Raw genomic sequence first — 70,455 nt, 5'->3', positions numbered from 1 at the left:
GTCGAGATACCATAATAGACCCGCATGAACCTTCAGCAGATGTCGTAAGCTGAGAAAAAATAATCAGTTTGTTGGCGATTTCACTAAGTGCACACGAGGAATCAAAGTAGGCTCCAAATAATTTGATCCATTCTTCGACTTTGGCAGAGTCTGGAGAGCCTTGTGCGATTAGTGGAGTGATCGCGCGACATTTCTTAATCAAACTCTCTGCCACTGTTTTGTTAGTCAGCAGCATAAACTCTTCTACCATGGCATGCGCTCGCTGACACCCTGCAGTGTCTCTGTTTTGCAAATGGTACCTCGTTCCGCCTAACCGTTGACGCCTTAAACAAAAACTCAAATCATAAAGACGTCGAATTTCGTGAGCCAATTCTTCGTCAATCGTGGCAGGTAAGCTTCCGCTGATAATCTTTTCAGCTATTTCGTAAGAGAGTTTGCACTTTGAGCGAACAATACATCGACTGAAGTCAAATCGAACTAACTTGGCTTTCCGATCAAAATCGAAACGAACGCGGATTGCCAGACGATCGACACCAGGTAGAAGGCTCAAGAGATCCGAGCTGAGCCGTTGTGGTAACATGTTGCGTTTTCTTCGACCTTCTTGGTCGTAGTACGTCGTCCCCATTGTAAATGCGTAATAATCGAGACTCGATCCGAAACGACAAAAATACGAGACGTCGGAAATGTAAACAGAGACCCGACGTCTCCCGGTCTCTGCGTCTTGCTCAAAGCTTAAGGCATCGTCTAAGTCGGTGGAGGTTTCTGAATCGATGGTAAAAGCATTTGTCAACGGCATGTCACGAGCAGAATACTCCTCACTTGAAATAAAGGGTGAAAATGACTCCACGTCGTTCTCAGCTTGTTGACTCAATTCATCGTCCAATCTGATTGGGAAATATTGGCGAGACAAAATGTCTATCCCAGATTCTAACGTCGCAGCAAAAGGTAAGACTTCAACAACAATGCCTAACGGGTGCATGCAGTCGATTCTCCACTTTAGAAATTGAACAATAAAAAGTTTGTCCGACGCCTCTCTCACAGGAATAAAGTTAATCGGCTCGATGGAAGTAGACCTATCTCTCCTCGGTTGTCTATTGAAAATCGCAATTCCGTTCTCTTCAACGTTCCGCGGAAGATTGATTATGCAAGGAAACGATTTGTCCAACGGCAACAATATATTTTTGTCTCGTTTAGATAGAACACACACCCACTCACGCGGTCTTTCCTCCTGGAAGATACCAACAACCGTACCGTTGTGCAACGTGATCTCTTTTCGATCAAGAGACGTGTCGTCTAACATTACGAGAACTTCTTCTCCATCAAAAGATCGATTTCTTCTCTTCCATCCTCTGATCAATATCTCCATGTCAGACTTGCTGTTAGCGACGGCAACAGCGTCGTCATCGTTTGTCACACGTAGGTGACAGCGCAGATATTTGTTTGGCTCTCGTTTGATCGCCTCAAAACGAGCATTTCCTCTCAAGTGCTTTTCATATCGAACCCAGCTTTCGTACTTTACTCGATCGTCAACTGTTGAATGGTCGACAATTTTCCATTCGTATCCTCTTCCCTTTTCGACCGGTTGCACGGTCGCTTTAGAAGACGGTTGCAGTCCGTCGCGTTCCATCTTGTTTTGTGCCACTCGACGCCGATACTCTTCTACCATGTCGTCGTCCGAATCGTTATTGTAGGCGACACTCCTCTGTTGTCGGCTACTCCACGCTGAAATTTTATCCGTAGAAGTTCTTATGGTGTTGTCGACACGTCGAGAGAAAAGTGCTGGGCTATCTGAAGCAGGAAAAAACTCCTGCGATTCCGGATTCAGTTTTGTGTTGAGGATTCCCAACGTCATTTGAAGCTCTTCGAATGAAGTCGATCCGAAACATCCTCCGTTGTCATGGCAATAGGCAATGTACTGCAGCCATAACTGATCGAGTTTTCCGCACGTGCACAAGCATAAGGGATCTCCGACGACGAGAACGAGAGACTGAGCTCGTGTGATGGCAGTGTTGAGTAGCTTGGCATTTGATAAGAAGTCGCTTTCGTCCGAGCTGCCGCGTTCGCGAAATCCGTCTGCTGTCAGAACCGTACTTATGACGCAAGCTCGGAACTGACGACCTGCCATACAAACAAGAACGTTAACAACAACAACTAAAACTAGATGCATCGACTTCGTCTCGCCTTGAACAACACCAGCAGTCAATACGTCGACTCTCTTGTCAAAGTCTCGTAGAAGAACCCTAACATAGCGAGCCTAAACACATGTTTATTAAGAAGATCTCTTGCTAGTTTCAAAGTATTTCAATTCACAATAAACTACCTGCCATCTTTCACTTGTAATAACACATAGATCGTTGTCTTTGTAAGGCCACCACGGCCAATCATCTAATATTTCCTTTACGTGCTTGACAACAGCTTCAGCTTCTTTAGGATTGTAGTACGATCCATCATATCCTGCTTGCTTTGACTGAGTTTTAGACGTAGCACAGAAGCTGACTGGTGGAAACTTTGGATGACAAGTTTGTGGACCCTTAGCGTTGCTTTCGTCTACAACATCAGTGTGGTAGAATAGACGAGATGATATATTGAGAATGTTCCAGTGGCAACGGTAATTGACGACTAAATCAACTTTAAGATCTAGTACAGTGGGTAATTCTTTGTACAAACGACGAAAGAGAGAGTAATGAAGCTTGCCCATTCGTGCCACAGGTGAATGAATAGGAGGATTAATCTAAACCATAACAGCATTCAATGAACATAAAATAATACAAGTTATTACAAAACAATACAAGAATATTATTACTAGACATATATATTATTACTAGACATACCTGTTTGTGATCGCCAGCCATAACAACACACGTTCTGTCACTTGCAAAGCCGAGAGCTGCTATTGTTTCCGGCTCCGTAGCTTGAGCCGCTTCATCTATAAAAATGTGAGTAAAAAATCGTTCCGGGAGCTCGAGCTTTCTCAACTGCATTGAAGTAACAAGAGTCGTAATGACGACTAGACGATCCGACTTTTCTAGAGTCTTTTTGTCTGGCATAATAAATTGATTGTTTTCAAATTTGCAATGGCGATAGACGACATTGAAAATGTTACGATCAATACGATTTGGGTTGTAATGTCTGTAGTAAATTCTGTGAAGATGAACGGTTGCACGCGATTGCTGCTGAATAAAATCGTCGACTTTCGTGACATAAAGGTCTGCAGCATGATTCGATTGAGTGCAAATCAGAATGCGACAGTCAGTGGAGCGACCAAGAATGATTCGGACTGCTTCCGCTAAAAGATGCGTTTTCCCCGTTCCAAACGGACCATTGACAATAACGGGAAAAGTTCCACGTTGACACACAATTCGTTGCACTGCTTTCTGTTGTTCACTGTTAAGGTTAGATCGGATGCAAACCATCCGGCGTAGATCGATATTGCAAGCTTTAGAGTGAAGAGGATTTGCAATCAAACGTTGTGATACAATGTCACGGTTCAGGTAGTCAACAGCGTCGTGTAAGTTAATGTAGTGGGTTCTATCAAATGCAAGTTGAAAATCAACTTGTACGTAAGAATTGTTTTTAATGCCAGTGTCAATAAGGAACTGGAGTGGCAGTAGAAGAGACAGCATTTCGCCTTGTATTTTGTGAATTTTTAATTCAAACACGACACAGTCGTTAAGACGACGAATAAATGCACTAGTCGTTGAATTGGATGGAGGGCGGTGATGTAAATTGATTTCTCCCAAAGTGCCTTCGGGATCTTGACGAATTTTCATCGTCGTACTTTGTATATTGAACCTACATCAAAAAATATTTCGTTTGAAAACATTGACTTTCCTTTCACATGCAAACACAAACAAACAAAGAAACAAACAAACACGAACAACTGCAGACACAAACGTACATGCAGCACATGGTCACCTGCTAAGAGTAGTAACTCTTGCTATCTCTTCTACAAAGAGAAGAGTGTGAAAACGTGAGCGGTAGTTAGCCATAGACAAGGATTCGTTTAAGGCTGTATGTATCAATGACATAAATTCTTGATCTTGAGGAAGAGCATGCTTCGTTTTAAAGCCTTCCTCGTCAATTCTTGTGCGATCAATATAGTCCTGACACAGATCTTCAGCATCAAATGTCCACTCATCTGCCTGATTCTTCATCTGTTGATAAAACTCTTTGATCAAATTCATTTCCTCACTATTTCCTATCTCAATTCTTAGAGTCTTTATTAGATAAGGCTTTACGCCAAAATCAAGCAGTACGTCTTGCCAAAATGATTGCTCAGTGAGTGAAGTAAACTCGATTTTCAGCACATGGCTGCCTTTCCGTAAAGATGTTTCTTTTGCAGCAATTTCTGAATTGTCCGGTCTGGTCAACACATAATCCTTTGAAGGCAAAAATGTAAAGCAGCCAGAAGTTCCAATTAGTGTCGCCTTTTGAAAGAGACATTTCTACAACAACCGCAAGCTCGCATCAATAATACATAAATTACAGACACAAAACACCACAAAACCTTACAGCTTCAGGCAAGTAATCTAACTGCAGAAAAAATGATTGTTTATAGTTACTGCCGTCCGTGCAATCGGTAGACGTTATGTAGACAATGTCGTCTGGTTCACAAGATACAACGACAAACATGGGAGGACTGAAAGCAATCTGAAAGAAATATAGTGACTATATAATAATAATACAAAAAATAATACGTAGAATAACGGTTCAGACCAAGTCTTCAAAGCTTCCGCAGCCGTCTCGAGCTGCTCGTAGTTCTTCAGCTACCTTTTGTTTTAGAAGTAGAGCAATTCTATCATTAGGGTCTTCGTCCCGACCTTTCAGATGTTTGTGGTATATATGTTTTCTTTTTCGCCATTCGTCTAGCTCGTCTTTCCCATGGGCGTACTCACAATTACGACCAGAGGAACAATGCTTCCACACCCGGAAACTAAACATTCCCAAAATTCTTGCGACTCCTCTATTTAAGTTAAGTAAATCGAGTGTTCTCCCAGAAATCTTAGAAGGCAGAGCGAAATACTCCGTAAAGTGGGCGTTACCCAATGCCACGCCCAATGGCAGTTTAAACTATATTTTACAGATCAATGAGGCTCCACTCTGTCAAGCCTAAGAAATTTCGTCGTCCTCGCTCTACAGTGCGCGGGTTGCTTCTATGGAGACAGCGGATTCATGGCACGAGCAGCTTTCATGTTCTAGTAGACTTTGGCAGTGATCGTTTTTACATGGGATATCAATCTAAATAGCTTTACCTAGTGCAAATCTTTTAGTCCTAGATTGTGTCTTTCGACAAATAGAGCACAGCAATGACAGTGTCTCCTTTGCTGCCTCACTACAGAAGCCATGGGAAATCATTTAGTCACTGGCGATCTACTCCAATCGTCCTGTGCTTCATCAGTGCCGCTCCTTTTCTTTCAACAATGCAGGTGTTTTTCTCGTCGACAGCGTTGCTCGTAAAGAAAGACTCAATAGTTCTCTGCGACGCCGACATGACACGTGCACTTCGCTGACATGTACACGTATATACCAACTTGCACGTGAACACCAGCTGCGAAAGCATGGTTAGGGCTGCATGAGTGGTGTAAAAGTGCTAATTAGTGTTTCGCACAATTCGTTCGCACAATTAGATGCCACCCGCTCTCTTAGTTCATTAATTTAATAAGCTTACTTTGAGATCCTCAAGTCTTGGCATCTGGATGATCTACTTTACCTAAAAGCATAATTGCCTGGAATAAGGCAGAGCTGGCCGCCAAAAGATCCTGGGGAGAACACTGCAAATCTCACTTATTAAAGTATACCTTTCACAAAGATACAGTTTCTTTGGATGTCGAAACTTCCAGCTCTCTACAACAGAGAAACTGAATAAAGCGTAAGGCAACTTCCCATCTACGGAGTTTACCTCCATCTCTGTCCAGCGTCCACACTTCCAGTTCTTCTTCGCTGTGCGGGTAAAGACATCTCTCACCGAGATGGCAACGAGTACGATACCGGCAGAGAGTAAAATGCACGATAACGTTTCTTGGTCTCGACCGAATCGGAACATAGCCAGCTTTTGAAGGCCACACCAACATTGAATTCCATGCAGTGTCTCGATGAACAGGACATGTTTTGAGTACGGAGTCCTTTTCCTTCAAAGTTGCGTTTTTCTTAAAACACTTTGAACACACCACCTTTCCCTGCCGCAACACGGCCTCACTAAATTGAAATTCGGACGGAGTTTCTGAATAAGCAGATGAGGCTTGTGAAGTACCGCGATGTAGCACTGAGGAAAGCAGAAAGAGAGCCATGCCATATGAGCGCGAGAAAGTACAATCACAAAGACCCTGACATACCGGAGCGTATGATACGATCACCTGTCTCCTGATAAGACACAATAAAACACTATGATATGATATCACTAACAATAATAATAGCAGCATGGTTACCTTAAGCAGGACGCTAAATCTTTCTAATTCCCACGATTTCTAAAAGAAAACAATTGTGACGTCATTTGGTCTTAGATAATCATTTACAGAGAAAAGAAACCGTGACCTCTGTCACTCCTTTGCGTCTCCTTTCTGTAAAGCTTTTGTCATCTTTGCTCTTCTCTTCATCTGACGTCAGAGCCGAGACAGCCGTTTCGTTCACTACTAGCTGCTGACCTCCAGTCAGTATTGCTGGCAATAAGCTTGCAGTGCGAATCCCTGCTTTCCGAGAATTTCTGACATCAACGATTCCAGGAATTTTTACAACATATAATGGTTGTCGTTGACGCCTTGCCTTAGACCTAGATTTGGCTTGTGTCTTACTGGGCATTCTTTCATACATTGCTTCGTCTTGAAAGACAATACTTTCAGGTCTTTTTGCGACCTATAGAACTCAAAGAATACCAACTTGCAATTACATAAATGATTATAAAAACTGAAACGTTGTGACATGCCTCGTTTTGTGCCTGTTCTAATGGTTTCTCTTTGTGTTGCAATTTTTCAGCTGCTTTGGCCTACATACCAACAATTTGTTCAAATATTAATCTCTAAAACCAGAAATTGGATCCGACCAGTTGCTCTTCGTGTTTCCGTTTCTGAGCTCGTTGTTCTCGTTCTGTGCTTTCGAACACGTTGTGCTCTTCGACTCTTTGCTGTATCGCATCTTGCCGCTTCTGTTGCAGTTCAGCTATTTCCTTGCTTCTTCTTTTTGGTTTAGAACCAGAAAGTCCTCTCTGTAGAAATCAGAGCAATGAATAACATAACTCGTTCCAAAATGAAACATTCTGGCAACGTAGAGTGTTTTCTTACTTGCGATTTCAAAGTCTCTGAAGGCAAAGAAGCTCCTTTCGTTTGTTGAGACTTTGTTGCATCTTCGTTATCTGCTGTTTGTCTTTTGCTACTATTAGCAGATGGTGTCGATTGTGCAAAGAAATATAATCTTTCTCCAATAGACTCATCCGGTCGTTTAGTTGCACTACTACAAGTAGCAGCATGTGGAGTTTCTTCATCTTCATCTTCACTACTGGTATATCCGTCCTCTAGAGAAGGCTGTGAAGCGTCGCATTTTTCAGTTGAAGGTTGCTGATCATTAGACGAAGTCGAGGGATTTCCTCCAAATCCTTCCTTTGCTTTACTACGTTTCTTGTTCTTGTTCTTCTTTTTTACCTTCTTTTCCCGGTTGTATTTCATTTTTGGCGGGGGCTTCGTGGCAGCAGTCTGAACGGGTCTTTCAATTAAAGACTCACTCTGCATTTCCTTAACTAAAGCAGAATCTTTCGACGATGTCTTGTCACTCAGACCAGAACGCTTGTTCTTTGCTTTGCCCATGTTCGTTCGAGAAGGAGCTGCAGCTGGTTGACGAGACAAGCTGATGCCCTAATACATAATAATAGTCATTATTGTCATTATTGTTTAGATTTGAGCTGCAGCTACTACAAAGGTCTACCAATATAGATTTCAATACTTCACTCCGTGTCAACAGTTCTGGATGCTGCAGATATGTAAAAGTAGACATAATACTAAATTGGGATCACTTAGCATGGTCTGTACTTTATCAAGATACCCTAGGGCTGTAGCGAAGAAGCTCGATGACGTCTCGGTACGCGTCACGGTTGTCACCTTTCATTTCATACGCTACACCGCGATAGTATAGGCACTCTTGAGCATACTGATCGCCATGCCCCTTTTCAATCACTAAAAATTAAAAACAACAAAACTCAAACTTTAGGCTGTCATATCCATGTACATACCCGTAATCATCGACACACACACACACACACACACACACACACACACACACACACACACACACACACACACACACACACACACACACATTTAACTGCCATCAAGTCGTTCCTCAAATCCTTTCTGTTCGCCATATACATGAACGCAAAAGAAAATACCACGGCAACGGTCTTCATATATATATATATATATATATATATATATATATATATATATATATATATATATATATATATATATATATATATATGACAAACTCCATTCACACATGAAATCGCACCACCTCACTATCTACAGCAACGTCACATGACATGAACAAGTAGGTGATATTTGCTGGCACTCTGAAAAGAGTGACCGTAAGAAATAAACGGCCACTACCCCAAGGTCTAGTTTTGGCCGTCACAATCAATTAAAAGCGGCTACGAGTATACGTGTAACCTCGAGCCAGTCTCTTCCACCCCTGCTGTTCCCCGTATGTCACTCTGAATTGAGTATTGACAATATGGGGAATGACGAGGACGGAATGAGACTCGGTCGAGTCTAGTATACATGCATTAGACACACAACCCCTTCAAGTTTATCTCCTAACATTCAACATGTTATAGCCAGTCTGATAAACGCGGATCCTATACAATAGGTCTCACCTAATGACGCATATCTGATGACCTCCTCCTGTTGTTTCTACGTACACACACAGAGAATAATCAAATGGCAAGGTGTGCTATCTATACAATACTGACCATATTTTTATAGCAACGAACTATACCCGTCATTAAGTCGAATTCAAAATCAGTGGTCATCTCACACAGGCCAGTAAGATTACGAAATACAGAGAGTGCCTCTTTGTAGAACGAAGCCGCCTTCTCAAATTGAATAGTTTCGTACATACAATTTCCCATGTTTAAGCAATAAAGAGCTTCGGGCGGTATCTATGCAAACCTAATTTATCAATCTAGCTAGTTATCCGTTCTGACTAAACATGCGTGTCACTTGCCCAGATTTGGTTGCTCTGTCTCTCCAAATGAGGCAAAGTGTCTTCTTGATCTTTGTCAGCCTAATGCAAATAGAAATCAAGTTGGTAACCTTCAATAACTGAGTTGCATGCATGCCGTTACAAAATCATATTACGTCACTCTCTGCTACAGTTTGTTGCTCTAATGTCTCCTTGCAGTCCGTGGCAGAAGAAAGTTTAGCCTCAGCAGCTCTACTGTCTTCTGATTGTTTTAGTTTGATTGTCTGAGGCTTCGACGGAGTCGGTCGTGATGATGGTACTTTTGCCATTTTACGACTTGCAGTTGAAGTTGCTGACGTCTGGCAAATGGGAGATTCTCGAGACTTAGAGAGTTTAGAGCTCGATGCAGGAGAGGTCGATTGATCTGATGCAGAGCGAGCTTGCGTTAGAGGTTTTAATCTTGCTACTTCTATTGGTGATTCTGATATTAGATCAGGTGCCTCCTGACGAGGCCCCGTTTGACTTTGGCGACGTAGCTACAAAACAATACAGACCAGGTTGTTGCACATTATGCAGATCTAAACGACTACGCTATACTACAGTCAGGTAACAATTAGAGACAACTATATATAATTGATTAATAGGTTAAATAGGTTCACTGATCTGTATGGAACAACTGCTTCTATACACGTGACGGCTCGGGATTGGAACAGTCACGACGCAACGCAGTGAACAAAAATGCGTCCCGTCATGCTTGCTTACATGTTCGTGCAAAGGCAACGACTTGATCATTTATATACACATACTAGTACCCTAACAGAGAAAGGTATCTAACGAGATTGAATAATTTTGTGGTTTAGATATTATATTCATTATTCATAGCCTTTAGCTAAATATTTGCAAACTTTGTGGCACAATGTAACAGGAAGACGTTTACAAGTATTCCTTGAAGAGTGACCGGATATTTATCTTATTCTCGCATAGTGTATTCTATGCTTAATCTACTCTATACGGGATAGTCTGTACTGGGGTACAGGGACCAAGTCCCTTCTGCTGCCAATTAGTCTCTACGTAAGAATGAGACCATTTGCGGTAAAGACTAGAGTGTACACTTCTAGCAATTAGAAGACCAGAAAAGTTACGCGGTATGCTTAAGTGATAACAGAGCAGCTGTTAAACAACAACATCATGCAGACAGAGAGCAGAATAATATTCTAAATACCAAACTGTTGTAACATAAATTCGAGTAACATAAATACTCAGTATGTATACTGCTTTCGATTGTGCATGTTAGTGACCATACGAGCAGGCAATAGTAATCCTACCTCATCCATAGTAGCAGATCCAGGCGGAGACAGGGAACACGTAACCCCGTAGGAGCCAATTTCTTCTTAACTTTTCCGGCCGTCTATCTTCACAGCTTTCCTATATATTGTACTAACGAAGTAGGCGTTTTCATGTCAGGCTATTGAAACGGTGTACTTGCATGGCATGTAGAAAACTGTTGGTGAAACTGTTGTTAGTTTGTCATGCTATATTTGGTCCACCGCCTTAAAAATGGTCCAGAAAACCACTTGTGGTTGCCATAAAATAGTCCCCCCCCGAACAAGCTGTGGTGCCATAGTTTGTCCGATATTGTCGCGAGTGGTCCCGAAAATTAACCATAACACTAACTCCGACTCTAACAGCATACTAACCCTAACAGTGCCCTAACCCTAACAGTACCATAACACTCAAAGTAACGTAACCCTAACAGTACCTTAACCCTAACCGTACCCTAACTCTAACTGTATTCCCCAGACCCGAACCAGTCATGGCTGGGGCCAGTTGCCGCGTAACAGGTCTGCAGCCTAAGCTTTATAAAACACGCCTACATCTCAAAAGAGATCCATCTAAATTTCCCATCTAGCAAATCCTAGATCCGTCACTGATCGAGCCCAGGCCGATTACATTTAGAAACAATTCTGCGCACGACACCAGCACAAACTCAATTCCATTTACCTTCACAGCTGATCCCTTAGCGCCTGTTGTTCCATCTCTGCTCTCCAGAACAACAGACGCAAGACCAACGACGTCTCCATCTGTGCGGACACTTTCTTCTATTTGACTTTCCTCTTGATTCTGCTGCACACTTTCACTACCATCACGTCTCTGCTGCTCTACTTCCTCTTCAGCCTACAGCAAAACGTCTAGATACACCAAAGAGATTACGTCACTACTTATCAATCTCAATCCCAACTTTATGTCGATCCAGTAATTTGATGTGCTTTTCAATGTGGTATTTGTCCTTCAGACAGCAATCAATTCAAGGCCGTTAGCAATTGCTTGAATTTAATATATTGTAGGTCAACTAACCAGGGGATCTATTTCGCGATAAGTTTCGATATCACCCAACGCTTCTTTAATATCACCTTTCCTTTCATACGCTTCAGCTCTGAGTGAAAGAAAGGCAGCAAAAAGGGGTGACGTGGTGTCCGTACTGATCACTAAATCACAAGTCGATTATCAGACAGAAACGCTGAATCACAGAATATAGTGGGTTACCACGTGTTGCATGTCGTATGACGTCAGACGGCATATTCTGCAACAAAAGAAACGCGTCAAAAAGACAACTGAATCAATTTAAGCCTTGCTAATTGTTTTTATTCTCTCCTACAGTTTGTTTCTAGCACAAGCGGTACGTACCAGTTGGAAGGAAGACTGCGCCATGACTAAACGAGTCTGCTGTTCAAATTCTGACGGTATCGTTTCATATCCCATCGCGCTTGTGTAAATATCCAACGCTTGGTAGCAGCAACGCAAAGCCTCGTGTGGCTGAAATTGAGATTGGAATTGATGCGCACTCCCCAGACACTCACGAGCTTCAAATGGCACCTATAACAACACATTCCAAACTAATATTCACAAAACAACAACAAAAACAGTAATAAAATCAATAATAATATCCCGGATATTGATGGACGATGGACATCTAGCTGTATCGCTCGTCTCAGAGATAGCTGAAGAGCGCGTTCCTTGTCGGGAAACCAGGACAGGGCTCGAAAAGTTGGCTTCTGGAATCACTGAAGCTGTTCGGAAGACCAGGAATAGTTCTGGGCGTAGGGCGACTGGTCGAACCATCTCTAGTGCTGCGTCGGATTTAAATTCGGCGTCAAATCCAGCTGACGAGACTACTGTGATGCCCACGTTCCTAGTGAATCTTGTGTTTCGGCTAACAGGAGCGGCAATGCTGCAAGTCGACGGAAATGGACGCGACAAATGAATAGGAAAGTGATGTTTGTTATTACAACGTGCTGTTGTCGTGCAAATTCTCTGCTTTCAGAAAACCCATGCATCAACTGTGGTGTGAGCGAAATCATTCTCTGGCTGACGCCTCTGAGCAGCGTTTGGCAAACCAGAAGCGATATCTCCTAACTTCTGGAAGTCTGACTGAATCAGAGTTGGAAAAGATTAAACGCGTGGCCGCACAGGACGAAAAGCCCGTCTCAGGTTTGCTATCTGTTACGACTGATGTTTGTCCTGGTGTGCAGATGTCGGCATTGGATGTGGTTTCTGCTCTATCAGCTGATAGTTCAGTTATCACGCCTTTACTTGACAATGTGTCACCTTGCATGGCTTCAGTCAGGATGGCACCTGCTGCACGTGGTGGCAAACATGTCGTGTCAATGATAGCAAAGGATCATGAGTCTGCTAATCACTTGAAAATGGCTCCTTTGTTCAATCAGTCTCTGTTCTCACTAAGGACTGTTCATTTGCATGAGATAATGGTGATATCATATCCGTAGATGACACTTTGGATTCAGTTCAGTGCAGTGCTATCAGGAAATAGGCGCCCAGAAGGGGTAAAGACCCCACTTGCCCATTATGAAGGGGCATAACGACACACATGTGGCCTCCATTATCAATTGGGACATTTGTCGTCATTTTGGGGTTCCAGTGGAGAACAGATGGTTTCAGCATCATACTGATAGACTTATGGTGACGGAAAACTTCACTATGATTAGGGATACAGCCATCCCTACTGCTAGAAAGATCGGTGCCAATCGTCCTGACTTTTATTTTCAGAAATATGAAGACAAACACTTGTCTTCTTAGTGATATCAGCTGTCCTGCTGCTGGCAACATCCTCAGTAATCAAGCTGAGAAGTTGACGAAATACAGTGATTTGCGGGTACAGATAAGCCGCATGTGGCAGTGTCAGACACTGGTTGTTCCAGAAGTGTTGAGAGCGCTGGGCAGGTATTGCAGTCAGGGACGACAGAAGTAATTTTCAAGTGGGGTGGCGCAACTAGGTAGAGAGGGCACGCCCTTTCTTACAGAAAGTGTTGATAAAAATAATAGTTGTATCTGAATGGTTCTACTATACAACCATAACAGCAAAAAATTCTGCAGTATACAACTTCATCATGTATTCCTAAACCACAACTCTTTTACTAATGCATACAACATTCTACCTACTTATCGCTATCTGTTGAACAGAACTTGTCAAACATAGTGAGCCGGTGCTCTGAAAAACCTACAAACTCATTATATATTTCAAGTAAAAATCTACCTGGTCAGCTAATTCTTTGTGCACATGCAAAGTCCTGAGACTGTTTAGCCTCCCTTAAGTCATGGTGGATTGTAAATAGCTCGAGTCTACAAAGTGAACTGAAAGATCTCTCACTTACTGCATGTATAGCTGGTAACATTTAGCCAAGTCCACCGGTCAAACTGCGAAGGTTGGAAGCTTCTCTTCACCTTGGACTGTTTCCATGCAAACTCTTTGAGGAAACGAAAAGCGTCTTGGTTGGTTACATTTGTCATGAAAGTTCTCTAGAGAGGATAAGTCAGTTCACCATGCTCACAGCTTCCACAATTCAAATGCCCGTATATACGATTAGGTGTTACCGCGACTGGGACTCCGAGGCTACAGTTTGTCGGCAGACGGCTTTGGTTGTCGGCAGAGCCGTGTATACAACTCGCCAGACCCTTAACCGAAAACGTACGCCTATCGGTGACTGGTGGAAGTCCATTCTCTAAAAGTAGGGTGGTACCCGGCCAACATGCAGTTCCATTGCCCTAACATTGTCAGTGGCTGGCCATTATTCCAGATCATCACAACCTGCAGCACTTACAGAAAAAGTGCTTCTTAACGGGTCCTGCGTAACGTCATGTCTTCTGTTTACACAGCCATGACTGTCTACGCACCTCTGATCAGGGTTTGCCTTCGGTGCTTCCAAAAAAAATTACAAAACCAGACTGATCTGGTTAAGTATGACAAAATAATAAGCCGTGGCTTAGTGGTTAGTGACAATGGATACCACTCCATGGTTTGATGATTCAAACGAACCCTAGCGACGACAGTAAATTATGAAACTTGTGTGTCTTTCTTCCTCGTGTTTCTCTAGCTTTGTTCATGAGACTATGACACTTTTCAGTCGCTGGGAAGTTTTTGTGGTCTTGCCAACGGTCCGTTGAGGATGACGTTCAGTGCTTAATTTCTCCTGGTGGTATCCACTAGGTGTGTTGTCATGCCTGCAATCTATGTCAAATTGGCTAGACATTAATCGCCGAGTGGACTACACAGAAACATGTACCCCGCTGGGCTCACCTGCCGGTTTGGTGTTTCCCAAATAGACCCCACTTAACCCAGGTTGAAGTTGTTGCCAAAGATCTTGTAAGAACATAAATTTGCAATTTCCTGCAATTTCTTCCAATTTCCTGTAATTTTCTGCAAGATCTTGTAAATTTCTTGCAAGATCTTAGGTATATGAAGGCTGCCATTTTGAAACGTTGAAGAAATTCTTCTATATTTTAGTAGAACTTTGACTTGATCCTTCGCTACGGCGACGTCAACTTGAATTTGGGAATCAGTAGTATGACAGTGTATTACTTGAAACCTCAAACTTCTGAGTAGTTACATGCAGTCTTACGGACCGGTCCAGTTTGACTAAATCATCTTTCAAAACCTGTACTTCCGACAATTGACCATTGCGCGACATTTACTGTTGAAAATATAGATGACTACATAGCTAATGTACACTAGCAGTTGAAACAAAAGTACAGTATAACATCTTGACACATAATTGCTATATATTTAGATTTAAGCGACCCTGACGTCATTGCGTAGCCATGTATTACAGTAAACGAGAGTACTTGTTCAAGAATCCGTTGTGCAATAGATTATGTATACCAACATGCTGGAAGACTGCTTTCTTGGCGCGCTATTTTTGGATACACTCTTAGCGCGTGCTAGGCCGGGCCACTTTGAAATGCTTCCTACAGGACTGCCCGGGGCGGAACTTCTAATTTACTACGTAAACTCTTCACAGGCATACATGAAGGCTCGTGCATAATGTAATTAGCCATAGTTCCTGCGGGCTCTATGATCCTAGCTGGTAGGGGTGGAATTAGTTTGAGTGCACAACAGAAAATAGGTAATTGTAAAGCCATGCTTGGCAGGTTTGAATAGATGTGTTCGCAGATCTGATGATGGTATGCACAATTGCTTTTGGGCAAGAGCATAGCGTGACCTCTAGAAACGAGGAGGCTAAACTTCACAATTCTATGAAACACGCCCACTCTTATGGACACACCCATTTCATTAAAGTGGGTTGCGACTCGTTTGGATAAAAATTACAGCTTAAAGGAACCGCCATATTGGCCAAAGTCATTAATAGGTCACCATAGGATGACTATCCTTCAATCCTCTCATACTAGAAAATAGTTTATTTGATGTTTCCTTTACAAATGGCTTCTAATTGACTGATGCGGTAGAATCAGTAGTAGATCCAGACTGGAAAAATTGTGGTGTATATACTATATAAAATTAGGTCCCCACACGTACGTACGTAAAGTCCACAATTCTTATGACCACGCCTACAAATGTGCCCTGTCTTGGGGACGTCCCACTGCATGCCTACATCTCCATGGTTTTCCCAAGGCGTGCGATATTCGTGGACGGACTTTAGTGACGTAATAGCTAGCCCTACTGCTAGTTACTGAGTCACAAAATCTAGTAAAGCTTTGCGTATAAAGTCATGAAAAATAAAAATGGATTTTGTCGGTAGAAAGATCATCTGACTCTGTATCTTCTGTCACCCACCAAAGCTACACCACTCCTATGACCGCAAGCAATATGATCTAGAACTTACCAATAATTGATAAGAAGTCAGTCCAAGCAAGTAACGGACTTTCTGCTCAAATGGGTGATCGTGAATGACATCGAAAGACGGATCGAGGCGGAAATGACGTTTGTAAGCTTCGAGAGCCGTTTTCAAATGTTGTTGAGCTTCCTTCCAGTTAGACTGAGACACTGCTACTTCTGCCTCTAATAAAAGTTTGATCTCGTTCCGTGAAACGTCGGGATACATCTGAACACGGTCACGTGTCAAACATGTGGGCGTAGTAGAACAGGAAAACGAGTACAGACTCACCATTTCGGCGTAGCGAAAGTCTTCAGCAGAAAAGCCATCTCTACGTATCGAGCCAGGGACTACTGCGGGCAAAGGCAGAAACGGGAATGCCATGTCTGTAGTGGAGAATCAGTAGAACGTACTGTAGGCGCCCTACTGGTCGGGAAGTAGAGACTCGATTGTTGCCTTGCAGTTCGCGTATCGTCGTTCAGTGGTATACAAACACAAACGTGTCTGTAGCTGATATTGAGCACTGACTAGTTGCCTGACACAGCCTATGAGTATTTGTATCTAGTAGTGCATGCTCGCTCTCTGATTGGTCTAGGCGAGTAGATCACGAGATCATATCCTCTGCCCAGAAATTGATCGAGTAATTCCGTTCCAGATACATGCCCGTATTCACTGGAGAGAGTATGTTCAACCTACCACTTTTCAACTTTTGCCAGTCGTCAATTTTCAAACTTTTGGAATTGAGCATACTTAAATATGTATTTTCTTTTAATTACATCGTGATGACGTTAATACATGTCCCTTTTGTCGGAGAGACTTAAGTAACGTAATTAGCTAAATAATGTTTGGTTCCAACATAAGAGATATTCAGATACTTAATATTAGTAAAAACATTTCTTATCTAATTAATTAGTTAATTAATTAATATTGATTTCCAACCCCACCACTTTAAAATTGGTGATTACGGGCCTAAGACACAGCAACCTGTCACTAAAGTGAAGCTATTTGAAAGATTTTAAGTAAATTGATTAACCTAACTAAATTAATTAATAAGTAATTAATCAAGCAAGGGCGATACAAGCTTAGAACGTCTCGGATTCGCAAAGTTTGCTAACGCCCCGTCCTCATCTCCTATAGTTGGACTCGGCTACCTCTCTTACTATTTTTAAACCAGGAACTACATACATACATACACACACACACACACACACACACACACACACACACACACACACACACACACACACACACACACATACACATACACACACACACACACACACATACACACACACACACACACACACGCACACACACACACACACACACACACACACACACACACATACACACACACACACACACACACACACACACACACACACACACACACACACACACACACACACACTAGTTTAAAAGCGCAGTAGTTGACAACGTTATCTATCATACATACATACATACATACATATATATATATATATATATATATATATATATATATATATATATATATATATATATATATATATATATATAGCCTCGTACCAGACCCTCTCGTGCCGTTGTGCCCGGTTCCGTATGAAACGACAGGGTCTATGATTACCTCGTCTACTTTCTTCACTTAAGGTCACCCAACGTCATCTAGAATCATGTTCACACTAAAGACTTCAGAACTGTGCCAAGTATAGAAGTGACATAAATGGCCAAAGGCGGCATCAAAACGAGGCCTTTACTAAGTAGTTTGAGTCTAGAGTAAAGTAATGACAATCTTGAAGAAAATTTATCTGGACTAGCTTGGTTCTGAAGTTGCTAGTGTGAATGCGGTATAAGTGTCACCTCACGTCACCAACGTCGACACTTTCATGTCCTTAGTCAGGGAGTGTTACCGGCACTCCCGACGTAGGGATGTAAAGAATCTAAAATGGCGGCCCATACAAAAGTGGCCAAACGCATCCGAACCGGATCTCTCAGAACTCATTACAGAGATCTCGGACTCACGTAGCGCTCAACTTCGAACGTTCCTAATGGTAGCCAGACTATCACCGCTGACACCAAGCACATCGGAAGCCAGCTATCGGCAAGTAAAAAAAACCCAATTTATTCTTTCACATTTCACATTTCACTTTTCACATTTCACATTTCACATTTTACTTTTCACATTTCACTTTTCACATTTCACATTTCACTTTTGTCAGCCAGGCTAGCGCCTCACTTGAAGCAGCTACAACGACGAGAGTCACACCAAACGATTCGCTCTTGTCCGAAGAATTGCACTGACCCAACAGCTAGAAATGTGCAAAGTCACCTTGTATCAGTCAACTGCTGCCATGCAATTCCACGTAGTGCTTCCCACAACGCCATGTTGTTCCGGTCACGTGTGTACATGTGACTACCGTTTGGAAGTCTAGCTGCCACATGCTGCTTACAGTTGCGTGTAGTTGAACATGTACGACTATGTTGAACGCCGCGGCGTCCTGTCTGACTCTCTGTGCATGTAAGCGTGTGTCTCTTCCGTGGAACCCTAGGTAATGGCAGTTGCCTAGGGATGTAATCAGTGTTATTACGTACATCCGTCAGCTGCTACGTACTTCCGTGTTAGCCTCGACACTAGGCCTCCCTTTGCTTTCGACCGCGTGAGAATAGCAACGGGACTGTATCACGTGATGTTCTCTCCAGAAAATGATGAGTTGTAGGGATGGGTATGTACTTAAGTCATTTACGCCCATCTCCTACATCACAATCTTTTTACCTAAAAAATAAAAAACATTTTGAGAAAATGATGGGTATGTAGGGATGGGTATGTGCTTAGTCATGCTCATCTCCTACATCACAATCCAGTACTGTGAGTGTCACACACGACTGCTGCATTGCAATTAAGAAGATTGTGATGTAGGAGATGAGCACGATTAAGTACATACCCATCCCTAAATACCCATCATTTTCTCAAAATGCTGTTTATTTTTTTAATTATGAATCCATCCTTCCATCAATTATGCTAGCTGTGCTAGCCCATTGCATACATTCACTGTTTACATTTCGCTACTGCATGGAAAGAGACTCATTTTACTGCACGGAAAGAGATTCATTCACAAAGCGAACTCGATCCTGAGTTCGATTTACGTTAAATAATGCTGTGAGATCCGATAAATTAAGCAGTCGACCTATGTATCTTGGACAAAGGATGCACTACTGTCTATTCCCCGTAAGTGTGAACTCGGAATTGAGTAATGAAGTATAGGTCACACCAGGTGTGCTCATTAGAGCACTAGGAGCTCGAAAGAGCTCAGTTATCCTAAATGGTTCCAGTTGTTGATCCGTTGGTCTTACATGATAATTGGATAATAACCATTGCTCCACCCATTTGTCTTTGATATGAAAAAGTATTATCCTTCCGTTTCGTTCCTAGGAAAGGCTTAGATAATTTGATAAACAGAAATGCCAGACCTAGCGGTTTCTAACGATACCGAGATCATCGCGGAAGTCCAAAAAACAGCGGAGATATTGATGATTTTCAAAGTTCACACTTACGGGAAACAGACAGTAGGAGCCGCTTTATTATTGTGCTAGGCTACGAGAACAATACGAATCGGAAAGCTTGTGTACGATTCTGGAACATTTGGAGCCTGGTAGCGCTTGCCGTCTCTGTGTGTGTACGGTGATGACGACGTCGGTGCGCAAGAGGGCTTGGGTACGAGGCTAAAACATATATACAGACTGAATGCTCTATTCTAGATCAAACCATTACATAACCCTTAAATCAATACATTCTATTGTTTTGGTATTAAAGTGTAAGTCTTACTCTGAATTTTGAAAGTACATGTATACGTAAATTTCCCGGATGCAAATTGCTCCCTCATTACCACTGCCTTGCAATAGACGGCAGTAGGCGCATCTCTTGAATTTGCAGCTTCTCTGATACTGCGACTGAACTCTGTAATGAGTGTGATGCCTATACAGAAATGATAGCGATAACGTCATGTGTCAAAATCAACGGTAGATGAAGCAACAGGCCGAGCTCCCGTGTTTTCTAGGTCTGAAACTATCAGAGTGCATTTTTCTGCAGTGCGTCATTTTTACATCCTGGCAGTTTATCTCGACCTACTCCAAGGGACATGCACCCTGCTTGCAGTTTTTCTGCGCTGTATAAGGAGATCGCAAAAGACTCCTCACTAGAGGCCACTTTTGACGCCCAATCACACTGCCAATCGTCAGGAATTCAAAGACGTCATTACGCTTATCCCCCAAGCTGTGCCGGAGAGATACGCTATTGCATCGACAGCGTTCACAATAGCTATAGATTTTTCTGGATTCATGCGGGTCTCATGCAGGACTGGCAGCAGCAAGCGACACTTCGTTGGACCAGCAAATTGACACTCTGAGGTACACAGATGTACAAAGACGTTCAGTTTAAGGAACACCCGGTGGTGCTCTGATTACACGTGTCCGATAGATGCAAGCTCATACAACTCCCACAGGTTTTGTATTGGAACAGCTTCCAGTGCTGCTGCATGCTGGACTACCAAAGTATTTGATCCAAAGGATGAGCCGTTAGGCTTCTGACAACTTCAAGACGTACGTTGGAATAGACATACAAGCACTAGAGTCTGTTGTCTGTCGCTTGAGTGGGTGACAGTAAAAAGAATTTAAACGCCAAAATTTTGTGTTCTATTTGGTTTGCGTATATATTTCGCCTAGTGCCACGATTGGTCTATACGCGTGCTGACGTTTGCTTAGAATGGTTCTTGGGAATGCTCCACTGTCGCCACAGAGCAAGCGACAGCCTGTCAGCCAAGAAACCGTATATACGTGTACGGGGTAACGGGCGTACTCTTGACAACCGGTGGTATTTTGTGGGACATTGTAATGCTCTTAGTAGGTATATTAAAGCTGCCAAGTAGCAATGTGTTCTTTCATGCTGTCAGGAGACAGTGGCATTCTGCTGTCCTGCGTGCTAAGCTCAGCATCGGTAACCGAAAGCTGTCTCCTCCAAGCCCACTGATATCCAGCTGCGCGACTAGGAAAAAATAATATACTTTTGTAGGCGTGACCATTGGCAGAACAGAACTGTAACGGCTGTTTGTCTCAGTTTTAAGACTCAGTAACGTCACCGTATTGATAACCATGCATGCACACATCAAATATATGCAATACGGTGCCTTCAACTCCAACAAACAGCATCCAGTTGAAACACTTCATTACTCTCATAGCCTAACACAAATTCCGCACACTAAAATACGTCTAAGGAAATAAGTAAATCACGTTTTAGTTCATACTGTTTAGCGTTCAAATACTTAGGCATAACCGTACGTCACCAAAAGTCGTAACCTGCAGTACAATATTGATTACCATATGTGGACACTCAGGTCACAGCCGTAAGAAAGTCTGTTTCCAGTTTTCCATGTAGCAGTCTTCGGTTTTGTAATGGTCAATAAGTTTTCTCCACATCGTATGCAATTGGAGCAAACAGCCATTGCCTAAAATTACAAGCAGTTTGAAATAATACATCAAACATTAGCGATATATACGTAAAAATTACACACACACACACACACACACACACACACACACACACACACACACACACACACACACACACACACACACACACACACACACACACACACACACACACACACACACACACACACACACACACACACACGCCAACAAACAAAGAAACATACAAACTGACCAACTATAATCAATCCTTGCTTTGCTCTTGTAAGAGCAACGTTCATTTGATGCTCGTCCGCAATAAATCCGAAATGTTCCCTCATCCATTTCTTAGAACAACAGTCGACTAGATCTTGGTTTGGTAAAGAACGGACTGTTGACAAAATGATAAACTCGGATTCACTGCCTGAGAAACAATGCAATAACAATTAACAAAGAAAAAATACAATTTGAATATTTATCAATACCTTGACTGCCAAAGACAGATGATACCTCGATGCCTTGGGTTTGTGCTGACCGCCTTAAGAGATTTTCAGTGTAAGCCCTCTGAGCTGTGTATGGTGTTATGACACGGATGTCTGACGCTCTGCATTTGTGTCTTGTCATTCTTTTCACGATATCTACCTGCAGAGTGTGATAGTAAGAAGGTCATACTGCGTGCCGTGTACTTCCTACAAAAGTATTCAGTAACCCTTCTCCTACTTAATATAGATTGTATAGTAATAGTAATACATCCGCATTAGTGTCAACGTGAGTTTGCAAATCCAGGTCATAACGGCTATCTATTCGGCTAGTAGTGATAATGACGAATACTAGTCACTATCTATAGGAATGGCTAGCGGTGCATGCTTATCGCGTTGGTATGTATGGTTGAGTTCTTGTTCATGCAGTTCTTCTGTGAACGGGCATCAGTATCGACCGTTTATGCTACAAAGCTTATTTTTTACACCATCCCTCTGCACTTGCGACGGAGCAGGTCCATGACTACTCAAATTTGCCATTGCAGTGCAAGGTTCCCTCTCGAGAGACCGACCCCAGCTTAAAATTTCTCGACGACGCAAACGCTACACCTTCCAGTTTATTCAAAAGCACGCCCACACCAGTCCTGTGTAGACTGTACGTGTCGTTGCCCTCCTCAAGACTTCCAGCGATCGAAGACTTTTTGCTGCTCCTAGAGACCGTGCCTTCAGAATTCTAATTGCATTTGCACCGAATGCAACCTACACGTTCCCTGCACCGACGGCTACACGAGGTGTGTCGATGTCTACCCTCAATGTCCACCTCGCCAATTGCGTATTGCAGAGCCGTATATATACGGCTGTGGCGTATTGCATGTGCTCGCGTACCCTGTTACCAGCATGATAGCAGCGTTTGTTGCCTCGCAACGAAATAATACAGCTACTGAGCATAGGCTCAAAATGGAATCTGTCTGAATCCGGGTGTAGTCTTAGAATCATTTCAGTTGTACTTTTAGACAGCAGTAGCGATGATATCGTTTCATATTAGTCAGACAAAAAGAATGCAAAAAAGTGTAAAACATTTTGGAAAAGAAGAAAGATGTAGGGTTGCCGTACGAAAAAGAATGGCAACAAGACCATGTAGAGTGCGTGACATTTTTTATGAATTCACTCATACAGACTAAGCATTATATTATCCCTACATTGCACCATTTTCTAAACATACATTACATTACGTATTTTATACCCTAAATAGAAAATGGTGCAACGTATGGCTCAGTCTGTATGAGTCAATTCATGAAAGATATCACAGCGCACACTACACATGGTCTTGTTTCCATTCCTTTCGTGCGGCAACTCTAAATCTTTCTCATTTTTCTTCGCTTTACGATCGGTTCCAACACACGGCTATAACGATTCGTGTGAGCGTTGCTCCGTGTCTTCCATCATTCTGTAAGCAGTGCTACGCGCGCTCCGCCATTTGTCAATCGCGAGCAGACGCGTCTGCTGCCTCTCGAAGCCGATTCTGTTTTTTCTCAGTGATCCTCAAACGTTTGTGATATATATATATATATATATATATATATATATATGGCACTTTAAAGGCGGCGCTCTATGGCTAAAGATGTACCGACAGTTGGACTTTCTTACATGTGCCGGCTATATCTGGAGACCATCTATTTAGTCTGCTTATCACACTACGACGCATTTGCTACGCACTGAAGGTAAGCAAGTCTACTGTCGAAGATACTAGACAAGGGATAATTAACAAAAAATGCTAGCTACGTAACTCGATCATTCCCTTGCTGCAATCCATGCATATATATTATCTATTGTGATATTCTCCATGTAAAAGAGGAATAATGAGGATACAAAACCATAAAATGTATTTCTGTACGATAGGTGAACCAACACAGTAAAAAGTAAACAAACAATTGTGAATGGCTCAACACTGTACCAGATTGAGGGTGCTGGATTAGGATTACGGATTAGGGTTAGTGTTACGAGATAGAACTTAGCTCCCCAGAGGCAAGCTTCACGTGCCAGAACGTTCAGGGCATTGCCTGGTCTGGTGAACGTGCGAGGCTCCATTCCTGTCTTGTGGGGTGCTCCCTCCGGCGTACAGCTTGTCGTTGACTGTTACGGGTTAGGGGTCGAGTTAGAGTTAGGGTTAGGGCTTTACCGCACTTACGCTACATACAATGTGTCATTTGATGTGCCATCCCCTTCTAGTTTCTCGACATCACAAATAACAAAATATTGACAAAAACTCTGCTTACCACCACGCCAGCTTCCATCAGGTTGTACTTCGATTCTTCACCTCCCGTTCCTTCTCCGGACACACGATTTGTTCGTTCTTCGCCCTCGACGTGAATAAAACATTTTCGTCTTTGTTTCTTACGACCGACCTTTGAACAAGGGTATAAGCGATTCCAGAAGTCGACGCCCTTTAGAGGACGACCTCTTAGTTCCGGAGCCGTCTCAAGTTTTCCTTCGTAAAAGTGTATGGATGGAAATTCACAGATGTCGTAGTGCTAAACAGCAAAAAATCAAACACATAATTGTGCGCATGCACTTGTTTTATAGTCCTAGCGGTCGTTTTACCATCCGGTATTGAACGTTCAGCATGTGAACTCGCTTTTCTTCCTTTACTGGTGCACTTTCAGCTATACGTTCGAACATGGAACGAGACAGTTGACTTCCTATATCTCTGTTCAGCACAACAGGTTGCAACTGTTTATGATCTCCTATCAGTACGATCTTTCTGGCTCGAGAAATAGCCACCAGAGTTTCAGGTTCAAAACTTTGGCCTGCCTCGTCGACGATACATAAAGTGACACAGTGCTTTGTCATTCTCGGACTGCCTGCCTGAATGCAAGTACAGAGAAGTACGTCTGCCCTATCAATCTGCTCTTGTTCAGCAGCTGAAACGATGTCTTTATAGTGACTAACCTGGTTTTCGGTCGGCATCTCCTCTTTCATCTTCAGTTGTCTAAACTCATTTTCATGTCTCATGATCAACTGTCCGTAAGATGACGTTGCTTTGTTGCGAATTCTGGAATGCAAAGCAACGTCTTCGTGTCGTCTGGTGTCTACTGTCAGCTGCTTGTTTGATGAGGAAGCAAACTTTTCAAAGATCGAGATTCCGGGGAAACGTTTCTTTTCAATGCCTTCTCCATAAACTCGTAATATCTTAGTTGATCTAGAACCGTTCTTGAGACGATCTGTTAAAAAATATTGTGTATACTAAAATGCACTAATGTACACAATAAGGACTTCAAGTACCCGTAATGTCGTCTACTGTCTGATTGGACGGACAACAATACAACACTCGAACCTTTTCGTCACTGCCCATACGACTGCTGCTGCCGCGTTGGCGTAGAAATTGGACAGCTATGTGAGCTCCAGTCACTGTTTTGCCAGTGCCTGTTAAAACAAACGTTACAATAATTTGAAAGTGAAAAGAAAAGACATTACAGTAAACTAGTGCACAATCAATCAAACAAACAAACAGTAATTGCAGGTATGTTCGAATTAAAAAATAGGCACCTGGTGGTCCTTGTATTAGAGTAATGTCTTGTTTCATGGCAAGTTTCACTGCAATAAACTGACTCTTATTCAGCGGTTGACGTGACAACGACAATCCTTCAGACACAGCCATTCTGTCACTCTCTAAACGGAACATTTACACACTCACATTATAATCTACCTCGATCAGTTGACAATGAACAATTATATTCACAACCTGATGTACTTCCACGGTAACGGCAGTTACATGAAACTTTAGAAAAGTCACTCGAGCACAGACTCTTGACAACATCATTGCTGTAGTCATCTGAACAAATGACTTGTAACGCTTGTCTCATTCTCATAAATGGTAAACATTGTGAAATGAATTGAGCGGTGCACAGAACCGGTACTTTGCTATTAAACAGCATTTCTGGAAGAGCCTGTCGTTCGCCAGAAATCTTTACTTTCAAAAACTGCCGACACGGCGCACCCTCAATTTCAGGCTTGTCTTCCACCTTGCTGTCCACGACTCTACAGTGTACAACGCATTGATCAGTGTCTGTGTGTACGACTTCTTTAGAAGAGCTGCCCTTTAACAAGCTATCCACTTTATCACCTTCAATGCAGAAGCGGGCTTTCTGAGCGACTAAGTTGCTATAACTCAAGCAAAGAAAGTCACCTTCCCTACATCCCAAACTGTATTGCCTCGAAAACGAAGATGTCAATGTAATGTATCCGATAGAGCTGACCTTTTCTGAAGTTCTCGTCCAACGTACAGATGTACCACTTACTAACACGTAGTCTGAAGAGTCCTTGACACAGGATGTTGCAGATTCGTGGTCCACAACAGGTAACCACGAATTGGCATAGTCTATAATATCGTGATAACGGTCTCTTGAAGCATTGTGACCGTGACGAAGACTCTCGACGAAGCAATCAGCTGGTTTGCTGTTGTGCTCTACACAAACGCCCGACGGTACGCTACCAGGCAAGAGTAGAAGTTGAATAACTGGTCTCAGCAACCCGCGACGAGCACGCGCGCTAAGTTGCACCGAAAAGAGACTACCGGCCTTATATTTCTGTGATATTAAATCGGAGGTATCGGAGACTTCATCGTAACTAGTGGGTGTAGAATAGAACAAGTCTTCTTTCTTGGTTGTAGAATACGTGTCGTCTTTAGCGGCGAATCGGAGACTAGGAATGTGGACGCTGTTTTCGATGTGCCGGATACGGCGAATCAGATCATCCGGTTTACTACTCTCTGACAAGGCAAGAAGAAGTAACTGCTTCCATTCACAAATCGGTATACTGTAGTAGTCGTCGTGCGGAAGTTTGTTTCTGTATTGTTTCTTTTCTGTTAGTAAAGGATGCTGAACAACTTTAATAGACCACGTAACCGTTACGCTGCCATTCTCATATGTAGAAATATGCTTAGGATTCAAAGAGGAAAATCGAATTTCAGTGGCTTTTCCAGTAAGATTAGGATAGTCGGGAAAATACAATTCCATCGATCCCGCCGATAGCGACCGAACAACGGCTGTCGTAAGGACCGGACTGTTAAAGGCTGTACAGGTAAAGCTAAACAGATCCATTTCTTGTCGATACCGTTGAGCTAAAGCGCGAGTTCTCGAGCAATGACAACATATCTCCTGAATTTTTTCTTCAGTATATAGTTTTCCGTCATTGTCTTCTGAACCGAAAACACGAGCTATCAATAAACGATGCGCAATGATGTCGATATAGCGGCCGATAGGAGAAGTAAAATGAGTGTAATATCGAAATCCCAGTTGATCGTGCCGAAGAACCGCCTCGTCATTGTGATCAGCGCAAACATACAAAGCTCGCTTAAGGCATCGATGGTATCCTGTATGCGCTATGGCTAGCTGAGGATAGAGCGACTCTGTGCATAACAATAGACGTAGCTGATGTCGACGGTGAGAGTCCTTTTCTACCTTTGCTGCTAGTTGAATGCCACGCCACTGACGTCGAGATATCGTAATAGGTCCGCATGAACCTTCAGTAGATGTCGCAAGCTGAGAACCAATGGTCAGTTTGTTAGCGATTTCGCTAAGTGCACACGAGGAATCAAAGTAGGCTCCAAACAATTTAATCCATTCTTCAACTTTGGCAGAGTCTGAAGAGCCTTGTACGATTAGTGGAGTAATCGCGCGACATTTCTTAATCAAACTCTCTGCCACTGTTTTGTTAGTCAGCAGCATAAACTCTTCCACCATGGCATGCGCTCGCTGACACCCTGCAGTCTCTCTGTCCTGCAAATGGTACCTCGTTCCGCCTAACCGTTGACGTCTTAAACAAACACTCAAATCATAAAGACGTCGAATTTGGTCAGTCAATTCTTCGTCAATCGCAGCAGTTAAGCTTCCGCTAATTATCTGTTCAACTGTTTCGTAAGAGAGTTTGCGTTTAGAACGAACAATGCATCGACTGTAGTCCAATCGAACTAGCTTGGCATTGCGATCGAATTCAAAACGAACGCGGATTGCCAGACGATCGACACCAGGTAGAAGGCTGAAGAGATTCGAGCTGAGCCGTTGTGGAAACATGTCGCGTTTTCTTCGACCTTCTTGGTCGTAGTACGTCGTCCCCATTGTTAATGCGTAAAAATCGAGACTCGATCCCAATCGGCAGAAATAAGAAACGTCGGAAATGTAAACAGAGACTCGACGACTCCCGGTCTCTGCGTCTTGCTCAAAGCTGAGAGCATCGTCTAAGTCTGTGGAGTTTGCTGAATCGATTGTAAAGGCATTTGTCAACGGCATGCCGCGAGCATAGTACTCTTCAAATGGAATAGAGCGTGAAAATGATGTGACGTCGTTCTCAGCGTCTTGACTCAATTCATCGTTCATTCTGATTGGAAAGTATTGACGAGACAAAATGTCTATCCCAGATTCTAACGTCAGAGCAAAAGGCAAGACTTCAACAACAATGCCCAACGGGTGCATGCAGTCGATTCTCCACTTTAGAAATTGAACAATAAAGAGTTTGCACGACACATCCCTCACAGGAATAAAGTTAATCGGCTCGATGGAAGTAGGCCTATGTCTCCTCGATCTTCTCTTGAAAATCGCAATTCCGTTATCTTCAACGTCCCACGGAAGATTAATTATGCAAGGAAGCGATTCGTCTAACGGCAGCAATAAATTTTTGCCTCTTTTAGATAGAACACACACCCATTCGCTCGGTCTCTCCTCCTGAAAAATACCAACAACTGTACCGTTGCGCGACGTAATCTCCTTTCCATAACGTGATGTGTCGTCTAACCGTACGAGAACTTCTTCTCCATCAAAGGATCGGTTTCTTCTCTTCCATCCTCTGATTGATATTTCCATGTTTGGCATTTTGTAAGCGACGGCAACGGCGTCGTCGCCGTTCGTCACATGCAACCGACAGCGAAAATATTTATTTGGATCTCGTTTGATCACCTCGAAACGAGCATTTCCTCTCAAGTGCTCCTCGTATAGAACAGAACTCCCGTACTTTACACTATCGTCAATTGTAGAATGGTCGACAAGTTGCCATTCGTATCCTCCTCCTTTTTCGACCGGTTGCACGGTCGCTTTAGAGGACAGCTGCAGTAGGTCACGTTCGATTTTCTTTTGTGCCACTCGACGGCGATACTCTTCTACCATGTCGTCGTCGTCAGAATCGTCATTGTAGGCGATGCTGTGATGTTGTTGGCTACTCCACGCTGACCTCTCATCCGTCAGATTTTTTATAGTGCTGTCGACACGTCGAGAGAAATGCTCCACGCTGTTTGAAACAGGTACAAACCTCTGCGATTCCGGATTCAGTTTTGTGTTGAGGATACCCAACTTCATCTGCAGCTCCTCAAATGACATCGATCCGAAACATCCTCCGTTGTCATGGCAATAGGCAATGTACTGCAGCCATAACTGATCGAGTTTTCCGCACGTGCACAAGCATAAGGGATCTCCGACGACGAGAACGAGAGACTGAGCCCGTGTGATAACAGTGTTGAGCAGCTTGGCGTTTGATAAGAAGTCGGTATCGTCCAAGCTGCCGCGTTCGCGAAATCCGTCTTCCGTTAGAACCGTACTTATGACGCAAGCGCGGAACTGACGACCTTCCATACAAACAAGCACATTAACAACAGTTCACCGTTGCATCAAAACTGCCACACCTTGAACAACACCAGCAGTCAATACGTCGACTCTCTTGTCAAAGCTGCGAACAAGAGTCCTAATATAGCGAGCCTAAACACATATACATTACATTTTTGTATATTTCACAAATACCTAAATTTTCAATTTTAAATAAACTACCTGCCATCTTTCACTTGTAATAACACATAGATCGTTGTCTTTGTAAGGCCACCACGGCCAATCATCTAATATTTCCTTTACGTGCTTGACAACAGCTTCAGCTTCTTTAGGATTGTAGTACGATCCATCATATCCTGCTTGCTTTGACTGAGTTTTAGACGTAGCACAGAAGCTGACCGGTGGATACTTTGGATGACGATCTTGTGGACCTGCGGCGTTGCTTTTGTCTACGACAACAGTGTGGTAGAATAGACGAGATGATAGACTAAGAATGTCCCAGTGGCAACGGTAATTGACGACTAAATCCACTTTAAGATCGAATACAGGAGGAAGCTCTTTGTACAAACGACGAAAGAGAGAGTAATGAAGCTTGCCCATTCGTGCCACAGGTGAATGAATAGGAGGATTAATCTAAAATATAACAGTTGTTAAGAAAGAACAGATACAGTCAGTAATACTATATAGACATACTTGTTTGTGATCGCCAGCCATAACGACACACGTTTTCTCACTTGCAAAGCTGAGAGCTGCTACTGTTTCCGGCTCCGTAGCCTGAGCCGCTTCATCTATAAAAATGTGAGTAAAAAATCGTGTAGGAAGCCCTAGCCTTCTCAACTGCATTGAAGTGACAAGAGTCGTAATGACCACAAGACGGTCCTTTTCTAGCGTCGCTTTGTCTGGCATAATAAATTGGTCGTTCTCAAATTTACAATAGCCCGAAACGACTTTGAATATGCTACGATCGATGCGGTATCGATTGTAGTATTTGTAGTAAATTCTGTGAAGATGAGCAGTTGCACACATCTTCTTCTGAAAAAAGTCGTCGATTTTCTTGACGTAAAGATCTGCAGCATGATTCGATTGAGTGCAAATAAGAATGCGACAGACCGTGGGGCGGTCAAGAATGATTCGCACAGCCTCCGCTAAAAGGTGCGTTTTCCCTGTTCCAAAAGGGCCGTTGACAATAACGGGAAAGGTTTCACGTTGACACAGAACTCGTTCTATTGCTTTCTGTTGTTCACTGTTAAGGTCAGCTTGAATGGGAAAGGTCAGACATAGATCAATATTGCAAGCATTAGAATGAGGTGGCTTTGCAATCAAACGTTGTGAAACAGTGTCACTGCTCAAACAGTCAACAGCTTCGTGTAAGTTGATGTAGTGAGTTCTGTCAAATGCAAGCTGAAAATCAACTTGTACGTGTACGTCAGAATTGGTCGTAATACCAGTGGTATCAAGAAAGTTGGGTGGCAGTAAAAGAGATAACGTTTCGCCTCTTATTTCATGAATTCTTAACTCAAACACGACACAGTCGTCAAACAGGCGAATAAATGCACTGGTTGTTGAATTAGATGGAAGGCGGTGACCTACATCGATTTCTCCCAACGTGCCCTCGGAATCCTGACGTATCTTCATCGTCATACTTTGTCTATTAAATCTACAGTAAAAAGACGCCTTTCAAAACACTGCCTCTCGGTGCAGACTCACATAGACAAAGAAACAAAACAAAACAACCATAAAGCAAGAAACATGCACACATGCACACAAAAACGTGCATAGCACATACGTACCCGCTGAGAGCAGTAACTCTTGCTATCTCCTCAACGAAAAGAAGAGTGTGAAAACGTGAGTGGTAGTTATTCGTAGACAAGGGTTCATCCAGTGCTTTATGAATCCGTGACATAAGCTGTTTACCTTGAGGACGAAGATGTTTCGTTTCAAAGCCTTCCTCGTCAGTTCTTCGATCAATATAGTCTAGACACAAATGTTTATCATCAAATGTCCACTGATCTGACTGGTTCTTCATCTGTTGATGAAACTCTTTGATCAAATTCATTTCCTCGCTGTTTCCTATCTCAATTCTTAGAGTCTTTATTAGATAAGGCTTGACGCCAAAATCAAGCAGTACGTCTTGCCGAAATGATTGCTCAGTGAGTGAGGTAAACTCAATTTTCAGCACATGGGTGCCGTTACGTAAAGAGTTTTCTTTTGCAGCAATTTCTGAATTGTCCGGTCTGGTCAACACATAATCCTTTGAAGACAAAAATTTAAAGCAGCCAGAAGCTCCAATTAGAGTCGCTCTTTGAAAGCGGCACTTCTGCAGAATAGAAAAATTTGCATTAATGATTAACACGGGATAGACTCATTGAGCCACTGATCTTACAGCATCAGAAGAGTAATCTAAACGCAGACAAAATAATTGTTTGTAGTTCTTGCCGTCTGTGGACGTTATGTAGACAATCTCGCATGGATCACAAAATATATCCACAGACGGAAAATCAAGAGCAATCTGATACAAATGTAAAAACAATATACTAAAAAATTGATTAGTAAAATAATAGAAACAGACCAAATGTTGAAAACACCCAGATTCATCTCGGGTTGCTCGCAGTTTTTCAGCTACCTTTTGTCTCAGAGGAAGTCTACTTCTATCACCAGTGTCGTTCCTAAGTTTCAATTTATTCTGGTACAGGCGTTTTCTTCTTTTCCATTCTTCTAGTTCGTCTTTGCCGTGGGCGTACTCACAACAACGACCTGAGGAACAACGTTTGTACACCCTAAACCTAAACATTAGATTAGAAAAGTTTTGTGACTACAAAACATTTAGTCCTTCCTTCTCTTATTAAAGTATACCTTTCACAAAGACAGAGTTTCTTCGGTTGTCGAAACTTCCAGCTCTCTACAACAGAAAAATTGAATGAAACACGCATGTCAACTCGCCACGTGCAGCATTTACCTCCATCTCTGTCCAACGTCCACACTTCCAGTTCTTCTATATTGTGCGGGTAAGGACATCTCTCAGCGAGATGGCAACGATTACGATACCGGCAGAGTGTAAAGTGCACGATAACGTTCCTTGGTCTCGACCGAATCGAAACATATGAAGTGTTCTTGCCATCATCTTTTGAAGGCCACACCAACATTGGATTCCATGCTGTGTCTCGGTGAACGGGACACGTTTTGAGTACTAAGTCTTTTTCTGTTAAGGTTGCGTTTTTTTTATTTTGACCTTTAAAGCACTTTGAACACACCACCCTTCCCCGCTGCAACACAGCCTCACTAAATTGAAATTCGGACGGAGTTTCGGAATAAGCAGATGAGCCTTGTGAAGTACCGCGATGTAGCACTGAAAGAGAGTAGAAAGCCAACCATGCACTGTGACCGATACCGCACAGCAACCAAGACCAAAGACATACCCGAGCGTATGATGCGATCACCTGTCTCCTGATAAGGACATAATAATAGACAAAATGATGTATCACCAACACTGGAAGCATGCTTACCTTGATTAAGAAGCTCAAATGTTCCAATTCCCACGCTTTCTACAACAAAACAAGATAGATATTTATATCTTCTCCTCTCAGACAATCATTACAGCAAAATAAACCTTGTCATCTGCATAATTTCTTTGGTTCAAGCAACCAAGAGCTTCGAGCAGTATCTACAGCAACCAAAATTTCAAATTATTATATCATAAGTATACGTTCTGACCAAAAGTGTGCGTTTCTCTCACTTTCATTTCGTCGTCTCGTTTCGAAAAACCAGCAGAAGTGTCTTCCTGAACATTTTCATTAGTCTAATGCCAATAGAAATCAATTTTGCAACAAATGTTATTGATATGTCGTTACAAGTTAGTTTACGTCTAATCTATCACGCACTTCTGCATTTTGTTGCTCTAATGTTCTCTTGCAGTGCCTACCAAATGAAACTCTACCCTCAAATGATCTACCGTCTTCCGATTGTTTCATTTGTATTGACTGAGGCTTTAACGATGTCGATTGTGACGCTTGTACTTTCTTCATTGTACGACTTGCAGTTGCAGTAGCGGATGCTTGGTAAATGGGAGCTTCTCGATACTGAGCGAGTTTATAGCTCGATGCAAGCGACTTTGATTGCTTTGATGCAGGGGGAGCCTGCGCAAAAGGCTTTGATCTCGCTGCTGCAACTGCTGATTTCGACTTCACCAATTCAGCTCCCTCTTGACGAGGCCCCGCCTGCCTTTGGCCACGTTGCTTTTGCTACAAAACAGAGCAGTTCAGATTGTTGTACATCATACATATGTAAACGCTTAAGTTCTACACACTTTCGTCAGTTAAAAATTAGAAACAACTAATTTAGCCAATTGCATGATTACTCGGTTAATTAAGTCACTCGTTTTTACACAAAAAATGGATCTACACGCATCTGTTCCGGATGGGACTAGTCACGACGCAAGGCAGTGAACGATAACGTGTCCCACTCGAGCCTTTTACATGTGAACAACACCGATTACGACTTGACCATTCAGGCGTACTTGCACCTAACAGAGAAACAGCACGGAAAGAGACAGGTAATTTCATTGATGACATGTTTCCTTGATTAAGGCCATTAGTCAGATCCATTAGTAAATTATTTGCAAATTTCATGTCATGACATAACAGCAAAACTTTTTCAAGTATTTCTTGAAAGCTGCTCGGATACGTACTTTATTCTTGGATTGTACATACAATATTGTATCATGTCACGTGGTTTTGACAACTCTGATTGGTCGATACAGAGGGTACAAATCGATCGTACGCTGGTATGCGCTGATACCCTACCGCTGTCAAGGGAAACGCGTATACCCTACCGATGCTAATACAGCTGGCTTCAGTAACACGCAGATGATTTGATATTCTTCTAATGAGATACTAAACGGTAAATGCACTTAGAATCCGTCTAATTAGTTAGAGAACAGTTACCAACAAACAAGTAAGAAGTAAGATTTACGTACTCACAGCTCAAAATGAACGGTAATTCAAACAATCAATGGCCCTGCATGATACAAATCACTTATCGTATGGTCGAATCTTGGATATTGTTGCTATTACGCCTGGGGAGAGTGGCAGCTAATACCTCGATAATTACCTCGGCTTTGCCTTGGTCGGAATTAGCTGTCACTCCCTTCGGGTAATAGCAATGATATCCTCAACGTGCCCATACGATAACTAGTAAATATCCCGGTACTATACTTCATACGGGATAGTTTGCACTGAGGCATCGGGACAACTAATCCCTATTCGATTGTTAAGAAATCAACACGAAATAAGAAATGGAATACTCAGTTCCAAGAGGCTAACGAGATGTGAACGGGGTATACGTATTGCAGCATTAGCAGAGGATAGAAATGAACCAATCGGCGTCAAGCTTGGAAAGGGGATCTGAGAGGAAGACTTCAATGTAACCAATCACCATCACGCACTAATCAAATTGCAACTACCGGGCACTTGGACTCAACCGGTAGTTTAGCGGTCTGGTTTGGCGGTTCAGTGTCGTGTCGTCGTCTGCAAGAGGATTATGCGGTAGCCTGCGCGTGCCTATGGGGGTTTCGAGGGTGCAAACAAACCGACCCACTTCAGTCGGAGGTCCGCTCTTACTGCACACGACCAATCTCCACGCAATATTTGTCAGTGTCGCTAGCCTAGTTATGACTGCATGATGCTAAAATTGTGGCCTCAAAGGGCCTTTCGGTATCACTTGATTAATATTAATAGTGATATCAGCAAATTGACCAAGTCCAAAACTCACAAAATCGGCTAAGTCGAGCAAACCAAACTGCTCTAGACGGTGCTCCTAAATCATCTATGCAATGCTCTGTTTGTCTCCAACCCCTATAGTTTAAGTTAGCCATGAATGCCAATTAGGTGTGTACATTGTACAACTCCTTCGGCAGGCGTGGTGCCACAATTTTAAATCCTGGTGCCACAATTGATACCATTACCATGGCAACGGCATCCTTAGATGTAGAATCTGTAACTGCTAAAGTTCTGGTCTGGGTCCCACGTTCCAGATGTTTTAGCAAGATCGAGGTAAGCAGATGTAGACCTTAAAACTCCTTGTCGCGCAATGTGCAGTGTTACTTTTACCGATGTCTTCCAATAGACCTGGTAACTAATAAAAAATAATTAGTTTAGACTGGGATTCAATGAGAAGTCCACTAATTAAGAACCTTCTCGTTATATGCGCCAGGTACCCCAGCTCCTGCGTTGGTTAGCCTACAACAGCACAGTCAAGGACATGTCCCTACAGAAAGTTACTTTGTCACACCAGCTCCAGTAGCTGTTAGCATGCTGTGTTGTAAGCTATAGACATCTAGCTGCCTGTTTATTTTCAAAACTTTTAAATAATAGCTGTATAAGGGGCGCTTTCATGAAGGCCAGTCTATTGGCTTATTCAACTTTTACAAAAATTTGCTATCTACAGTATACGCCCACACACCGAGGCTTGTTTCCTGTTTGTCAAATCCTAGATCCACCACTGATCGAATGAATCCAAGTCGTTCATGTTAAACAATTTAGAAACAATTCTGAGCATGCATGCTACCAGTACGAAATGAATTTCCATTTACCTTGACAGACGATCCTTTGGCCACTGCTGTTTCACCTTTCCTCTCCAGATGCACACGAGCAAGGCCAATGACATTTCTATCCGTGCGAACACCCTTTCTTACTTCACTGAGATCCTTCTTTTGATTCTGTACAGTTTCACAACGACCACGTTTCCGTTGCTCTGCTGCTTCCTCTGACTATAAAAATGAGCAGATAAACACAACAAGACATCGCTACTCATGAATCTCAATGCCAACTTTAAGACGAGTTAGTAATTCACTGTGCTTTTTAATGGAGTACATATCCTTAATAAAGCATTACTTCAATTAAATGCTTTAGCAATTGCTTGAACTTAATGTCAACTAACCTGGGGTTTCATCTTTAGATAGGCTTTGACATCAGCCAACGCATTCTCAATATCACCTTTTCTCTCATACGCTTGGGCTCTGAGTGCAAGAAATTCTAGAAAATGAGGTGACGTAGCGTCTCTACTGATCACTAAATCAGAAGTATATTATTTGACTAAAACATTGAACCGTTACTGACGATAGGCTACTACGTTACCAGGTGTTGTATGTCGTATGACGTCAGACAGCATATTCTGCAAGGAAACAAAACGCGTCAATAAGACTATTATTAAACCTCGTTGTTTTGCATCCATTTCTAAAGCATAGTTATAACCCAGGCGGCACGTACCAGTTGCAAGGAAGCCAACGCCTTCAATAAGAGAGCCTGCTGCTCAAATTCTGACAATATCGGCTGATATTGTTCATCTGATGTGTAAATATCCATTGCTTGGTAACACCAAATCAAGGCATCACTTGGCATTGATTGAAAGTGCAATTGATACGCGTTTTCCAAACATTCACAAGCTTCGTTTGGAACCTACAACAGCACAGTATATAAGTGTGTGTGTGTGTGTGTGTGTGTGTGTGTGTGTGTGTGCGCGCGTGTGTGTGTATGTGTAGATGGGTGTGTAGATATAAAAGTGCGTGCGTGTGCGTGCGTGTAACTACAAACAAGATCGTCTGTTTGCTATCTGCCTTGTAAAAAATTTTTCCAATTAATTAATGTAATCGTTCCTGTCAATGTTCGTTATTGTATGATGCAATGTCCAGCTATAGTACAATAATTTTTGTTATACCTCAACCATCAACCATGAGGCAGCATCTTGTGAGTATCACTGAACATGGTAATTACTGTGCTTCTGCAGCACAACGTACAATTAACGCATCATTATCTGTGAGTAACTGATAGCATAATCACAATGTGAAATAATGCATACAATTTCACAGTAAATCCTCCAGTGAAAAGACAGCTGTATGTTGCAGGCCAGGTATTGAGCTATAATTATTGAGATTTCAAACGATTCTTAATATGTGCTTCTGGTAACGCAATATTTACGTTGGCTGACCAAATCATTTGTCAGCAACCTATTTGCCCTCTAGAGAGAGTCAAACCTAACCCTAGAATGATGTAAGCTCCACTGACGCTAAATATACTAGCTTGCACAAATGATGTGTGCACAATGAATTTAGTTACTTACTTAATTAAATAACTTCAAGAATATATACCTTATTTTAGGTTATAGAAAAGCAAGCATCTATACGTAGCAGCAAGCAGAAGTTTACACAAAGTGCAAGCTCGGGTCCAGAGGCCAAGACGGGGGTGTAAAATTAATATCAACAAATGAATTTTTACAGTAACACAAAATTAGTCTTAAAGCACCTCGGTAGTTATGAAACGGCACAAGCCGCAAGCGGCCAATTAGTTATCTGAGTCTAGAATAAAGATTAAATAAAAGATTAAATAATTCCATCTTTCAGGGACTCTTCTAGCAAATCATCGATAACTTACTCGTATTCTCTTTCCACGTCGTAGTGAAAGTGTGACAAGGAGAGACGGTTAATTGTCTGTCTAATTGTAGCCCACAGGTAAGATTTAAAGTCCTAGTAGTTCACTGATGCTCCGCTCACAACTACAAATGGTTACTGGTAGTGTGCATAAATTCTCAAGAGCGTATTTACAATTGGAAAATACTGTTCATCTGTGCCGGCTGCTAGAGCCTGATTGACAGTTGAGGCCAAGTCTTTGATTTCAAAAGCTTGTCAGTGACCGATCCATGCAGCTGCTCGTCAAAAGTCGCAGGACTAAGCAGATCCGTCTGGTTAACCGCTCCAACTCTACCACGTGTCTTTCCAGAATGGGTCTGTATATGCATAGCTAGAGGGACAAGGTTTAGTTCAAGTAAAGCACGTTTCAGAAACTTGTGCACTGCGCAATTGAACATACAAAGGAATCTTCAAGGTCACAACAACATAAATTGAGTCAAAACATTTACTCTATTTGACCCATTAAGGAAGTGATCCAGGAACGGAATGACAGTAGTTCATCTATATATACATATATACATACATATATATATATATATATATATATATATATATATATATATATATATATATATATATATATATATATATATATATATATATACAGACTTGGACAAAATTATAGGGACACCCCGCTGTGGGTATGTAGTAACACAATAATTAGGTCACAATTTACCAACTATCAATATTGTTAAGAACTTAATAGTTACCGCGTTGATTGTTAGGTTTCTTGAGAATACTGTAGACCCTAAATTGTTTTCTTTACGTTTCGCATTGTGGAAAACGAGACCTAAAAGTGTATGACGTCATGACTGCGTAAGCGTCGTAAGTTAGACTCTCTCTGATTTTCTTTAGTGGCTTTTAAAAAGGTCGGTTTTAAGAACGCGAAGGAAAATTGAAGCTCTTCACCAGTTCCTCAGTACTGAGCGTTCTCGCCTCTCGCCCTCTTGATTGCGTCCAAACTTCGCAGAACACTTTCTGCCAAGTTCCGGACACGCGCGGCTGGAATCTGCTGCTACGCCTCTTGTAGAGCATTCCAGAGCTCAGCTGCAGTTCTCGGTTCACGACGGTTGGCAGCAGTTTTGAGTTCATGCTACAAGTTCTCGATTGGATTCGCATCAGGCGATTTTGGCTGCCAGTCAAGCAGTGTGACGTCATGCTGGCGTAGCCATTGTCTTGTTGACCGAGACGTGTGGATTGGCGCGTTGTCCTGCTGGAAGACAAGGTCGTCTCCTATCAGTGCCGCTGCGTCTGTAAGCATGTGCTCCTCCAGAACCTGTTGGTACGCCGTGCAGTCCAAACGACCTTCCAGTTTCACCAGAGACCCCACACCATGCCACACATCGATCCCCAAACCATCACACAAGCCGCGTGCTGGACAGTACGATCACAACATTCAGGGAGAAATTCCTCACCTTTGCGACGCCAAATGTACAGAGCACCATCGTTTCCTATGCTGACTTTTGACTCATCTGTAAGAAGAACAGATTTCCAGTCATCCAAAGTCCACTGTGTGTGAATGGTTGCCCATCCCAGTCGCAAATGCCGATGGTTTTCTGTTAGCAGTGGGTTTTTTCTAGGCCTCCGAGCGTTGACTCCTGTCTCACTGAGACGACGACGGACTGTTCTACTTGACACCTGCTTGCCGGTTTCATCAGCCAGCTGATACGAGAGCAGTCGTGATGGTGCTCGTCGGTTCTGCAGTGCCATTCTCTTCAGTCGATGATCTTCCCGGATTGTCGTTGCCTTCCCACGTCCAGGTCATTTTTTATAATCGCTGCTGCCATGGGAAAGCCGTTGCAGGCACTGATGAACCGAATTCCTGGAGCGGCGGACAAAAGCTGCCATCTGACGCACAGAATGGCCAACTGAGTGAAGGGCTTCAATTTTCCCTCGCGTTTTGGACACAACTGTTTGCCTCGAGGCATCGCTGCAACTCGTGAAATATCGCACGGAACAAGACTCTGCAACTGCGTGCAGCTGAACGTTCAGGCTAACTTATCGCCTAAGTTTGGCGGTCTCAAGGGTAGCGGTTTTAGTGCAGCTGACATTTTGGCGGTAGCAGTTTGAGATTTTGCTACGTAAAACGTGGACCGGAAGTGGCATGTCAATGTTCTTTTGTTGCTATAACTTTTTTAGTTTTTGTCTTAGCAGGATTTTTTTGTAATTAATTAGTGTCGCATAATTTTTGAATACGTTGAAGTTTGTTTATTAATTAAAATGGCAAAACAATTCAAATTGTGATGACATGCGCGAAATCAATGCGCAAAAACAGATGATTCGCCTATTTTCATAATGTTGATAAGAGGACCCACAAAATTGCTTTCACTCTCTACTACAGAGCATTCTTAGATTGTATGCCAAGAATGAGCATCCAAGAGCGATGAACGTGTACAAAGAGAAGAAAAGTAGGAATGACCGTCTTCCTTCTTCAAAGCAAACTAGATGCGCAGTAGGTAGCAAGTACAGCTGCAGTCTTGAACTCAAGCTATGTTACACACTAACAATGGCGCAATCCATGAAAAAAGAAATTCGAAAAACATTTGGTTTTGCTAGAGAAAAGTTCAGTGCCAAAGTTAGACTAGACACAAAAATGCCAGGTGTCCCTATAATTTTGTCCAAGTCTGTATATATCTATATATATATATATATATATATATATATATATATATATATATATATATGGCTGTCTATTTCTACATTTTCGTGAGGAATGTCTTCACTCCCTCTCACCTTATTGATGTTGCCATAAAAGCTGGTGCTGCTGCTGAGGCTGGGGAAGTGGACAAAGATAAACGCCATCATACTAACGTGTCAAGTGATGGCTGTTTGTTCTACCCTCTTGTGTTGGAATCATACGGAGTGTAGGCTGTACATAGTCTGGAAGTGTTGAGATGAATCGTAAAGAAGTCTCTTCTATCATCTGGCTTGTCTCTGAGCCAAGCTTCCAGACAATTTCATGAACAATTATCTGTTCGTTGTGGCAGTATAACTCAAGAACGAGTAGTGACAGATTGGATTTCGTGATTGTTGACTATCTATCTAATTATTGCGATATTGCAACTTAGACTCTTTGCGCTTCCGTCCTTAGGGGGATATGTGTTATCTGTGTTATATATATATATCCCCGAATATTGGATATTGGTAGGACTGATGTCTTTCCTACCCGCTTGTCTCTTTCAAACTGTGTTTTGGTTGTGCGAGATAATTGCTTGTCTGGGACGTGTTCATAGGGATTTCATTGGATGCTTATCGTTATCGGACTGTGTGCTTCGTTTCTGTGGTTGGGCATATCGTCACGCTGTTGAGCCTGTTGACAATTCGACTAATACGAGATTCGTCAAAAGAAGAGCGGTAAAGTTTCTTGCCCCCTTCGATTTTGGAGATCTGTCTTTGACGACTTCCGGCCCCACAAAGCAGTTGCTTGCTGGTTTTTGATTCTAGCGATGGCCGCCATCTTGACTTTACGCTCTGGTGACGTCCACCCTTATCCGGGTCCCGTTACTGGAAGGGAGTCAAAATCACAGGACGCTACACCTTCAGCCTCCTGCAATCTGTCAGGTAATTTCTGTGCAGGATGCGGAAAAGGCCCTTTCAGACGTATGGATATCCACCAACGCTCATGCAAATGTGCTATATCTATGCATTGTCATTTACCTGAGGTGGATACTGATGGGTTTACGACATCTGGTTGCACTGGACACGCGATGACGGATCAACATGGTTCATCACTTGACGGAAATGCTGTTTCCAATAACGTTCCGTGTCCTGTATGCCAATCTTTCTTCTCTGATAACAATTCGATGTGGCAACATGTGAACCTGCAACACATCTCTAAACAGATATTTCCACCTGTTTCAGTCTTGAAGGAACAGGAACAAAAATTATGTGCCTCTTGTGGGTTCTCATACTCCTCCCATTGGCCACCATGTCGAAGATCTCTTGGCCCCAGTCATCCACGATGTGGAGGTCAGATGATAGAACCAGAACTCTCTCTTTGGTTGCAGGATATGCCGTCTACTGGAAACGGTGGTTTGGTCCCAGAAGAAATGACTGAAGATACACAAGGGGCGAATCCCCCTCTGATGAACGACTCAGAACTCTTTAACCAGTCCTTACGGAGCACTAGCAATTTCATGTCTGCTGATATTGTTTTGAAAGCCATTCGATCGGCTGAAAGAATTTGTTGTCACCTTCAACAAGAATTCATCTTGTTTCAAGCTTTTATGAATGAGATTATGACCCTTCCAATCATCACCATTTGTCACATTCCTCGCTGTGTCCGCCCCTTGTTTGCTGAGGTATTAGCTAAAGAATTAAGGCATGCTACATATGATGGTGTGTGGGGATTTGCTCGCCTTTCCTTACTGCCGAAAGTTGTACTTCGATGACCTTCAAGAGGAGGAAAGAAGAAACGTTATGTGGTAAAAGGCAGTACTGCTTTCACGCCTTCAGAAATGGCAAACAGGGGATTTTATTTGTCTCTGGGAAGATGCTAGAATTGATGCCAAGCGCCATAACCAGAAATCGAAGCATTTCACAGTCGCCGGATCAAATGCCAAGCGAGGTCTGTGTTTGGCTAGAGAAGGTCGATACAGCAATGCCATGAAAGCACTTGGTTCGTTGGGTTGTGCTCCTCTAGATGACATTTCAGCACTTGATGAGTTCCGTCAGCGACATCCAAAACATCTACTTCCTAAATGGAATAAGGATATTCCACCCCCACTGAATGTTTCCTCTGCTTCAGTTTTGGCTGCTCCTCTTGCTTTCCCTCCAGCTACTAGCCTGGTGGTTCAAATTTGCGCTGTCAGCATATTCTAGATGCTTTTGATGGAACGACCACCCCTTCTGCAAGAGATTGTCTAGATCGGCTAACATATTTATGTGTTTTCTTCTTTCTGGTCAGGCAGACACTTGGTTAGCTCCTTGGCTTACAGGAGCACCACTAACTGCTCTATACAAGAAACAAAGCTGAATCAGGCCAATTGCATTAGGATAATTTTTAAGACCCCTTGCCAGTCGCCCCTTCTGCAAGGCAGTTCGATCAAAGTTGCCCGATGTTTTCATTCCTACTGGCCAAGTTGGTGTTGGCATTAAAGGAGGGTTAGAAGCTGCTATCCACTGTCTTCCTAGCTTCATAGAATCACATGCGGACGATCAGGATTTCTGTTGTCTAAAATTGATTTCTCAAATGCTTTCAATGAGTGTAAGCGAGAGTCCTTTCTCCGACGTGTATATACTCAATTTCCGGAATTATTCGCATGGTCTCAATGGTCATATCACTGCCATGGAGAACTTTGCTTTGGGAATGACGTCATTAGATCACCAGGGGGAGTTCAGCAAGGAGACCCTCTGGGTCCTCTCCTTTTTCGTCAGTTATCCTGGAGCTCCTTGATGATATTGATGACATACCGGATCTGCACCTCCAGCTTTGGTACTTAGATGATGGCACCTTTGTAGGAAACGCAGTTCTGTTGCTGATTTCCTGCACTTACTGTCATCAAAGGGCCCATCGCATGGCCGTTACATTAATAAGAAGATACGTGAGGTATTCTGGACATCAAGTGACATTTCACTTCTAGAGTTCGCTAGAGAGAGGTCCATACAAATAAATCAGAGTTCAGAAGGTGCAGAGTTTTTAGGGGCTCCAGTTGTCTAATCTGATTCATTCTGTAATCAATCCTTTGCCAAACGAGTGGACAATATTCTCTCCCGTCAGAATCATCTTTCTGATCTCGAAGACTCCCAAGTAGAGATGCAACTCCTATGCAGCTGTCTTAGCCTCTGCAAAATAAATCATCTAATCAGAACTGTTCCCCCAGGGAGAGTGACAAAACAACTTAGCCGGTTTGATCATGGTGTGCGTCATTGCCTAGAGAAGATGTTCAATTCGTCAATGTCTGACGCCTGTTGGAAACAGGCAACTCTACCAGTCTGTCTTGGTGGCCTTGGTCTAAGAGAAGCCAGCAGAACAGCTCTAGCAGCCTTCATTGGAAGCTGTAATTCAACTCACAAATTATTAAGTCAATTGCTTGGGCATGCTACGTCATTTGTGGATGGCAGTGAGCACGTCAACCTTGACTAATTTGACTAGAATTTGATAGTTCCTGGTGAACCAGCAACTCGAGAGATTTTAAGGAGTGTACTGTCACACTATGAGGATATTGATTTCAAGGCTTCTAAACAATGCGAATTTCAAGACGTTCTTAACTCACCGTTGCTACGAAAAATCAAGACTAAAAGTAACTTACGAGATAAAGCACGTCTCAACTCAGTCTCCGCCAGAAATTCTGGGGCATGGCTTATGGCAATACCTAACCAGAAATTAGGCCTGGTCATGTCTCCTCAAGAATTTATGGTTGCTCTTCGTATGTGGCTTGGCATTCCTGTGTTTCCATCTCCTCCTTCGTCCATTAGGTGTCCTTGTGGTACTGTCATCGATCCACAACCGCGACTGCAAGAAGAAGCAACGATGCAACAGCCACAACTATGCCAGACCAGGAGATGTGTTTCATCCTGACTTCCTGCAGGGCCGAGGTGCGTATTTTGATGTGACCGTTAGGAATTCCCCACAGGCATCATATCTCCTAGAATCAGCCACCCAACCAGGAGCAGCTGCTGCTGGAGGAGACTCCGAGAAGATTGAACGGTATGAAGATAAAGTTAACGCAGCTGGATGTGACTTCTATCCTCTAGTTGTAGAGACACCGGGAGTCTAGTCTCCCACTTCTTTAGAGATTTTAAAAATTATAGCAAGAAGAACTAACTGTTTTAATTACAGGGACAACGGTCTCTAAAGCTATCCAGCATTTGCTGCAACAACTTTCTTTTAGGCTTTGGCGGTATAATGCTAAACTGATCTTGGACAGACTAGCCATCTGTAACGTGGACAATGTTATGTGGGAGTATGTGTGATTTGTTTGCCCACTGTTAGTGGGTAAAATATAAAAAATAACATACATACATACATACATATATATATATATATATATATATATATATATATATATATATATATATATATATATATATATATATATATATATATATATATATATATACTGTCTCTGATGAAATATTTGCGCAGTTCTTTGTCTAGGACACGGCAGGGTAAGGACAGCCGGCACAGTCATCTACAGCTGCATGAAACCTTTTCAGGTGCATATTCGAACATCAGTCATTGGTACCGACACCTTGTCCCTGAAATGCTGAAGCCCTTGGCAAGTCCTATCTACATATTCTTTGCTTATTTCTAGAGAGGATGACTGTAGCTGGACACTAAGACCCTTTACAATAGACATTACTTTGAACAGAGTACTGAGGGCATGTATGAAATTTCCTCAAGACACGCCCACTGTGTTGGGGTGAACATGCAACAAGTGCACCATCCCTGGATCCGCGCTTGAAGTGATTGACTCTCAACATAACTGTACACTATAAAAATTCATCATGTATTTGTGAAATCTTAGCTTTAGGCAGAAAGAATAGATACTGCACCTCCTGCAATAACCAAAAACCACAGAACTAATATTGTTTAATATTATAATAACAGTAAGTTATTAACATGATAACCCTAGCACATCTAGCTCAATAAGAGCCATGAAAAATGAGTTTTGTCCCGTAGATCTTTTGACTTTCACTCCCAACCTCTCTCATCCGGGTCCCCACACAGTAATGACACTGATAGACAAATATTGACTGCAAAGAATGACAAAAACTTACCATTTGATAGGAAGCAAGTCCAAGCAAGTAGCGGACTCTCTGCTCAAATGGGTGAATGGCACAGGAAGCTAGACCGACTTGGAAATAACATTTGCAAAAATCCAGAGCCCTTTCCAAATGATACTCAGCTTCCTCCCAGTTAGAATGAGACACTGCTATTTCTGCCCTTACTAAAAGTTTGATCGCGTCCCGTGAAACGTCGGGATAAGTCGCTGCGCACATCTACAAGACAGACATGTACAAAGAGAACACGTAAAACGAGTCTACTCACCATCTCAGCGGTGCGATGGTCTTGCATCGTCTAGGCAAGACAACAACGAAGTTGCAACAGGTGTCGCATCCAAACCTCTAACAATTTATATCAATAGCCAATCCGGGTAACTAAACATTGTTTCCTTGAAATAAGTCATCGACGCTGCATGAAATCAATGACATCTCGCACTCTTGTGTAAATATCAGCAGCAGCCACGCGAACAACGCAGGTAACTAACATGATGTAGTGTATTGATACTTTGCATTGAGTAGTGCACGTTACCTAGATACAGCACTCTATTCATGCACTCTGTTCATTGGGTTCTATAAAAGTAGACACAAACAACACAATCAGACACTCTTGTGTTACGCTCACTCGGCTGTCGTGTTGCTACACGCGCCACGTTACATTTGGTGACAGGAGTAAAAGTTGTTTTATGTCCTCTAGAGACTCTCCGCAAGCGTTTGATGGTTCGGGTAAATTGGTTTCATTTCTTGACCGTGTTTCCGTATGGAAACCTTTGAAAGGATATGAAAGAAAGAAAAAAGCGTTGGCTCTTGCCTCGAGACTTGAAGGACCAGCGTTTGAAAACTATCGACGACTGACAGACGAAGAGAGGACAAAGTACGCAAGAATTGAAGCTTCGCTAAAACGAGAGTTCATGTCCGGAGGAGCCGACCGAATGCAAGCGGTGAGAGAATTAAGACAGCGTAAATGGCCAGAAGGTGAGAAACCGATTGAAGCGTTTGCTCATGAGATAGCTAGATTGGTTGACTTGGCTTAGCCCGAATCCAATGATGTGGAGACACTTGCACGAGACGCATTTCTAGAGGGTTTGCCACCTAACTTTCAATTGTACGTAAAACTAAATGCATCTAGTATGACAAAATCGCTACGTGCCCTTACAGATGTGGTCCACCACTTACAGTTGGTGGGAATCGGGAAACAATCGTGCAGTTATCCATCACATCTACCGTTAAGTCATGTTTCAGAACCGGAAACGCAGTCATTTATGGAAGTCGGCAACATTCGGTCATTTCACGAGACAAAAAATATCTTCCAATCAGTGAACAGCCGTCAACAACCGTCTTGTCAATTAGGAAGATATAACTTAAGTCTCGATCGTGGACGAAACTCCAGAAAACGTTTCTGTTATATTTGTGGAAGTCCCGAACATATTCGACCTAATTGTCCGCACATTCGGGATTGCCACCATTGTCTAAAGCCCGGGGGGCACCTCGCCAGGAATTGTACAGCTCCAAGCCCAGCGTCAAATCGTGTAGACCAGGCAAAGGAAGGGCGTGTTTCAAATCTTACAACCGCTAGACTCATTTTGGTAAGGGCTACATTTTACGATCAAAACCACGCGTTCCTAGTCGATACAGGAGCGGATATTAGCCTGCTATCGTACAGCGTCGTGGAGGCCAATAATTTAACGGTAAGACGTCGTATGGTGTGGCAGCCAGTAATGGTCGATGGATCTGCTCTCCGATGTAAAGGCATGACGGATGAGTTGACACTAAAGATTGGTCCCAGTAAGGTTTCAAAGTCATTCAACGTAGTGAGAGGACTTGAATACGGTATCTTGGGGACAGACATACTGGCACATTTCAATATGCAAATTGACGTTGCTACGAAAAGTCTGTATCTGCATGGTCAAAAGGTCTCCATATTCGAAACTGTCGGGGTGGCTACTAGTTCGGTTTGTCTGATATAATTCGATTTGTCTGATAAAATTCGGTCGAGTCTACTCACCAGACAGAGTGGAAATTTAACCAGGAAAAGAACGGACAATACGGGGAAGAATTCATTCGTACACTCCAGCCACGTGGACGGGTGTAGTAGAGGTACTGGATGAATTAATTAAACTGTCTGGTTTACTGGGATGTGCAACTGTATCGGAAGTAGGTAAAGAGAAGAATGTCCTTCTTCGTGTCTTGAATGTCACGGAAGACCCAGTGACCGTTTATAAAGGCCAATCGTTGGTCGAGTTTACTGAAGCTATGAAGAAATAAAGCAAAACACGTGACGATGCAACAAAAACTGTTAAGATAACGTACGACCTTATTGCAGAAACGACCCTAGGAGAGTCCTTGTCAACGAAACAGAAAAATCGTCTTGAAAAGTTACTGCAAAGGTATAGCAAAGTGTTCGCTTACCCAGGGACGAGAGGCATGTAACTCACATTAAGCACACCATTCTGCTAACAACGGACAATCCAATTGCATGTAGACCTCGTCGCTTGCCAACGCAATGGAGACCTGGAGTTGAAGAAGAAGTATAGAAACTGCAAAGACGGTGTGTGATGCGACCATCTGAATTGGGCTACGCAGCACCTGTGTGCCCAATTAAGAAAAAGGACGGTTCAATACGTCTCTGTGTACATTATCCCTCCCTCAACTCCAAGACAAAGGATACTGCAATTCCAACTGGAAATTTGATAGAAGTTGTGGAATCGATAGCAGAAGCCCAATTTTCAGTCACATTAATCTAGCGCACGGATACTACCAAGCGCCGATTGCTGAGAACGACAAAGAGAAGACGGCGTTTCAAGCTCCGTCGAGCCGTTACGAGTTCAATCGAATGCTATTCGGATTGAAAGACGCCTCAGCGACGTTCTGTGGGATGATGGCTTCTGTCTTCGGTCACATGACCCCTACAACTCGTACTGTATATGGATGATCTTTGTGTTTTGTCGGTCTTCATTCGATAATCATCTTAAACGGTTAGAAGACACTTTCAAGACGCCGTTAACTTATGGCCTACGAATTAAAGCTAAGAACTGTCAATTTGCAATGACTGAAATTATCTTCTGTGGTCTACGAGTGAGCAAAGATGGACTGGGCCCAGATTCAGAAAGTAACAGCCGCAATTGCCAAGATTCCCAAACCTGCAAACGTCAAATAGGTTAGAATGTTTTTGGGTATGGTGGGCTGGTATCGAAGGTTTATTCCACGGGTTGCATCCATCGCTAAACCAATGTTTAACCTTTTGGAGGATGACAAAGCTTTTCGATTGTCACACGAATGTGAAATCGCCTTCAGCACCTTGAAAGAGATGTTGATTTCTAATACTGTTCTGAGTCATCCATATCCAGATAGAACGTATGTTCTCACAACAGATGCTTTCATGGTCGGGATAGAAGCAGAATTAGCTCAGCAGACACCAGAAGGAATAAGACCAGTTGCCTATTTCAGCAAGACACTTTCCAAATCAGAAAGGAAGTACTCTGTAAATAATAAAAAAATTTCTCACCATTGTGATGGCTGTCCGTCATTTTCGCCATCATCTCATAAGAACTAAGTTTTGTTTGAGAGCTGATCTTCGTCCATTACAGTTTTTGGCGAATACCAAAGATCCCTGGGGCAAACGTGCTAGATGAATTATGGAATTAGAAGAATATTCGTTCACTGTAGAATATATAACTAGTCAATAAAATGTTGTGGTTGATGCTCTAAGTCGACTAGAACACGAGAAAACCTTAAACTTAGACGAATCCGAGGAAATAGGTCAGAACAATAACCCTGCCAACCCAATCGCTGCGTTTCGACCTCCGGAAGCTGCAACGTTAGTAGCCAGTAGAGACGACTGGTCTATGGAAGAATTTATGAAGGCACAACAGAGAGATGCACTGTTAACGAAAATCAACGATATTGTTGGTATGAACCAAGTTGGCCCACGCGTTGATATGGAAAATCAATCAAAGATGGTAAAGACAGTACAGAAGGAAAATCTGACTTGGTCTCCTGAAGGTTTGCTCCAGAGGATCGCCACGACAGGACTCTTGCAAAATGTTTTACCGTCGACGTTAGGTGCGGAAATATTACGTCTTGCTTACGATGAACCCTTTTCAGGACACCAGGGAGTGAAGCAAACGCTTCAAAGAATTTTACAGAGCTTTTGGCGGCCTACAATCAAGGATGATGCTGCACGGTACACACATGCAATCATGCGATGTTTGTGCTAGAAGAATGTCAGCAGGTCCAAAGGCACGAGCACCGTTAAAAGAGCGACAGCAAGCTACACAACCATTGGAGAAGATTGAAATAGACATCAAGGGTCCATTGCCGAAAACAGAACGGCGCTCAATATATATTGGTCATCCAAGACGCGTTCTCTCGATTTGCAGAGATGCATGCTATCTCAAGACAAGCGACGCAAGAAGTATGTGGGAAATTGCTTGAATAGATATGCAGATATGGGATCCCCACATGTATACATTCGAATTACGGCACCCGTTTTACGATTTGAGCATTTGAAGAGTTTTGTTCACGATATGCCGTTAGACATACAATGTCAACTCCATACCAGCCACAAGACAATTGCTCGGTTGAACGCTTAAATCGCTCCTTGGGTGAAACCTTGTCTAAATTGGTCGCCTTAAATCAATTACATTGGCAGAAACACCTTCCAGAAATACAATTTGCCCAAAAAAATTTATGAATCTATCGCAAGGTCGTCTTCAAGGAAGATCCTAGAACAATAATCCATGCAGCCGCAGACGTGATTCATAGGCCACAATCTGCCGGAATCAACGAAACGCCATTAGAAGTTGCGACGAATAGAGATTCTGGAATATCTAGGCTCTATAGCAGAGTCAAGACAAACTCGGAAAGAATGGCAGTACACAGAAGAAAGCTTACAACAAGTCGAAGCTCGTATTCCATCAGTATCAATGTGGTGAGTTTGTGTGAGTTAGGAATGAAACGGGAAGACTGAAAGTATCAAGATGTCTTTCGCCGCGCTGGATAGGACCGTATGTTGTTGCTAGACCAATATCCGATGTTGTCTACATCTTAAAATTGCCTCATGGCAATAAAGAGATAACACTACATCACAATGCTCTGAAGCCATTCGTACAAGGTGAGGAACGATTTATGCCCGAAAATGCATTGAGGAGTCTACATCCCAGAAAAGGCGACCGGTAAAGCGCCTCAAATCGACAGAAGATCCTGATAATACGGTCGGTTGCGAGAGCGATGACTCGGGAGAAGAGTCACCATCCAAAGCGGAGGGAGGTGCGGAAGAACAGCCTGAAACGCACCTAGAACCAAGAGAGCCAACATGCTTCACCTTAACCACAAGTTATATTAAGAAGATCTAAACGTATTCGCAAACTACCCAGGCGACTGCTTGATTACGTTCTAGAACCAAACGATGGGGAGGATAGTGATGTAGTGTATTGATACTTTGTATTGCGTAGTGCACGTTACTTAGGATAAAGCACGCTATTCATTGGGTTCTATAAAAGTAGACACACACAATAAATCAGACACTCTCACTCGGCTGTCGCGTTGCTACACAAGCCACCTTACAGTGCATTCTGATGTTAGACACGTTAAGTTACTTAATCATGCAGCTAAGTATATCACGCTTGGTTTCAGTATGGTAACGAACACGTAGGCACAAATGAATGTGTTTTATATGTCAACGTTGTAAAGTCGTCAAGTATGTGCTAACCACTTTTTTGTACTAAAATTATTATGAGACCTTGAAGTTTATCTTACATGTTAGATGTCTAAAAAACCCAGTTGTGTTAAACTATACAGTAAATAAAGTAATACATCGATTCAACTATAATTTATTGATTGGGTGGTACTGATACCGGCAATATTACACGGTACGATACCAGTATAGCTGCAACGGTCTGGATATCAAGAGTTTGCAACCTGTTAATGTTAACACTGCTATTCAAAATACGTAAATCTTTTCATTGTATTAGAGTAAACTTTGCGGTCAAAATTCATATTTGACTCAATCTGGATTTTTATCTATCACTAGCTATAGACTAGAATTATATTTGTATTCACAGCTAGTTAGATAAAGCAAAGTAGACAGACTCATTTTCCGAAACTCCTCAACAGACTGCACCCTCATTTTCTTTCTCCATTTTGATAATATCTCTTTAAGTATCAATGAAATTGAAACTTCTGCGTTTTTAAAAATGACAATAAACGACACACCACACCGCACACCACTTGGTCATTGCTCACCCATGGTTGCTTTATAATACTCCATAATCTTGGATTCTCAGTCCACTGAAAGACTACAATCTGCCTCTAAATTTGTAAACAGCATTACCACTGTAGTCTGGAAGATGCATAAGGTTATATTAATAGGAGTTCTCCTTGCCTACAAGCCATCTATAGTATACCACTCAAGCACAGCTATGCCTAGACGCTGTTCACTGGGAACTGCATACATGCAGAAATTAGTGCGACAAGTAAGTCCAATCACCATTTGCGTCCTAGCAGTTTCGCTCCGAAAATGTTGAAAGACAGATGGCAAAAGTGTATAGAAACTTCAAAGTTGACTGGGGCTCGCTCATGGATCCAACTGGAATTAAGTGTGTAATCGCTTCTAATGCGGTAATTAATGCTGATGACCAGCTGTTTTTGATTGTTAGACCGATTTCATATTCTCGCAATACATTTAGAAGCTGGGATCTCGGTCAATCACATAATCGACGTCGCTCTTGTTGTTAGAGTGTCGTGTTACGTACGATGTGCTGTGCCAGTCGTATAGGTAGGTAAATCCTACATCGCGCGCGTCATATGCTTTCCGCATCATGCACGATCGAGTACCGTAAGCGGTCATCGTACAGAAAACGCCTCGGGACCTAGATATCCACACTGCGCTTGCGTCCGCGTCTGATGCGATCACACCAAGCGTTTCTGGCCCAAGTTCACACGCAGACTCAAATGCAAACGCGACGCAGACGTGCCACTTGGAAAAGCATTATAGACGTCTGATCGTGTGTCTCGCATCTCAAATTCTTTTTTTTGTGCCAACATCCGTTCGAGCGCAAGCAATGAGATATAACGTCAATGTGAAAACATGCATTGACGATTGATTACGTAGATATCAAACTAGTAAAGGTGTCTGAGTCAGGATGAGATGCGTAAGCAGTGTGAATCGTGGCTGCAGCTCTTAACTAATTAAACGCCACATGCTGACTAAGACGCAAAGCAGACGCAGACGCAAACGCAGAAGCAGTGTGACTACAAAGTGGTAAACCCTTGCGATAAATCGATCGATACATTGCACTAATCGAGCGCGCAGTGATGAATTTGCGTATTCACGATAAACGGCGGTCGTATAGTTGAGACTTCGCGCACACGGACGTTAGTTACGAGTGTGTTTACTTAGGGCTGATCTAAAGTAACTCTAGTAGTAATTACGCAAGCCAAGCGTCAGCCCAGCTTAAAACGTAAACGAAGTCAGACGCTTAAACTTACTGATTTACAGTAACATGTTTGAGCGCAACCTAGCAACCGTTGAACGTCTTATGAGCTGCAAAGTGTTTGGCGTCGATCACGTGGGTAAAACGGTGACAGCCGATTGGTAGTTAGAAATCGGACTATTTCCTGTTTACGTTACGTCGACGGGTCTAGTCTTGACGCTTGTCAGAACGTCACGGCAAAAAGGTGTTAACATGTTTACAGTAGGACGCTGAAAGTTCTTTGCCGTTACGCTGGACTGACGCTCGGCTTGCGTAATTAAGCTACAGTCTTTAGGGTTATCTCAATACGATACTAAGAGCTTTGTGCCACAATATCTAGAACACGAATATGTACCTCTAGTTACGCGGTCCTCGCTAGAGTTCTCACGGCTTCCTGCAACTTTTCCCTCGTCTCTGCGTTCCTCTAACACCAGCGTCTCTTGACTCTCTCCTCACTTGACTCTCCGTCGTTCAGCTCTCTCCTCAACTCGTCAAGTGCCGGTCTCCAGTCAAACCGGTGGTATTTCAATCAATCCATCTGCCACGTGGCTCTGTCATTCAATTTCCCCAATCACAACTGCCCACGTGAGACTATCTCCTCCCATAACTCAAGTGATTTGTGACAGTTAAAGTTTCACAGTTCGACGCTGGCACAGCGTCCTGCGAGCGTCCTGAACGCTGACAAGGACGCTGACACGAGCGTCAGCGTCTTCCGCTGACGCTGACGCTATACCATTCACAGTATTGCGTCTGACGAGCGTCCATCGCACAAAGAACACACTGCGACAGTGGTCTGGCGCTGCAAAGTAACCACGTGTGTACAATGTACTCGCGACAGACAGGGACGACGACAATTTGCTTTTGCTGCTGCTACGCCGTAGTCCTAAGCGTTCTATTTCAACCTTAGGACCTTGTGGGTTTTTTGACTAAACTTGTCAAACGCATGTGGAAAACCACGACTCAAACTTCCAGCGACAAATCAACGATCGATGCCTTGTGAACAAATAGAATATCCCGGATACGTCCAGTTGCTCTGCCTGACTTTCGATTGGTTGAAAATGAGCACTTGATGTCATCGGACGCTGGGTCACTTCCGGCTAGGATGCTCGATTAGAATATTTCTCTATTCCAGCGTCGGGGCCTCCCGCTTATAGCGTCGTGCGAGAGTCACAGACGCTGACATGTTCACAGTGTGACACTGACGCTCGCTCATCGTCAGCGTCCAGGACGCTTGCAGGACGCTCGTGCTAGCGTCGTACTGTGAACCGGGCCTTAAGCCATGGTCCACACTACTAGCAGATGTAACTTTTAATTAAGGCACACAGCTCGCTCCCTCACTTTTTGACACCCACCAACGTCACTGTCAAGATACGTATTGTTCATGCACGACCCATGAAACATATTTAATACAATACCTTTAAAATCCCAAAGGCGTCATACAGTTGAAATACTCTATTAATCTCACAGTTTTATCATATATTCCGTGCATAGACTAAAATATGTCTAAAATATGTGCAATCACTTCTTTTTAGCTCAGTGCGTTTGGCGGTTCTAATACTCAAATACGAGTATAAGTATAACTGCACATAAACTGAAAGTCGTTAACAGTCATAACATACTAATTGTGTGCACACGTAGCTTACAGTCGTGAGGGAATCGATTTCCAGTTTTTCATGTAGCAGCCGTCATCCTTGTAACGAGCAATAAGTTTTCTCCACATTGAATGCAAGTTGAGCAGATTGCCATTACCTGGGAATGCGAGCAGTTAGTATAATAATACATCAGAAATCACCGATAAATAGACAGAAATTTACAAACAAGGTGAGAGCCACACACACACACACACACACACACACACACACACACAAACACACACAAACACACACACACACACACACACACACACACACACACACACACACATACACACACACACACACACTCACCAACTATAATCAAGCCTTCCTTTGCTCTCGTAAGAGCAACGTTCATCTGATGTTCGTCCGCAATAAATCCGAAATGTTCTCTCATCCATTTGTTAGAACTAAAATCGACTAGATCTTGGTTTGGTAACGAACGGACTGTCGACAAAATAATGAACTCGGACTCACTGCCTGAAAACAAATCAAAAATTATTTAATAAAGAAAAAATACCATTTGAATATTTATCAATACCTTGACTAGCAAAGACAGATGATACCTCAACGTCTTTGGTTTGTGCTGATTGTGTCAAAATGTTTTCAATGCAGGCCTTCTGAGCTGTGTATGGTGTTATGACACGGATGTCTGACGCTCTGCATCTGTGTTTTGTCATTCGTTTTACGATTTTTACCTGTAGAATGTGATTAAAATGGTCATGTTGTGTGAATTGTACTACATATACAAAAACTACTCAGCAACTATCCTTTTACCCGTCTCTAACTTATATATGTAAGCACTAGACGTCGAGGTAAATTTGTGCAGCTGTCACAAAACTCATTAACTTCCTGTATCTTACTGTATGTCACTTGAAAACACACCATTCCAGGAATCGTTAAAAGGTCGCGACTTACGCATCATGTACATAAGCAGCCAATAATTATAAATATCATATTGTGTTCACCATCAACGTTCGTGTGTGAGTATGTGTGTTCGTCTCTCAAACCTTTTCATCGCCCAGACCAACACGTGCATACAATCTGTCATCTAATGTGTCCATCCCTTCTAGTGACATACACAGGTACGTCACATAAAATATTAGCAAAAACTCAGCTTACCACAATGTCAGCTTCCATCGGGTTGTACTTCGATTCTTCGCCTCCCGTTCTTTCTCCGGACACAGGATTCGTTCTTTCTTCTCCCTCGACGTGAATAAAACATTTTCTCCTCTGTCTTTTACGACCGAGCTTCGACCCAGGATACAAGTTATTCCAAAAGGCGATGCCGTCTGGCGTACGTCCTGCTACTTCCGGAGCCGTCTCAAGTTTTCCTTCGTAAAAATGTTCGGATGGGAATTGACAGATGTCGTCGTGCTGAACAGAAAAAGCATTTAATTAATTGATTTAATTAATAACTATAGACACGATAAGTGTATCTATACGATCAAGTGCATGCACTCGATGTATGGTAATATTAGCAGTCGCTTTACCATTCTGTACTGAACGTTCAGCATGTGAACTCGATTTTTTTCCTTCACTGATGCACTTTCAGCAATACGCTCAAACATGGAGCGAGACAACTGCCTTTGTACTCTTCTGTTCAGCACGACAGGTCGCAACTGTTTATGATCTCCTATCAGTACGATCCTTCTTGCTCGAGAAATCGCCACAAGAGTTTCAGGTTCAAGACTTTGACCTGCCTCGTCGACGATACATAAAGCAACAGAGTTCTTTGCCATTCTCCGACTGCCTGCCTGAATGCAAGTACAGAGAAGTACGTCCGCCCTATTAATCTGCTCTTGTTCAGCAGCTGAAACGATGACTTTATAGTGACTAATCTGGCTTTCGGTCGGCAGCTCCTCTTTCATCTTCAGTTGTTTAAACTCATCTTCGCATGTCTTAATAGACTCTGCGTACGAAGACGTTTCTTTGTTACGAATTCTGTAATGTAAAGCAACGTCTATATGTCGTCTGGTGTCTACTGTCAGTTGCTTGTTGGATGGAGAAGCAAACTCTTCAAATATCGAGATGCCGGGAAAACGTTTCTTTTCAATGCCTTCTCCATAAACTCGTAATATTTTTGTTGATTTAGAACCGTTCTTGAGCAGGTCTGTTATAGACAAAGATTGCGTATATCAAAATGCACTGATGTACACAATACAGACTTCAAATAGTATAGTACCTGTGATGTTGTCTACTGTCTGATTGGACGGACAACAATACAACACGCGAATCTTATCGTCACTGCCCGTACCACTGCAGCTGGCGTATTGACGTAGAAAGTGAACCGCTATGTGAGCTCCAGTCACTGTTTTGCCAGTGCCTGATAAAACAAACGTTGACAAATTTCCATTTAGAAATGTAAAGAAAGAGCAACTGCAGTAAACTAGTACATCAACAAATAAACAGTAATGAAGAACCACTAAAGTGCTATAAAACCTCGACCGTCAATTGCCTGTCCGTTAATTGGTCCGTATCTTGTTCTGTCCGTCCGTGCACAGAGGCATTATTGTAACTGTGCCACGAGTAAATGGCACGCATGCTCGACTGAATATGAAAGCACCTGGTGGTCCTTGTATTAGAGTAATGTCTTGTTTCATTGCCAGTTTCACTGCAATAAACTGACTCTTATTCAGCGGTCGACGTGATTCAGACAACGACAATCCCTCAGACACAACCATTCTATCACTCTCTAAAGTCAACAGTTACACATTCACATTATAATCGACCTCGATCAGTGACAATTGACAATTTTATTCACAACCTGATGTATTTCCACTGTAGCGGCAGTCAAATGTAACTCTAGAAAAATCACCCGAGCACAGACTCTTGACAACATCATTGCTGTAGTCCTCTGAACAAATGACTTGTAACGCTTGTCTCATTCTCATAAATGGTAAACATTGTGATATGAATTGAGCGGTGCACAGAACCGGTACTTTGCTATTAAACAGCATTTCTGGAAGAGCCTGTCGTTCGCCAGAAGTCTTTACTTTCAAAAACTGCCGACACGGCGCACCCTCAATGTCAGGCTTGTCTTCCACCTTGCTGTCCACGACTCTACAGTGTACGACGCATTGATCAGTGTCTGTGTGTACGACTTCTTTAGAAGAGCTGCCCTTTAACAAGCTATCCACTTTATCACCATCAATGCAGAAGCGGGCTTTCTGAGCGACTAAGTTGCTATAACTCAAGCAAAGAAAGTCACCTTCCCTACATCCCAGACTGTATTGCCTCGAAAACGAAGATGTCAATGTAATTTCTCCACTAGAGCTGACCTTTTCTACAGTTCTCGTCCAACGTACAGATGTACCACTTACTAACACGTAGTCTGAAGAGTCCTTGACACAAGATGTTGCAGATTCGTGGTCCACAACAGGTAACCACGAATTGGCATAGTCTATAATATCGTGATAACGGTCTCTTGAAGAATTGTGACCGTGAGGAAGACTCTCGACGAAGCAATCAGCTGGTTTGCTGTAGTGCTCGACACAAACGGCGGCCGGCACACTACCCGGCAAGGGAAAAAGTTGAATAACAGGTGTTAGCATTCCGCGACCTACACGTGCGCTAAGTTGCAGCGAAAAGAGACTACCGGTCATGTATTTCTGTGATATTGAACAAAATACTTTCCGATAACTCTGTTTCGATTTTTTTCTTAGACGAGCCATGGGCCTGACTGGTACAGTGCTATGTGCCAGCTGTATTTTGGGCAGTTGAAAACTTTGCAACTTGCCTTTGTCTGCACTTTCGTCGCTCATCGTCATATATTCATCGCATGTAAAGTATTCATCCAAATCGGATGAATCATCACATGTAAAGTATTCATCCAAATCGGATGAATCTGAGACTTCGTCGTAGCCTTTGTGATTTGAATCAACAATATCTTCTTTGCCTGTGCCGGTTGCAGAATAAAGGTCGCCTTGAGCATCAAAACAAGAACTAGAAGTGTGGACGCTGTTTTCGATGTGCCGGATACGGCGAATCAGATCATCCGGTTTACTACTCTCTGACAAGGAAAGAAGAAGTAACTGCTTCCATTCACAAATCGGTATACTGTAGTAGTCGTCGTGCGGAAGTTTGTTTCTGTATTGTTTCTTTTCTGTTAGTAAAGGATGCTGAACAACTTTAATAGACCACGTAACCGTTACGCTGCCATTCTCATATGTAGAAATATGTTTAGGATTCAAAGAGGAAAATCGAATTTCAGTGGCTTTTCCAGTAAGATTAGGATAGTCGGGAAAATACAATTCCATCGATCCCGCTGATACCGACCGTACAACGGCTGTCGTAAGGACCGGACTGTTAAAGACTGAACAGCTAAAGCCGAACAGATCCATTTCTCGTTGATACCGTTGAGCCAAAACGCGAGTTCTCGAGCAATGACAACATATCTTATTAATTTTTTCTTCAGTATAGAGATTTCCGTCATTGTCTTCTAAACCAAAATCATAAGCTATCAGTAAACGGTGTGCAACGATGTCGATATAACGGCGGATGGGAGAAGTAAAATGAGTGTAATATTGATATCCCAGATGATTGTGCCGAATAACCGCCTCGTCATTGTGATCAGCGCAGACAAGCAAAGATCGCTTAAGGCATCGATGGTATCCCGTATGCGCTATGGCTAGCTGAGGATAGAGCGACTCTGTGCATAAAAATAGACGTAGCTGATGCCTACGACGAGAGTCATCTTCGATCTCTGTTGCCAGTTGAATGTCACGCCACTGACGTCGAGATATCGTAATAGGCCCGCATGAACCTTCATCAATTGTCGTAAGCTGCGAACCAATGGTCAGTTTGTTAGCGATTTCGCTAAGTGCACACGAGGAATCAAAGTAGCCTCCAAACAATTTGATCCATTCTTCAACTTTGGCAGAGTCTGGAGAGCCTTGTGCGATTAGTGGAGTGATCGCGCGACATTTCTTAATCAGACTCTCTGCCACTGTTTTGTTAGTCAGCAGCATAAACTCTTCCACCATGGCATGCGCTCGCTGACACCCTGCAGTCTCTCTGTCCTGCAAATGGTACCTCGTTCCGCCTAACCGTTGACGCCTTAAACAAACACTCAAATCATAAAGACGTCGTATTTCGTCAGTCAATTCTTCGTCAATCGCAGCAGTTAAGCTTCCGCTAATTATCTTTTCAACTGTTTCGTAAGAGAGTTTGCGTTTAGAACGAACAATGCATCGACTGTAGTCCAATCGAACTAGCTTGGCATTGCGATCGAATTCAAAACCAACGCGAATTGCCAGACGATCGACACCAGGTAGAAGGCTGAAGAGATCCGGGCTGAGCCGTTTTGGAAACATGTCAAGTTTTCTTCGACCTTCTTGGTCGTAGTATGTCGTCCCCATTGTAAATGCGTAATAATCCAGACTCGATCCAAAACGGCAGAAATAAGAAACGTCGGAAATGTAAACAGAGACTCGACAACTCCCGGTCTCTGCGTCTTGCTCAAAGCTGAGAGCATCGTCTAAGTCTGTGGAGTTTGCTGAATCAATGGTAAAAGCATTTGTCAACGGCATGCCGCGAGCAAAGTACTCTTTAGGTGAAATAGAGCGTGAAAATTTCGTGACGTCGTTCTCAGCGTCTTGACTCAACGCATCGTCAATTCTGCTTGAAAAATATTGGCGAGACAAAATGTCTATCCCAGATTCTAACGTCACAGCAAAAGGCAAGACTTCAACAACAATGCCCAACGGGTGCATGCAGTCGATTCTCCACTTTAGAAATTGAACAATAAAGAGTTTGCACGACGCCTCTCTCACAGGAATAAAGTTAATCGGCTCGATGGAAGTAGGCCTATGTCTCCTCACTCCTTTCTTGAAAATCGCAATTCCGTTCTCTTGAACGTTCCGCGGAAGATTAATTATGCAAGGGAACGATTTGTCTAGCGGCAACAATATATTTTTGCCTCTTTTAGATAGAACACACACCCATTCACTCGGTCTCTCCTCCTGAAAGATACCAACAACTGTACCGTTGCGCGACGTAATCTCCTTTCGACCACGTGACGTGTCGTCTAACCGTACGAGAACTTCTTCTCCATCAAAGGATCGGTTTCTTCTCTTCCATCCTCTGATTGATATTTCCATGTTTGGTATTTTGTAAGCGATGGCTACGGCGTCGTCTCCGTTCGTCACATGCAAGCGACAGCGAAAATATTTATTTGGCTCTCGTTTGATCGCTTCGAAACGAGCATTTCCTCTCAAGTGCTCCTCGTATAGAACAGAACTTTCGTACTTTACTCGATCGTCAACTGTTGAGTCGTCGACAATTTGCCATTCGTATCCGCTTCCCTTTTCGACCGGTTGAATGATCGCTTTAGAAGACGTTTGCAGTCTCTCATGTTCGATCTTGCTTTGTGCCACTTGATGGCGATACTCTTCTACCATGTCGTGCTCTAATTCGCCATTGTAGGCGACACTGCAATGTTGTTCGCTACCCCTCTCTGACGTCTTATCCGTACAAGTTTTTATAGTGTTGTCGACACGTCGAGAGAAATGTGCCGCGCTATCTGAAGTCGGAACAAACTCCTGCGATTCGGGATTCAGTTTTGTGTGGAGAATCCCCAAAGCGATTTGCAGCTCCTCAAATGACATCGTTCCAAAACATCCTCTGTTGTCATGGCAATAGGCAATGTACTGCAGCCATAACTGATCGAGTTTTCCGCACGTGCACAAGCATAAGGGATCTCCGACGACGAGAACGAGAGACTGAGCCCGTGTGATGACAGTGTTGAGCAGCTTGCGATTTGATAAGAAGTCGGTATCGTCCGAGGTGCCGCGTTCGCGGAATCCGTCTTTTGTCAGAACGGTACTTATGACGCAAGCGCGGAACTGACGACCTGCCATACAAACAAGATCGTTAACAACAACAACTAAAAACTCGATGCATCGACTTCGTCTCGCCTTGAACAACACCAGCAGTCAATACGTCGACTCTCTTGTCAAAGTCACGAAGAAGAATCCCAATATAGCGAGCCTAAACACATGTTTATTAAGAAGATCTCTTGCTAGTTTCAAAGTATTTCAATTCACAATAAACTACCTGCCATCTTTCACTTGTAATAACACATAGATCGTTGTCTTTGTAAGGCCACCACGGCCAATCATCTAATATTTCCTTTACGTACTTGACAACAGCTTCAGCTTCTTTCGGATTGTAGTACGATCCATCATATCCTGCTTGCTTTGACTGAGTTTTAGACGTAGCACAGAAGCTGACTGGTGGAAAGTTAGGATGACAAGTTTGTGGACCCTTAGCGTTGCTTTCGTCTACGACATCAGTGTGGTAGAATAGACGAGATGATAGATTGAGAATGTCCCAGTGGCAACGGTAATTGACGACTAAATCCACTTTGAGATCGAATACAGGAGGAAGATCTTTGTACAAACGACGAAAGAGAGAGTAATGAAGCTTGCCCATTCGTGGAACAGGTAAATGAATAAGAGGATTAATCTAAAATATATAACAGCATTTAATTCATTAAGCTATTTCAACACAATACAAGTATATTATTACTAGACATACTTGTTTGTGATCACCAGCCATAACAACACACGTTCTGTCACTGGCAAAGCCGAGAGCTGCTATTGTTTCCGGCTCCGTAGCTTGAGCCGCTTCATCTATAAAAATGTGAGTAAAAAATCGTTTCGGAAGGTCGAGCTTTCTCAACTGCATTGAGGTAACAAGAGTCGTAATGACGACAAGACGGCCCGAATTTTCAAGTGTCTTTATGTCTGGCATAATAAATTGATTGTTTTCAAATTTACAATGGCGATAAACGACATCGAAAATGTTACGATCAATACAATTTGGGTTGTAGTGTTTGTAGTAAATTCTGTGAAGATGAACGGTTGCACGCGATTGCTGCTGAATAAAATCGTCCACTTTCGTGACATAAAGGTCTGCAGCATGATTCGATTGAGTGCAAATCAGAATGCGACAGTCCGTGGAGCGACCAAGAATGATTCGAACAGCTTCCGTTAAAAGATGCGTTTTCCCCGTTCCAAGCGGTCCATCGACAATAACGGGAAGAGTTCCACGTTGGCACACAATTCTTTTCACTGCTTTCTGTTGTTCATTGTTAAGGTTATGTATAGATCGGATGCGAACCATCCGGCGTGGATCAATATTGCAAGCCTTAGAATGAAGAGGATTTGCAATCAAACGTTGTGAAACAATTTCACTGCTCAGGTAGTCAACAGCTTTGTGTAAGTTAACGTAGTGGGTTCTATCAAATGTAAGTAGAAAATCAACTTGTACGTCACAATTTGTCATAATGCCAGTGTCAATAAAGAACTGGCGTGGAAGTAGAAGAGAAAGTATTTCGCCTTGTATTTTATGAATTTTTAATTCAAACACGACACAGTCGTTAAGACGACGAATAAATGCACTGGTCGTTGAATTAAATGGAGGCCGGTGATGTAAATTGATTTCTCCCAAAGTGCCTTCGGGGTCTTGACGAATTTTCATCGTCGTGCTTTGTCTATTAAACCTACAATGAAATATTTCGTTTAGAACACTGTCTCTCATGTGTGTTTGTACATGTACACTAACAAACAAACACACAAACAAACATAACAATCGCAGATTCAAACGCGCAGCACATGGTTACCTGCTAAGAGTAGCAATGCTTGCTCTCTCTTCTACAAAGAGAAGAGTGTGAAAACGTGAGTGGTAGTTAGTCATAGACAAGGGTTCGTCTATAGCTGTATGTATCAATGACATAAGTTCTTGATCTTTGGGAAGAGCATGCTTCGTTTTAAGGCCTTCCTCGTCGATTCTTGTGCGATCAATATAGTCCTGACACAGATCGTCAGCATCAAATCTCCACTCATCTGCCTGACTTTTCATCTGTTGATGAAACTCTTTGATCAAATTCATTTCCTCACTATTTCCTATCTCAATTCTTAGAGTCTTTATTAGATAAGGCTTGATGCCAAAATCAAGCAGTACGTCTTGCCGAAATGATTGCTCAGTGAGTGAAGTAAACTCGATTTTCAGCACATGGCTGCCTTTACGTAAAGATGTTTCTTTTGCAGCAATTTCTGAATTGTCCGGTCTGGTCAACACACAATCCTTTGAAGGCAAAAATTTAAAGCAGCCAGAAGTTCCAATTAGTGTCGCCTTTTGAAAGAGACATTTCTACAACAACCGCAAGCTCGCATCAATAATACATAAATTACAGACACAAAACACCACAAAATCTTACAGCTTCAGGCAAGTAATCTAACCGCAGAAAAAATAATTTTTTATAGTTACTGCCGTCCGTGCAATCGGTAGACGGTATGTAGACAATGTCGCCTGGTTCACAAGATACAACGACAAACATGGGAGGACTGAAAGCAATCTGAAAGAAATATAATGACTATATAATAATACAAAAAATAATACGTAGAATAACGGTTCAGACCAAGTCTTCAAAGCTCCCGCAGCCGTCTCGAGCTGCTCGCAGTTCTTCAGCCACCTTTTGTCTTAGGAATATTCCAATTCTATCATCAGAGTTTTCATCTTGACCTTTCAGATGTTTGTGGTACATATGTTTTCTTTTTCGCCATTCGTCTAGTTCGCCTTTCCCGTGGGCGTACTCACAGTCATGACCAGAGGAACAATGCTTCCACACCCGAAAACTAAACATTCCAAAAATTCTTGCGACTACTCTATTTAAGTTAAGTAAATCTCACTTATTAAAGTATACCTTTCACAAAGATACAGTTTCTTTGGCTGCCGAAACTTCCAGCTCTCTACAACAGCGAAATTGAATAAAAAGCAATGGCAGCTTCCTATCTACGGAGGTTACCTCCATCTCTGTCCAACGTCCACACTTCCAGTTCTTCTTCGCTGTGCGGGTGAGGACATCTTTCAGAGAAAAAGCAACGAGTACGATACCGGCAGAGTGTAAAATGCACGATAACGTTTCTTGGTCTCGACCGAATCGGAACATAGCCAGCTTTTGAAGGCCACACCAACATTGGATTCCATGCAGTGTCTTGATGAACAGGACATGTCTTGAGTACGGGGTCCTTTTCCTTTACAGTTGCGTTTTTCTTAAAACACTTTGAACACACCGCCTTTCCCTGCCGCAACACGGCCTCGCTAAATTGAAATTCGGACGGAGTTTCTGAATAAGCAGATGAGGCTTGTGAAGTATCGCGATGTAGCACTGCAAGAAAGCAGAAAGCGAGCCGTGCAATATGACCGCGAGAACGCACAATCACCAAGACCATTACATACCCGAGCGTATGATACGATCACCTGTCTCCTGATAAAAACATACTTATTAACACTAGTAAATGATATCACTCACAATAAAAATGGCAGTATTATTACCTTAAGCAGGACGGTCAATCCTTTTAATTCCCACGATTTCTAAAACAAAACAAGGTGACGTCATTTGGTCTTAGATAACTATATATAGCGGAAGGAAACCTTGACGTCTGTCACTCTCAAGCTTCTCGTTCCTTTAGAGCCTTTCTCATCTTTGCGCCTCTCTTTATCTGACGTCAGAGCCATGACAGCCGTTTCATTCACTACTAACTGCTGACCTTCAGTCAGTATTGCCGGCACTGAACTTGCTGTGCGTATTGCTGCTTTCCGAGGATTTCTGACACCTGGAATTGTTACGCCATATAGTGGTTGTTGTTGACACCTCGCCTTTGACTTAGATTTGGTTTGTGTCTTACTGAGCATTCCTTCATACATCGCATCGTTCTGCAAGACAATACTTTCAGGTCTTTGTGGGACCTAAATACTCAAAAATATCAATTTGGAATTACATAAATAACTGAAACGTCGTGACATGCCTCGTTTCGTGCCTGTGCTAAAGGTTTCTCTTTCTGTTGCAGTTTTTCAGCTGCTTTGGCCTACATGCCAACAATTTGTTCAAAACTTAATTAATCTCTATAAACAGAAATCGGATCTGACCTGTTGGTCTTCGTGTTTCTGTTTCTGAGCTCCTTGCTCACGTTCTGTGCTTTCCAACACTTTGTGCTCGTCGACACTTTGCTGTATCGCATCTTGTGGCTTCTGTTGTAGTTCAGCTATTTCCTTGCTTCTTCTAGAGCCAGAGAGTCCTCTCTGTATAAATCAGAGCAATGCATAACGTAACTCGTTCCTAAATGAAACACTCTGGCAAAGTAGAGTGTTTTCTTACTTGTGATTTCAACGTCTCTGAAGGCAAAGAAGCTCCTTTCTTGTGTAGAGACATTGTTTCATCTTCGTTACCTGCTGATTGTCTTTTGTTATTATTAGCAGGTGGTGTCGACTGTGCAAAGAAATATAATCGTTCTCCTGTAGACTCATCCGGTCGTTTAGTTGCACTACTACAAGTAGCAGCATGTGGAGTTTCTTCATCCTCATCTTCACTACTAATGGTATATCCGTCCTTTAGAGAAGGCTGCGAAGCGTCACATTTTTCAGTTGACGAAATCGGTGGATTTCCTCCAAATCCTTCCTTTGCTTTACTACGTTTCTTGTTCTTGTTTTTCTTTTTCATCTTCTTCTTTTCCTGATTGTATTTCATTTTTGGCGGGGGCTTCGTGGCAGCAGTCTGAACGGGTGTTTCAATTAAAGACTCACTCTGCATTTCCTCCACTAAAACAGAATCATTCGACGTTGTCTTGTCACTCAGACCAGAACACTTGTTCTTTGCTTTGGCCATGTTTGGTCGAGAAGGAGCTGCAGCTGGTTGACGAGACAAGCTGATGCCCTAATACATTATTATTTTTTATTGTTGAGATTCGAGCTGCAGCTATTGAGAAAGCATACCAAAACAGATTTCAATACTTCACTCTGTTTCAACACTTCTGGATGCTGTATATAAACATAATATTAAATAGGTATCAGGTCGTATTTTATCTAGATACCGTAGGGCTGTAGCGAAGAAGCTCAGTGACGTCTCGGTACAAGTAACAATTAGAGACGAGTTCTTATACAATTTGACTTTAAATAATTGATAAAATAGGCTATTTAAATTAAGTTACTGATCTTTACATAACAACTAGTTCTACATGCAACAGTTCCCGATGGGATCATGCAGTCACGACGAACGGCGATGAACGAAAATGCGTCTTGTCTTGCATGCTTATACATGTGTGTGCGAAGACAACAACTTGATCATTCAGGTACACGCACTTGTACTTAACAGAGAAAGGTACCTCACGAGATTGAGCAATTTCATGGTTCATCAGATCATTCCTCGATCATGGCTATTAGTCAGATCCATCAGCAAACTATTAGCAAACTTTGTGGCGTGATGTAACAAGATGCTTTCGAGTGTTTCTGGAAGGCAGTCCGGATGTGTGTGTGTGTGTGTGTGTGTGTGTGTGTGTGTGTGTGTGTGTGTGTGTGTGTGTGTGTGTGTGTGTGTGTGTACAGACTTGGACAAAATTATAGGGACACCTGGCATTTTGTGTGTAGTCTATATATACAGACGTGGACAAAATTATAGGGACACCTGACATTTTGTGTGTAGTCTAACTTTGGCACTGAATTTTTCTCTAGCAAATCCAAAAAATGTTTTTCAGATTTCTTTTTTCATGGATTGCGCCATTGTTAGTATTTAATTAACATAGCTTGAGCTTATGATTGCAGCTGTACTGACTACCTACTGCGCATCTAGTTTGCTTTGAAAAAGGAAGACGGCCATTTTTGCTTTCTTGTCTTTGTACACGTTCATCTCTCTTGGACGCTCATTTTTGGCATGCAATCTAAGAATGTTCTGTAGTAGACAGTGAAAGCAATTTTGTGGGTCCTCTTATCAACATTATGGGGAAAAGGCAAATCATCTAGTTTTGCGCATTGATTTTGCGCATGTCATCACAATTTGAATTGTTTTGCCATTTTAAGCAATAAAATAACTTCAACGTATTTTAAAAACCATGTCATACTAGTTAATTACAAAACAATCCTGCTAAGACAAAAACTAAAAAAGTTATAGCGACAAAAGAACACCGAAATGCCACTTCCGATCCATGTTTTACGTAGCAAAACCTTAAATTGCTACCGCCAAAATGTCAGCTGGACTAAACCCTCTGCCCTTGAGACCGCCTAACTTAAGCCATAAGTTAGCCCGAACGTTCAGCTGCACGCAGTTGCAGAGTCTTGTTCCGTGCAATATCTGACGAGTTGCAGTGATGCCTTGAGGCAAACAGTTGAGTCCGAAAACGCAAGGGAAAATTGAAGCCCTTCAGTCAGTTGGCCACTCTGTGCGTCAGATTGCAGCTTTTGTCTGCCACTCCAAGAATTCCGTTCATCAGTGCCTGCAACGGCTTTCCTATGGCAGCAGCGATTATGAAAAACGACCTGGACGTGGGAAGACAACGACAACCCGGGAAGATCATCGACTGAAGACAATGGCACTGCAGAAACGAAGAGCACCATCACGACTGCTCTCGTATCAACTGGCTGAAGAAACCAGCCAACAGGTGTCAGGTAGAAAAGTCCGTCGTCGTCTCAGTGAAACAAGAGTGAACGCCCGGAGGCTTAGAAAAACCCACTGCTAACAGAAAACCATCGGCGTTTGCGACTGGGATGGGCAACCACTCACCCACGGTGGACTTTGGATGACTGGAAATCTGTTCTTTCTACAGTTGAGTCAAAAGTCAACATAGGAAACGATGGTGCTCTGTACGTTTGGCGTCGCAAAGGTAAGGAATTTCTTCCTGAGTGTTGTGACAGTACGGTACAGCACGCGGCTAGTGTGATGGTGTGGGGATCGATGTATTGGCATGGTTTGGGGTCTCTGGTGAAAATGGAAGGTCGTTTGGGCAGCACGGCGTACCAACAGGTTCTTGAGGAGCACATGCCTACAAACGCAGCGGCACTGATACGGGACGACTTTGACCTCTAACAGGACAACGCGCCAATCCACACGTCTCGGTCCACAAGACAATGGCTACGCCAGCGTGACGTCACATTGTTGGACTGGTAGCCAAAATCGCCTGATGCGAATCCGATTGAGAACTTGTAGCATGAAATCAAAACTTCTGCCAACCGTCGCCAACCGAGAACTGCAGCTGAGCTCTGGAATGCTTTACAAGAGGCGTGGCAGATTCCAGCCGCGCGTGTCCGGAACTTAGCAGAAAGTGTTCCGCGACATCTGGACGCAATCAGGAGGGCGAAAGGCGAGAACACTCGCTACTGAGGAACTGGTGAAGAGATTCAATTTTAATTCGCGTTATTAAAACCGACTTTTATGAAAGCCACTAAACAAAATCAGAGAGAATCTATACGACGCTTACGCAGTTATGACGCTTACGCAGTTATCTCGTTTAACCCTAACAGTACCCTAATCCCAACAGTAGCCAAACACTGAAAGTACCCAAAACCTAACCCTGACAGTAGCCTAACACTGAAAGTATCCCAACGCTAACAGTACCCTAATCCTAACAGTACTCAAACCCTACCCTAACCCTAAACTTACCCCGGACAAGTCATGGCTAGGACCAGTTGTCGCGTGACAGGTCTACAGTCTAATCATGAAAAAAAAACACCTACATCTCCAAGTTTGACATCCATCTAGGTTCCCAAATGTTCGATCCGCCACTGACATTCGAGTCTAGGTCGTTCACGTTTAGAGACAATTCTGCGCACGACACCAGCACAAACTTAATTCCATTTACCTTAGCAGTTGATCCTTTAGAGGCTGTTGTTTCATCTCTGCTCTCCAGATCAACAACCGCAAGACAAACGACGTCTCCGTCCGTGCGGACACTTTCTACTATTTCACTTTGACTTTCCTCTTGATTCTGATGCACACTCTCACTACCATCACGTCTCTGCTGCTCTCCTTCTTCTTCAGCCTAGAGCAAAACGTGCAGATACACTAAAGAGATTATGTCACTGCTTATCAATCTCAATCACAACTTTATGTCGATCCAGTAATTTGATGTGCTTTTCAATGTGGTATTTCTCCTTCAGACAACAATCAATTCAAGACAGTTAGCAATTGCTTGAATTTAATATATTGTATGTCAACTAACCAAGGGATGTATTTCGCGATAAGTTTCGATATCACCCAACGCATCCTTAATATCACCTTTCCTTTCATAAGCTTCAGCTCTGAGTGAAAGAAAGGCAGCAAAAAGGAGTGACCTGGTGTCCGTACTGATCACTAAATCACAAGTCGATTATCAGAAAGAAACGCTGAATCACAGAATATAGTGGGTTACCACGTGTTGCATGTCGTATGACGTCAGACGGCATATTCTGCAACGAAAAGAAACGCATCAAAAAGACAACTGAATCAATTTAAGTCTAGATAATTGTTTTGTATTCTCTCCTACAGTTTTTTTCTAGCACAAGCGGTACGTACCAGTTGGAAGGAAGACTGCGCCATGACTAAAAGAGTCAGCTG

At 42.7% G+C, this 70,455-nt stretch overlaps 4 protein-coding genes and 1 long non-coding RNA gene across 7 annotated transcripts in view; all 5 read right to left on the bottom strand.

Annotated features, from left to right (window-relative positions):
* Nucleotides 1-12,018, bottom strand: part of LOC134182703 (helicase with zinc finger domain 2-like) — a 17,339-nt gene extending 5,321 nt beyond the window's left edge. Inside the window, exons 1-26 of the mRNA XM_062650135.1 lie at nt 11,851-12,018; nt 11,710-11,746; nt 11,521-11,651; nt 11,405-11,452; nt 11,167-11,340; nt 9,342-9,701; nt 9,208-9,267; nt 8,954-9,142; nt 8,858-8,894; nt 8,029-8,159; nt 7,912-7,956; nt 7,275-7,841; nt 7,037-7,198; nt 6,920-6,979; nt 6,532-6,849; nt 6,426-6,464; nt 6,333-6,360; nt 5,900-6,262; nt 5,799-5,844; nt 4,717-4,933; nt 4,513-4,650; nt 3,916-4,445; nt 2,832-3,792; nt 2,321-2,731; nt 2,182-2,254; nt 1-2,118 (exon numbers count right to left, since the gene is read on the bottom strand). The exon at nt 1-2,118 is cut by the window's left edge and continues 1,929 nt beyond it. Of these exons, the coding sequence (XP_062506119.1) occupies nt 1-2,118; nt 2,182-2,254; nt 2,321-2,731; nt 2,832-3,792; nt 3,916-4,445; nt 4,513-4,650; nt 4,717-4,933; nt 5,799-5,844; nt 5,900-6,262; nt 6,333-6,360; nt 6,426-6,464; nt 6,532-6,849; nt 6,920-6,979; nt 7,037-7,198; nt 7,275-7,841; nt 7,912-7,956; nt 8,029-8,159; nt 8,858-8,894; nt 8,954-9,142; nt 9,208-9,267; nt 9,342-9,701; nt 11,167-11,340; nt 11,405-11,452; nt 11,521-11,651; nt 11,710-11,746; nt 11,851-11,925 (7,318 nt within the window). The 5' untranslated portion in view covers nt 11,926-12,018. The remainder of the gene's footprint in view (nt 2,119-2,181; nt 2,255-2,320; nt 2,732-2,831; nt 3,793-3,915; nt 4,446-4,512; nt 4,651-4,716; nt 4,934-5,798; nt 5,845-5,899; nt 6,263-6,332; nt 6,361-6,425; nt 6,465-6,531; nt 6,850-6,919; nt 6,980-7,036; nt 7,199-7,274; nt 7,842-7,911; nt 7,957-8,028; nt 8,160-8,857; nt 8,895-8,953; nt 9,143-9,207; nt 9,268-9,341; nt 9,702-11,166; nt 11,341-11,404; nt 11,453-11,520; nt 11,652-11,709; nt 11,747-11,850) is intronic.
* A 9,438-nt stretch (nt 12,019-21,456) lies between these two features.
* LOC134182597 (helicase with zinc finger domain 2-like) lies at nt 21,457-27,364 on the bottom strand. Of its 2 annotated transcripts, XM_062650026.1 has the most exons (9): nt 25,953-27,364; nt 25,757-25,879; nt 25,493-25,633; nt 25,335-25,431; nt 24,812-25,262; nt 24,487-24,741; nt 22,217-22,373; nt 21,988-22,155; nt 21,457-21,769 (listed from the first exon to the last, which is right to left on the bottom strand). In XM_062650026.1, the coding sequence occupies exons 1-9, from the start codon at nt 27,307-27,309 to the stop codon at nt 21,660-21,662; spliced, it is 2,859 nt and encodes a 952-aa protein (XP_062506010.1). In that variant the 5' UTR covers nt 27,310-27,364; the 3' UTR covers nt 21,457-21,659. The 2 variants fall into 2 exon arrangements, with proteins under 2 accessions (XP_062506010.1, XP_062506009.1); XM_062650025.1 differs by having other exon boundaries at nt 24,812-25,431.
* On the bottom strand, nt 27,330-37,157 carry LOC134182489 (helicase with zinc finger domain 2-like). Its single transcript, XM_062649893.1, has 19 exons — nt 37,062-37,157; nt 36,912-36,966; nt 36,733-36,863; nt 36,386-36,562; nt 33,660-34,037; nt 33,533-33,595; nt 33,407-33,460; nt 33,303-33,341; nt 33,216-33,243; nt 32,756-33,145; nt 32,653-32,698; nt 32,369-32,582; nt 32,183-32,308; nt 31,590-32,116; nt 30,493-31,456; nt 30,022-30,432; nt 29,880-29,952; nt 27,523-29,822; nt 27,330-27,425 (listed from the first exon to the last, which is right to left on the bottom strand). The coding sequence occupies exons 1-19, from the start codon at nt 37,155-37,157 to the stop codon at nt 27,330-27,332; spliced, it is 6,168 nt and encodes a 2,055-aa protein (XP_062505877.1).
* Nucleotides 37,158-51,946: 14,789 nt separating this feature from the next.
* On the bottom strand, nt 51,947-53,923 carry LOC134181842 (uncharacterized). Its single transcript, XR_009970207.1, has 3 exons — nt 53,810-53,923; nt 52,226-52,322; nt 51,947-52,162 (listed from the first exon to the last, which is right to left on the bottom strand). It is a non-coding gene; the product is annotated as an uncharacterized LOC134181842 (long non-coding RNA).
* Nucleotides 53,924-54,893: 970 nt separating this feature from the next.
* Nucleotides 54,894-70,008, bottom strand: LOC134181848 (helicase with zinc finger domain 2-like). Of its 2 annotated transcripts, XM_062649119.1 has the most exons (25): nt 69,722-70,008; nt 66,867-66,911; nt 66,253-66,807; nt 66,024-66,176; nt 65,903-65,962; nt 65,783-65,843; nt 65,529-65,710; nt 65,430-65,468; nt 65,334-65,361; nt 64,900-65,262; nt 64,798-64,843; nt 64,513-64,729; nt 64,312-64,449; nt 63,715-64,244; nt 62,628-63,594; nt 62,145-62,555; nt 62,006-62,078; nt 57,856-61,941; nt 57,655-57,783; nt 57,274-57,414; nt 56,582-57,201; nt 56,211-56,465; nt 55,630-55,786; nt 55,401-55,568; nt 54,894-55,203 (listed from the first exon to the last, which is right to left on the bottom strand). In XM_062649119.1, exons 3-25 carry the CDS (start codon nt 66,757-66,759, stop codon nt 55,094-55,096), a joined length of 9,441 nt encoding a protein of 3,146 aa, XP_062505103.1. In that variant the 5' UTR covers nt 66,760-66,807; nt 66,867-66,911; nt 69,722-70,008; the 3' UTR covers nt 54,894-55,093. The 2 variants fall into 2 exon arrangements, with proteins under 2 accessions (XP_062505103.1, XP_062505102.1); XM_062649118.1 differs by having other exon boundaries at nt 65,529-65,843.
* Between the last annotated feature and the right edge of the window lie 447 nt (nt 70,009-70,455).

This window comes from Corticium candelabrum, chromosome 7 (assembly GCF_963422355.1).
Source record: "Corticium candelabrum chromosome 7, ooCorCand1.1, whole genome shotgun sequence".
Lineage (NCBI taxonomy): Eukaryota > Metazoa > Porifera > Homoscleromorpha > Homosclerophorida > Plakinidae > Corticium > Corticium candelabrum.
The sequence above is the reverse complement of the archived record's forward strand: the minus strand, read 5'-3'. Positions and strand labels throughout refer to the sequence as shown.

Excerpts from the sequence above, each read along its gene's own strand:
- LOC134182597 (XM_062650025.1), bottom strand. The coding sequence starts at position 27,309 with ATGGATCTGTTTAGCTTTACCTGTACAGCCTTTAACAGTCCGGTCCTT. Across the intron at positions 24,742-24,811 it reads TGAACGTTCAATACCGGATG|CACTACGACATCTGTGAATT; the intron begins GTAAAACGACCG and ends TTTGCTGTTTAG. Across the intron at positions 22,374-24,486 it reads TGATGGAAGCTGGCGTGGTG|GTAGATATCGTGAAAAGAAT; the intron begins GTAAGCAGAGTT and ends CACACTCTGCAG.
- LOC134182489 (XM_062649893.1), bottom strand. The coding sequence starts at position 37,157 with ATGGATATTTACACATCAGATGAACAATATCAGCCGATATTGTCAGAA. Across the intron at positions 33,146-33,215 it reads TGATCGCATCATACGCTCGG|TGCTACATCGCGGTACTTCA; the intron begins GTATGTCTTTGG and ends ACTCTCTTTCAG. Across the intron at positions 29,823-29,879 it reads GACTGCTGGTGTTGTTCAAG|GTCGTCAGTTCCGCGCTTGC; the intron begins GTGTGGCAGTTT and ends TTTGTATGGAAG.
- LOC134181848 (XM_062649118.1), bottom strand. The coding sequence starts at position 66,759 with ATGGCCAAAGCAAAGAACAAGTGTTCTGGTCTGAGTGACAAGACAACG. Across the intron at positions 65,362-65,429 it reads GATTGACCGTCCTGCTTAAG|GAGACAGGTGATCGTATCAT; the intron begins GTAATAATACTG and ends TGTTTTTATCAG. Across the intron at positions 55,569-55,629 it reads ATCTGTCTTTGCTAGTCAAG|GCAGTGAGTCCGAGTTCATT; the intron begins GTATTGATAAAT and ends ATTTGTTTTCAG.